The following is a 53834-nucleotide window of genomic DNA, read 5'->3' as shown; positions in this document are numbered from 1 at the left end:
GTAAACAAACAAAAAATGTTATGTTTATTATGTATTATTTTTCACTTACTGTAAGCCATTTTGGAGGACAGTGGGATACAGATATTTGAAATAAACAAACGAGAATGCATATCATTAAGTATGTGGTTTTGTTTATTCATTTGTTTTAAAAGATGCATACACTACCTTCTGATCAAATGATCTTCAAGGCAGCTTACAGCACATTAAAGCAATACACAAAAAAAGATATGCATTGCCCTTGTTCCTTTCACTGGTAGCAGAGGCCAGAGTCTTCTTCACCTCACTTCTGTGGTATCCTGGCAATTGGCACTTGGAGCTGAACGTCCTTTCCGCAGTGGGGTGGGAGGAAGAAAGCTCCTTAGAGCTTCTCATTCACTGGCTAAGGGCTGTGGCCAGCTGGGTCTTCTCCATGCCATGGTGTTCCTCCTGTTTTCAGGAAGGGAGTCTAAGAAACTGAGGCAAATAGTGGTTACAAAAGATGAGGTTTTCCACCCTATTGACAAGCTGAAAGTTAATAAATCACTAGGCCCAGATGGTATCCATCCTAGGTAGAGTTCTTAAAGAACTCAAATGTGAAACTGCAGATATTATAACAAAAATATGTAACATGTCCCTAAGATCAAACTCTATATCAGAGGACTGGAGAATGGCCAATGTAACACCAATTTTTAAAAAGGATCCAGTGGGCCTCTGGAAAATTACAGGCCAGTTAGCTCAACATCTCTTCTGGGTGATTTGTTTGAAAGCATTATTAAAGATAAAATTAGTAGGCATATAGAAGGACAAGCCCTGCTGAAAAAGAATCAGCATGGCTTCCACAAAGGTAAGTCATGTCTCACTAACCTTTTAGAGTTCTTTGAGAGTACCAGTAAATGTGAACAGGAGTGATCTGGTAAACACTGTTTACTTGGGCTTTCAAAAGGCCTTTGATAAAGTCCCTCACCAAGACTCCTGAGCAAACTTAGTAATCATGGAATAAGATGAGAGGTCCTCTTATGGATTGGTAACTGGTTGAAAAACAGAAAGCAGAGAGTAAGAATAAATGGTAAATTCTCCCAATGGAGGGATGTCAAGGGCTCCTTGGAGGCCTCTCTCAGTCTAATCTAGTAGCCAAGTCCAGACACAGACAAAGGGATTCCTTTCAAAGCTTTATTCTTCTTTTACAACTTAACAACTCTACAGGTAGCAACTAGATCTGAGCAGCAGAGTACCTATGCCCTAAGTTGGAACAGTTGGTCCCCGTTTGAAAGGGAATTACTGGCAGACCCCTGAACTTAAGGACTAGGGAGAGTCCCTCCCCTTTTCCCTTGGATCCTCTGGGCGCAGCCGTTGTTTGCGCGCCAACTGGGCACTACACTTCCTTTCTGCGCCCTCCATTTGGCGCCGCTCTCTGCGTCGGCGTCGCGCGTCCACCAAGTCTACTTCCCGTGCTCGGTCACTCCCTGGACGGCTATCTAATCTAGGAATACTGGTGGGAGGAATCTCCGTCAGCTGTTGGCCCTGGGAAAGAGGAGCGCGCTCCTCTCCCAGAAGCGACTGCTCTTCCTCAGAATCAGAACTACTCTGGGATTCTATGGGCTCAGTGTCCACCCTGACAAGGGATGTGAATAGTGGGGTCCCACAGGGATCTGTATTGGGACCAATGCTTTTCAACTTGTTCATAAATGATCTGGAATTAGGAGTGAACAGTGAGGTGGCCAAGTTTGCTGATGACACCAAAGTATTTAGGGTGGTTAAAACAAAAAGAGATTGCGATGAGCTTCAAAAGGATCTCATCAAACTGGGAGAATGGGTGTCAAAATGGCAAATCCTGTTCAATGTAAGAAAGTGTAAAGTGATGCACACTGGGGCCAAAAATTCCAACTTCACGTTTATGCTGATGGAATCTGAGCTAGTGGTGACTGACCAAGAGGTTGGGGGTTGGACTCGATGGCCTTGTAGGCCCCTTCCAACCCTACTATTCTATGAAAAAGATCTTGGGGTTGTCGTGGACAACTTGATGAAAATATTGACCCAGTGTGTAGCTGCTGTGAAAACAGTGAATTCCATGTTAAGCATAATTAGGAAAAGAATCAAAAATAAAACTGCCGATATCATACTATCCTTATACAAATCCATGATGCGACCACACTTTGAATACTGTATACAGTTCTGGTCACCACACTTAAAAAAGGATATTGTAGAGTTGTAAAAAGTGCAGAAAAGGTCAACTGAAATGATCAAGGGGCTAGAGCAACTCCCCTAAAAAGGAAAGGTTACAACATCTGGGACTAGTTAGCTTAGAAAAGAGGCGAGTAAGGGGAAACATGATAAAGGTGTACAAAATTATGAATGGTGTGGAGAAAGTGGATAGGGAAACATTTTTCTCCCTCTTATAATACTAGAACCCAGAGCTATCCCTGAAACTAACTGGTGGGAGCTTCAAGACAGATAAAAGGAAGTACTTCTTCACACAGTGCATAGTTTAAGTATGGAATTCACTACCACAAGATGTAGTGATGGCCACCAATTTGGATGGGTTTAAAAGAGGAGTGGACAAATTCCTGGAGGAGAAGGCTGTCAATAGCTACTAGTCCTAGAGGCAGTATGCGTATTTACACCAGTTGCTGGGAAATAGGTGGGAGGGTGCTGTTGCACTTATGTCCTGCTTGTGGGTTTCCCGTGGGAAGTTGGTTCGCCACTGTGTGAACAGAATCATCGACTAGATGGACCTTGGTCTGATCCACCATTGCTCTTCTTATGTTCTTAGGAACTGTTACCTCCCAATGCAGTTAACACATGCCAATGAGCTACATCCAAACACATCTATCCTTTAGTGCAGAAGTGGGCAGATTCTGCACACAAGATCTACTTTGTTTTTTACCAGAACCCCAAGATCTGGCAAGCGGAGCCTGGGACGAAAAACATACACTTAGAATGAAAGAATTCTGAGCCCAAGAAATTGTTTTTGAGTACCAACCCTGTAATTTAGGGTGGGTGGTTGGGGTGGGGGAGTCATTTTGTTGCTGTTATAGGTAAACCATTGTGAGTCAGATCTCTTTGCTGATCTGCTGCAAACCATCCAGAGATCTACCAATAGATCTAGATCTATCTTCTGCCTACCTCTGTTTTACTGTACAATGAAACTTGTGCCTGGTAATCCTGAATCCGGAATAGACTCAAGATAAGGGGGACCTGCAACAAAAGGTTGCATTGTAGAGTGTTGCTATTTAGGATTTCAGTCATTCGAATCCATCTTTCCCCTTCCAGTTTTCCGTATTTCCCGCTCCCAAGTCGATCAGCATTCTGTGGGCACTGAGCACTCTCAGCATTCATTGGGTTGTTTTGGTGCTTTTTCTCTAGATTTTTTTTTTTTTTTAATTTGCAAATCTTGGGGTTCCCCAAAGTCTGTTGATACCTCCCTCTTCTGCATGGATGTTGTTGTTTACGCACTCACAGCCTAAATAGAGGGAATTATTCTGGGCCCCATGTGTGTGCCTTTTTTCTACTGCTCTCTGGAATCGTGCAGTATTCAAATTAATAAAGCCACATGCTGCAGCCTCAAAGTTACTAGTTCCAAAGGAGTCCAGTGTACTCTGCAGAACTACTTGAAAGCCAACTGTTTAAAGATCCCTACAATAGTTTCTGATCCTAGTTAAATCTGCGTCAAAAGAAAGCCCTCTTGAAATCCATCTGATTCAGTGCCATAGTAAAAGTGATTATTTCCAATTTTAAAATGGGAAACCTAAAACTGTTCAAGTTTCCTTCCTTTCAAGGGTTTTAACAGCATTTCCACAGTACAGAGTAAAAAAAGAGGAACACAGCTACTTTTGTAACTCTGGTTTCCTTCCGTCTTTGCATGTGGACATTACAGATAGTCAAACTAACATATTTATCACTTAAAGAAACACGATAGAGGATGAAAAAAATGCATGTGGTAAAGGTTGTCAATCTGTGACTTTTTAAAAAGTTTCTGCTACTGGGGGAAACAGTTTTGTCTTGTTAACGGTAAAGAGAAATGGGAAGCCCAATTCTGTGGTTTCATCTCAAGCCCAGATCTGATATAACAGCAGGCTCCATGAATGTGCATTGCTACCATCGGCTTGCCTTGTAGCACTCACTCAGATCAGTGAGTGTGAGTAGCAGTGTCTCCATGGGAGGGCCTGTTTATGTAACTGCTACAATTTATACTGCTAGGGTGGCCCCTTTTTCACCTGCCAAAGCCACCTAAAAACCCAACTGGGACTTAAACATCTGATTCAGGAATGGAGTATAGCTCTATATGACTGGATGAAAAGCCTTAGCAATTTGTAAAGAGACTTGAAGTGCATCCAGACTGGTAGTTCCTAATGCAACCTAATCATTTCTCTTTCCACGCTTCAGTGGGTAAACTGCTTTTTCTACATATAGATCCCACTAACAGTGCTTCCATGGTATGACATACCTGGAGACAGACGGGACAATTCACCTGTGCTCACCTTTTTAAATCAATTTTTTAAATAGTTTTAAAAAGCAATTTGTACTAATATGCTTTTTCATTTAAGCCCTAGTGCATATGAGAAAAGGTGATTGACCTTGGGGGAGCTGGGGATGGCGACAGCCGACAGGAAGCTCTGGCATGGGCTGGTCCATGAAGTCACAAAGAGTCGGAAGCGACTGACCGAATAAACAACAACAAGGGCTCTATCTAATGTCATGCAATTGGATCTCTGCTTGCACAATCAAACTTCCCCTCACTCTCTCCTGCCTTGCAGCCTCCCTCCCTCTGTGCAGGCCCTCCCTGAAAGTCCCCCTCCAGAGCAGATTTGGGGAGTTTGCAGAAGGCTGCATGGGAGGGGGAATCTGTTCTGCCAGTGGCTTTGTTCCACTGCTTGACAGACAACATTGGATATAACCCTAAATGGCTGATTAAAAAATTAAACTGATAAAATGGTACGAACCAGAATGATGCTCACTTGCCATATCACTGCACACATCAAAACCATACGTCTCAAAAAGGATGGAAGAATAGCACTAAGAACAATGCACACTTTGTGTGATTGTGCTACTGTCCCATTCATTTCAAGTAATATATATATATATATATATATATATATATATGCATATGTATGTGTGTATATATGTATATGTGTGTGTGTGTGTGTATATCTATCAGATTTTATGTGGTCTGAAAAAAGATGGAAATAACATAGGGAACAGAGGAGGTCAGCAATTTGATGATGATATCACATAGATGCCCAGTAAAAGAAATGGTAATTTCACAGTAAAAATTGGATGTAGGAAAACAGCCATGGATAGAGAGATAATCTAAGAAATATTAGATAGGATTGGATGAAGACTGATGTGAAGTTTGAAGAAGAGGCAATCAGATATGACAGGGTGTATTATAAGAAATAGGGGACTAATTCAGGATATGATTGAATTATATTAGAAGGGAGTAGAGTATGGGTGGGTGCTTCTAGCCAGGGGTGGGTGGGCTCCAAGCACTACCAATCAAAAGGCTTTCCTTTATTATTATATTTATCTCCTGCCTTTTTTCCTCTTACAAGGAGGCCAAGGCAGCTTACATAGTCCTCCTCTCCATTTTATCCTCAAAACAACCCTGTGAGGTAGATTAGGCTGAGAGTCAGTGACTAGCCCAAAGTCACCCAGTGGGCTTAAAGACTGACTTGGAGGTGGGTAGAACCCAGTTATCCCAAGTCCCAGATCAACACTTTAACCACTATACCACACTGGCATTGTACAGCTAGTTCACCTTTTCCTCCCTAACCATTTTCTTTCTGGAAAGAAAAGATGGAAAAACTGGTGGGAAAACATGGGAGGGTTACAAATAGAAGACAATGCTGTCTGTACCCCCTGAAAAATTCCTTGAATGAGGCACAGCGATTGCACAATAAAAGCCTCATCTGGAAGCCTCATTTGGAATTGTCTAGCTACAATTACATAAAATAGATTAAATAAAAGGGTAGCGGCATATGCTGGCCAGAAAAGGCTTGGACAAGAAGATAGAGTAGTTGTCTTTCAATCTTCAGACTGAAAGAGAAGAGATGCTTTTCATGTCTCTATCCTGTGGGGTCAGTGTTAAATCATAATCAGCCTCTCTGAGAGCTCACTTGTTCTCTCAAAGGAGTGAGTTCCTTTGCTCAGTTGTTCTGTTAAGGGAGCTTATAAGATAGGCATCCTTCTAAAATGTGGACTAAACTGTAACTTGTAAGCACGTTTATTCAGTTTAGCATAGGGGCTAGGAGCCTAAGCAATGAACTAGGAAGTCTCTGGTTCAAATGTTGCCTCTGCCATGAACTCACTTGATGTAGCTGGCTGAGAGCTAATACCCATGTGATGCTCTCTGCTACAAATATTTGGAGGCCTCATGAGGACAACAAGCACCAAGCTCTCTGGTGTGTTGTTTTTTGAGGGGGAACTAGGGGTCTTTTTCACAATGCCACTTCTCTTCCTTCAAATCCCTTCAAACCCATATTTTCCATAAAGACTTTGGCTTGGCACCTTAAATCCTGTCCCCAGCTGTAATCACCAAGTTTAAGCATGATTTGTTTATTTATTTGTTTATTATATGTCAATAAATAAATACACCAATTGTTCGTATTGCCCTTGCTGCCCTTGTTTCTCCCTTCCCTTCCTGTAGCATGCTTCTTGGTGTTGATTTTACCTGGTAAGAAGCACAGCTGAGGGGGGACCTATTTTTGTTTCTTTACATAACTGTAATTCACCAGGTGCTGTATTCATGGCTGCATTGCCCCTGCAGTAGGCTTCGAACTCTTAATTTAGAGGTGCCAAGATAGTGATAAATCAGATCCAGGTTTACTTACAAGGAGACACTTTATTGAGTGCCATCAGCACACAGGCGTACCCAATGGTTGGATCAGACAGCTTCTCTGAACCCAGAGCCATGGGGTAAAATGGGTTTTATGCCATACATGTTAGCAGGAAGGCAGCAAGCATTAATTAGCATTCGTCTACCACTTTCCCATCATAGACTACCAGTGCCTGTTCAGAAAACAATCCAAACTTTCCCACTACAGACATCTGGTTGCTTTAAGGCAAACAAGCTTAACTTCCCAGGCGCATCCTGATAGAGGCCGTACTATCGCCCTTTGACTCATCCTGGTAAATCAAGAGGCCTGTTAGGGAAAACAGCAACCTTCTGAACCAAAGTTAGAGAGCATTATGAAAAATCTAAGCCCCTCTAAAACTACTAATAGCTTGGTTCAGGCCTGGGGCCTTACATTGGCATAGTAATAATGAGAACATTTTGGAGACATGATAGCAATGTCTTGATTTACTGCCATTATGTGCTACAGACAAATAAAACTTGTATTTCTTGTTATCATAGTTTATTAGATGTAAAAATAAATGTATTTGAAATTTAATATGCAAATCTAATCAATTGATTAATCATAATCCATTGGCAAGGGGAGGGGAAGGAGAAAGACCCTAATCTTCTGTGGCAAACATATGCGTTTCCTGGGTGCTGCTATGAACCAAGTAACCTGTCTCATTTGGCCACAAGACTGGAAAAGGTCAGTTTACATTCCAATTCCAAAGAAGGGCAAAGTGTTCAAACTACTGCACAATTGCGCTCATTTCACATGCCAGCAAGGTGATGCTCAAAATCCTACAAGCTAGGCTTCAGCAGCATGTGAACCGAGAACTATCGGAAGTACAAGTGGGGTTTCGAAGAGGCAGAGGAACTGGAAATCAAATCGCCAACATTCACTGGATCATGGAGAAAGCAAGAGAATTCCAGAAAAATTTCTATTTCTGCTTCATTGACTACGCTAAAGCCTTTGATTGTGTGGATCACAACAAACTCTGGCAAATTCTTAAAGACATAGGAGTACTAGACCACCTTACCTGTCTCCTGAGAAACCTGTACGAGGGTCAAGAAGCAACAGTAAGAACCGGACATGGAACAACCGATTGGTTCAAAATTGGGAAAGGAGTACGACAAGGCTGTATATTGTCACCCTGCTTATTTAATTTATATGCAGAGTACATCATGAGAAACGCCGGGTTGGATGAATCACAAGTCGGAATTAAGATTGCTGGGAGAATTATCAACAACCTCAGATACGCAGACGATACCACCCTAATGGCAGAAAGCGAAGAGGATCTAAAGAGCCTCTTGTTGAGGGTGAAAGAGGAGAGTGCAAAAGCTGGTTTGAAACTCAACATTAAAAAAACTAAGGTCATGGCATCTGGCCCCATCACTTCCTGCCATATAGAAGGGGAAGAAATGGAAGCAGTGACAGATTTTATTTTCTTGGGCTCCAAGATCACCGCAGACGGTGACTGTAGCTATTAAATTAAAAGACACTTGCTCCTTGGGAGGAAAGCTATGGCAAACCTAGACAGCATAGTAAGAAGCAGAGACATCACCTTGCCAACAAAGATTCGTATAATCAAAGCTATGGTTTTCCCAGTAGTAATGTATGGCTGTGAGAGCTGGACTATAAGGAAGGCTGAGCGCCGAAGAATTGATGCCTTCGAACTGTGGTGCTGGAGAAGACTCTTACGAGTCCCCTGGACTGCAAGGAGGTCCAGTCAGTCAATCCTAAAGGAAATCAACCCTGAGTGCTCATTGGAAGGACAGACACTGAAGCTGAAGCTCAAATATTTTGGCCACCTAATGCGAAGAGAAAACTCTCTGGAAAATACCCTGATGCTGGGAACGATTGAAGGCAAAAGGAGAAGGGGACGGCAGAGGATGAGATGGCTAGATAGCATCACCGATGCAATGAATATGAACTTGAGCACAATCCAGGAGACAGCGCAGGACAGGAAGGCCTGGCGTGCTGTGGTCCATGGGGTCACGAAGAGTCGGACACGTCTGAACGACAACCTGTCTCATTTGCCCAGGATGGAGGGTCTTGAGTTCACAGCTGGATTTTATATGATCAAAAAAGGATCAACAATGTGTGCTCCTCTCTCGTTCCCAGTGGTCTTAGGGGCACCAAAATCTGAAACCATCTCATCACGTGGTAGAACCCAATTTGAACGTCTGCAAACCCTCCTCCGTATCATCTTAAGACATCCCGACTACAACATCCAGTCAGTATTTTATTGTCTCCTATCAAGCCCCACACCCCAACCGCTCTCACCTATTTTTCTTAAACATCTTGCCTTGATGAAGAGATCTCAAGATCTTGAAAGCTTTCACATTTTTGGTGATTTTTGAGTTGGCCTGATAACGGTATTAGACTATATGGATTTAGGGATTTTTCTTAGGGTGAACACAGCCGCCCTGTTTGTCTGTTTGTTTGACCATATACATAAAACACTTTTCTGTTTGGATGTGACAGAAGTGCTTGATCAACTGTGATGACTAGACTGCTCCTGAAAGTCTCCCTCTGCCCGCCCACTCTTCTTCGTCGCCTTTACGTGCCTGTCAATCGTAGAAAACATTCCTGCGATTCCTCACTCCGGCGGAACACCGAAAGGCGCCCGTGCTTGTGGCTGAAACCGCTTCCCGCACTCTACCTCCCTACTCTCTAGGCGCCGCCTCTCCGCTTCCGTATCAGTCCGACGTGCGGAATGACGTGCCTGAGGGCGGAGCAACTCATCGGAGAGAGCGGGGTGTGTTGCTGGCGCCCGAAGCTGGGCAATGTCTGCTCTTTGGTAGGCCGGGGAAGGGACGGACATGCTCGGGAGAGAAACTGCTGAGGCGCGCGCGTGCGCGCGCTTAGGTAGGAAGTTGCAGGAAAAGAGGGAGGAGTTGTAGGTGAGTGGAAGGTGGTACGACGGGTACGAGGAAGTGGGACTTGTAAGTGTTGCTGGCAAGTGAAAGGGGGATGGGGAGGGAAATAAATGTACACACGGTGGAATTTCTCTCTTGCAGCCTCGTCACCCATAACACACGCGGGCTACATTTGCAGCCCGATCGTAATCCATGTTTACTCGGAAGTAAGCCCCGCTGAGTTCAAGAGAGCTTACTCACCCAGTAAAGCGCACTTATGGGACGGCCTTCCCCAACCCGGTGCCCTCCAGATGTGTTGGGCTACAACTCCCATCATGCCGCAGCTGGCAGCAGGTTGGGGAAGGCTGACCGAGATCCACACAACGCTTCAGAAATCCATCCTTTCTCTGTTTCCCACGCAGAACTTTTTCAGGAAGCTTCTCATGAAAAGGAAGCATGGTGAGGACATGGACCGCTGTCTGCCCTCTTGCAGCCTCTGACACATCTACTGAAAGCCAAGGGAGTGCCTTGCCCACAGCTACCCCTGCCAATAGAACCCGGGGCTCCTGGGACCAGATTTTTAATCCTTGCTTTGCTTTCTATTCCTTTCATCTGGGGAAAGTTAGCCCTGCTGGGGAAAGCTAACCCTGGCATGCAGCTGTTAATTGGTGGACAGCATCTGTTGGGAAACTACAAACCATATTTTGACCTTCAGCTCTCCTCTAGGTGCATGTATAGGGGTACATTGCCCCTAGCGGGATCTCTGTCAGTGAGCGCCAAGGTTTTGTCTGTTCTGAAGTGGAGTGCTCTAGTGCAGTACTTCTTCTCATAGGAGTGGCTGGCAGCCATTCGCTATTGTGGGAGAAAGTAAAGGGAAGCATTTGTGGGCACCCAGTCCTACTCCTAGTGACCCTGCCATTGAAAAATGAGCTATTGAGAAACAGGCCTGCTCCTATCTGAATGGCCCTGAGCATCCTGAGCTCTGATGCTTCATCATGCAGGAATGTTGGGGACTTTTATATAGGGAGATAGGGTAGAGGAAACTGGGTAATGCTACAATAGGGAATATATATGCACAAAAATATATGAGCAAAAATAGGATACACAGTATATGTGCTTGTGAAGAGTTCGGGGCTTTTTTTCTCACCAGTCCTCTGGTTCCCTGTGTTTCATATTTTCTTTCAATCCAGACCTAAGACTTTCTGCGTAGTGTCCACGAAAGCATATGCCAGAATAAATTTGTTGGTCTTTATGGTGCCACAAGCTTCTGTTGTTTTTGTTGCAACAGACTAACATGGTTATCCCTCTGGAAATTATTTCTTAACTGTTATTTTTCGATTGGCAGGTGATTATAGTGACTGAAAGATGGATAGCTCTTCTGTAGAGGAAGAAGAGGATTGCCCTGAGTTGATTCCAATAAGAGAACCAGAGATAAATGACAGTGAAGGGGGAGACATTCCATCTAGCAAGACCTCTAAGATTCCTGTTACTATTATCACAGGGTACTTAGGTAAAAAGCTGATGTTGAATGCTGAATTGTCACTGTGGGGCATCAAAGTGAAGAGTTTGTATTGTTATATGCAGTTTTGTTTTACGTAGGCTCATCTTAACATCAAGGACTCATCATGTGTCTTGTCTTGCATGTCGACTGTATAACATTTGTACGAGGGAGTACAGGAAAGTTCACATAAGAATGTTAGGTTAAAGTCAAAGCCTTTAAAAAATACTCTGCGTGCTATGAATTTGATTCCTGGATACTACTGACAGGATGGGATGTAATGATCATAAAATGATAGAATTGAAAGGGGCCATTTAGGCTGTCCACTCCAGTGCCCTGCTTGGTTCAGAAATCCAGTCTGAGAGAGAGAGGGAGAGAGAGACGAATGAACGAGCAAGCGTGTCCGTGCCAATTGTCAGAACATCGTGTCTGCCTCTGGGAGCAGAAAAAAAGTAGGAGCCTTATGCATGTGCTCAAATCCCATGTGAGATGGGGAATCAAATTGCACCAGCCTACCCCATACCCGGTGATATGACAACCCAGCTGTCACCTAGCATTTGCACGATGGACCTCACATTTGCATAGGGGCCTATATACATAAAGGCTTACACACATTGGGCTTTTTGCATGTAAGTCCCTATGTAAATATGAAATCCAAGGTGAAAAGGTCAGGCCAGGCCAGCGTGATCCTGAGTCTCTGGTTTTGAACACCCACATAGAGCTAAAGTGCTATAGCAAATGATGAGCCCTCAAGAGTATCATGATAGCAAGGTGCTGATGCTGCCTTGCATCAGTTATCATGACTTCAACATTAAGTCATCCTCTTTTGTTTCCCCCTATTCCTCCCCCCTCAAATGCTTGTATGTTTTTTGTGACCTTTAAGTTGGCCTAATAAAGGTATTACGCTAATATGGATTTGGGAATTTTTCTTATGGCCAACATGGCTGCTTTTGCTTTTGTTGTAATTATACATAGGTTAAAGGCACAATATTTTGTTTTTTGTTTTAAAACCTATGGGGCCAGTTAAACCCTATACACTGTTCTTGTAGGTTCATGTGTTTTATGTTGTGAGGTATTGTTGACCCTGGTGACTTGTGTGCAAGTATGTTGCTTGTTAAACTTTATAGGAAAAGGAAAGTTCTTAGTGAAGACATGATTTTTTTACTTGGTAATGGTATCATGCTTAATCCCTTCCACTAGATATTTTATTTGTATGGCTTTCTTGGCATACAATTGAGTCTGAAACTGAATTGATAGAATCAATTTTTCTGTAGATGAAAGGTTAAGATGACATTCCAATTGTTTTTGAAGAGATCAGAAACTGAAATTAACTTTTATAGCCATTGACCATCCATTTCCTTGCAATAGTCTTTGAAAGCATGTTTTTATCTCTAAATTCTAAAAAAAAAATCCCTTTAGCATAATGAAGTTTATTCTATTCCTTAGGTGCTGGGAAAACTACTCTTCTTAATTATATTTTGACAGAACAACATAACAAGAGGATAGCAGTTATTCTAAATGAATTTGGTGAAGGTATGTAAAACTACAAATATGCATAAAAGAAAAAAGAAGGTTGTTTATTAAACCCTAACAGAGCAATCCTGTGGTCTCTGGAGAGCATCTCAGGGCCCATAGGATATAGCGGAGACACAGCTATGACCTTGGGAGGGGAAACCCAAGTGGGGATCCCTGCCCCCCACCCCACCCCACCCCAGGCAACAGCCACAGAAGGCAGCTTCTCTTCTGAGGACACAACAGCATCCTCGGAAGAGGTTGGGCAAGGTATAAAGGTGTGTGCCAGTTGGTGGGAGGGGAGGGACCAGAGAGGATGTGGAAATGCCTCATCCACAACCCACTCCATCTCCTGGCCCCACCCTCAAGTGAGTGAAAGTTGGATGGGCTCAGAGGCCTGTCTATCTCTAAAAAACAAATTGGAGGAGGGGGAAGGCTGTAAAAGCCTCTGACGCTCCCCCTGCTTTGCTTTGGCTGGTAGAGCATAGGATAGATGGAGGGCTCTAAGATCAGAGCCCTCTGTCTATAGAGCATCAATCCCTTAGGATTGCACTTTTAATGTATAATTTTGTAAATTTAAAAATGTTCTTGAAACGGTGATCACACTTACATCCTTGAGGGGTGAAGATCAATTCTTTCTCTTTTAACAGTACAAAACAATTTGGGGCTTAGAGCTATATACACCTGCTTGCCTAGTATATTGTTTGGGAGTTATGTTAGCATTTAGACTCCTCCATGTAGGCTGAATGCATAGAATTTTCAATCAGTAGAAAGAAGTGCAGTCTGAATTAGTTTGCACCTCCCTCACAGTCAGGAGGAAGGGCCCAAGTTTTGTCAGCTGACCCTTAAGGTGAGATGTGTCTCCTTCCTAGACTGAATAAGATCTTTCCCTAGTTCAGGAGAACAGAACCCAGTTGGGTAACTAACCTAGCTGTCTTTTCAGAGGTAGCTTTAGATGACCAGATACAAAACATGTAATCACTTTGGAAGCTGCTGTTGCACCCTAACAGGAGGAGCCAGAACAGTGGTGAACAGAAAATTTACCACTACACCAACAGGCAGTGGTGTAGTGGTAAATTTTGAAGTGCAGGCACTCATCATTACAGTCCCCATAGCCATGCCCCTAAAGAGAGTCTAAACATTCAGGCAATGATGTTGTTCCATATCAACAAACTAGTTTTCATCTCCTCCAGGAGCAGAACTAATGGGTCTTAATTCCACATTCAAGACCAAGACACCCCAAAATACCTTGCATTGCAACAGAAAATAATATATTGTTGCTGGGGAAATTCATTTTCCCCCAGCTAATGTGACAATTGCAGCTAAGCTCAGAGAGAACAGAGAAGTTGGGTGGGGGGGCAGATGACGTCAGCATCTCTGCTAATAAAAAAAGTGCCCTGCGAGCCCAGGCTCCACTTCCCTGTTGCCTTTAGCCCTCCCTCCCATTCTGTGGAGGCAAGGCAGCATAGAATCTCCCACTAGCAAGGTGCTGCTTTTCTCCTCCTCCTGGGTCAGAGGAGGCATATTATTCCCATTCTTCCTGGTTTCGTCCAAGTATGCAGGAGCCTCAAAGCTGATTACCCTACTTGCCAGAAGCTGCCATAGTGTCTAGCTAGCTCTGTAGAGGACACAATCTTCCCCAACTTGGGACAGGTCAAAGGAGACATGGGAGCACTCACTGGAAATTGCATGTTGAGCTGCCAGAAGACCACTCAGTCTTTGCCTCTCATCTGGGTTAGAGCAGAAGTATATTTCCGAGCATCTGAAGCTGCTTCTCAGCAGAGGCCATTGCGGCAGTGACCCCTTTTGTGGATCCTGCAGCAACTGCTACTTGAGCTTGGGTCTAGCTGGGCTAAATAGCAACAGAGCCTGTTCAGATCCGCACTCTTTGTTTCCTTTGGAGAGTTACAAGCTGTACACAAGGTTGATCATTAATGTGTTGCAATATTAACAGGGAACATACAAGCGTTCTCCAGCAGAAGTACTCCCAAAGGAATGATCTCCTGTCCAAGGCTATCACTATGATTGTTGTAGTCACCAGGGGCATAGGAATGGATTGAAAGGCAAGTCTTTAATCTCTGGATTTAAGTGCTTCTCCTCACTACTTATTAAACCAGATTAGGAAACATCAGTTAGTGCTGTTGAGAAAACTAGTACCATTTTCAGTGTTTCACGCTCTCTGATGTTGTAAGAGGAAATTTAGGGTATCACTGTAGTGTGGCAAGCATAGACTCATTTTTTGGCTTGCTGTAGAATGAGAGTCAAAATAGGGGTTTCTCTCAACAGAGTAGCAGGACTTCTTTCTCACAAGCAAATCTAGTCCAAAGGACTAATGGCTGCTGTGGAACTCAAGGTTATCCTCTCATCTAAGGCCTCTGCAACAAAGAGGTGGAGCATGTTATTATTAATAGTAGCCCAGTTAATCATGCCAAACCATGGTTTGAGCTTTAAAATGTAAAACAGGCAAATTATGGTTTAAAGCTACTTGTCCGCTTTCATTTTCAGGCTGGCCTCTCTGGAAAACATCAGCAAAGCATCTGTGTGATCTTTAGTGCATGCTTTGCTTGGCAGAATGTAGTAGCTATCTGTTCAGGAAACAAACACTTTCAAGAAAAGATTTCTGCAACAAGCAGCCATGCCATAAGAATGGTCTGACAGCAGCCGGGTTTGGGGGGGCTCTTTGCTCAGCCAGGATGGCATTGCCGTTGGGCTCTCCAGATGGCTCTCTGTGGAGAAGCTGTGAAGAAAAATTGGATTTTTCTTGAATTAGTTTGTTTTTAAAAAGCATTCACTTGTCATGTCTTCATCTAGATATCACACCAATCCATGGTCTTTATTTAGTTTAGGGGTGAGGTTCAGCAGTAAAAATAGTCCCAAAGATTTTACTCTTACTTACTCTTTCTCCCTTTCATCTGTTTAGCAAGTTATAAGCAAAATATAAGAGGTGACTGAAAAGTTCTCAGCATAAATTTAATGGAGTTTTGTTTGTACTTAGGCCGAGAAATTTTCAGCCACTCTTTGCAGCTCAGTTTAGGCATATAGTCTTACTCTGAGAAGAAGGGGTTTCTCCTGAATATAAGCTTACAAGTTTTGGGCTCTACTTTATGAATGCTGGAGATGAGCTATCTGATCTGGATGTCTCTCTTCTACTGAGAATTTTCATTTTATTCAGCAAAAGACACAATTTTTAAAATTATGTTCTTCCTGCATTTTCAGGAAGTGCCTTGGAGAAATCCTTGGCTGTAAGTCAAGGTGGAGAACTCTATGAAGAATGGCTGGAGCTCAGAAATGGTTGTCTCTGCTGTTCTGTAAAGTAAGGAATTAAAAACATGTTGTAAAACTGGCCCATTTGTGTTAATTTATATACTCTCACAGTTCAGGCTTCTGCCTGATTATCTTGTAGTTATTAAGTAGGTCTCCTGTGACAGAAACCAGTTGGGTTAATAGGGATTTAAATATTGTTGTTGTTCAGTCGTTAAGTCGTGTCTGACTCTTCATGACCCCATGGACCATAGCATGCCAGGCCTTCCTGTCCTCCGCTCTCTCCTGGAGTGTGCTCAAGTTCATATTTATTGCATCAGTGATGCTATCTAGCCATCTCATCCTCTGCCGTCCCCTTCTCCTTTTGCATACGTCTCTCCTTTTGCAGAGAGCTTCAGCTATTGGGCGGTATAGAAATTAAATAAATAAAATAAAATACATTCCATGGGGTTTTCTTGGCAAGAATATTGGAGTGGGTTGCCATTTCCTTCTCCAGTGGACCACATTTTGTCAGAACTCTCCACCATGACCTGTCCGTCTTGGGTGGCCCCGCACGGCATAGCTTATGGCTTCACTGAGTTACGCAAGCCCCTTCGCCACAACAAGGCAGTGATCCCTGAAGGGGATTTGAATATTAAATAATTATAAAACCAAGAATCTTGATTTTTATGCACTTTTTACTCTTTTTGTTTTATATTGTAAGATTTAGCAAAATATCTCATGGGTTGACTCAATAAAAAACCTTTTTGCAAAGCATGTCGGATGAGGCCAAGTCATGTATGTTCTAAATTGCATCAACATCAGTAGGACCAGTAGTGAAAAGTAGTCTATTGAAACTAGTAACCATTCTTGAGAAGATGCAAGACAACAATAAGTGTGCTTACGGTTGGGCATGTGGAAATAAACTTGTAAAATTAGGCTGGGTTGTTTAAACATGATTACAGATGCAGGGTGGGAGGAAGCTGCAGCTCAGGAAAGATCTTTTAAAAAACCCTATGAATGTGCAAATATTACCATGTACATCTCTTGCTAAGTAGATGGAGAGAGCAATCTTATGATCCCTGGGAGAGCATCCCAGGGACCATAGGCTTCTTGAGAATCCCTCTCCTAAGGCCATAGACACTGCTACAACCTGGGGCTGGGGACCTCTGAGTTCCAGTCCTCCTCCCCCGCTTCCTTGCAGCCACTGCGGAAAGCATCACACTGGCTGCTCCCTGTAGTCGCAAATGTGGCCTCAGAGGGAGGTAAAAGGGGATGGCCCAGTGGGCAGGCAGAGGAGATATGAAAAATCCTATGGCCTCTGGCCCCTTCCAGTACACCTTCTCTAGACAGGCTCGAAGGTCTGTCTAGAGGAAAACCATTTCAAATGAGGACAGAGAGGTGAAAATCACCTCTGTCGCTCCCCCTGCCCTGCTGGCAGCAGCCTGGCAAGGCATTGGATACGCGGGAGCCTCCAAGATTCAAAGGCTTCCTTCTAAGAGGAACTCTTAAGGATGGGTTTGATTTTACATTTAGAATGTGACAAATATAAATAAATAAAAACAAATATGTTTGTTCCTTTTTAATGAAGTTTTTCTTCATACAGGGACAACGGTTTGAAGGCTATCGAGAATTTGATGCAGAAGAAAGGCAAGTTCGACTACATCTTGCTAGAGACAACAGGACTGGCAGATCCAGGTAGATATAATTTCTGGAAGGGAATGAGAATCTGGTATAGCAGAATGGAATTATTTTGTTGTTTGGGAGGGTCAGAAATGTGTTGGATGGGAGTTCCATTGTTTCAGTTTATCATAATACAGTTTATGCTATGAATATAGCTTGGGTATAAGAACAAGAGAATGGAATTGTAATGAAATGAAGACAGCCAAAGTAATATGCTGGCCCCACTGACACAGTAGCAAATAATGAGGGGGCCAGACTCCAGAAGGGCAGGAAGGCATAATATTGCCACTCTCATCTCCAGGGTATCCTTGATCAGTAGCACAAATCCAGTGTTGCACAATGCTGATGATCTTGCTAGTGGTGCTGGGAGATATCCTGATTGAAATCCAGCCTTTCTGTCCAGCTGGATCAAATCCTCTATAAAGCATTGTTTGAGGCAGGAAGGAATAATAATAAAAATAATTTCAGGGGATAGCTATGTTAGACTGCTGCAGTAAAAATTAAAAACAAAAGACTTGGGACACCTTAAAGCAGGGGACCTATGGCCCTCCTGGATGTTGTTCTACTACAGCTCCCATCATCCCTGATCATTGGCCATGATGGCTGAGGCTGATGGAGTTAGAATCCAACAACATCTAGAGGGCCACAGGTTCCCCAGTCCTACCTTAAAATTAGGTCTATAATTATCTTGGCAACATGATGGTGTTCCACAAATAATTCAATGCTGGTAGCATAGGGGTTGGACATGTAGGTGGTAGCATCCTACTGCCTTCCCTCTTCAACCCCATGCCCACTTCCCCCCAGTTCTGCTCCACAGGATTAAGGGACCCTCCAGAAGAACACAGGAGAAGGCACAGGAGGTTGCAAGAGAAAGAAGGAATTTGCAGAAATTGGCACCCTCCTACTTATGTTCACAGAAGCCTACACTGGATCAAAGAGCCTTCTGTGAACAGAAGGACACATCTGGATGCAACCCAGTATAATTATTTGAATGTTGTTGTTGTTGTTGTTCAGTCGTTAAGTTGTGTCCGACTCTTCGTGACCCCACGGACCATAGCATGCCAGGCCTTCCTGTCCTCCACTCTCCCGGAGTGTTCTCAAGTTCATATTCATTGCATTGGTGATGCTATCTAGCCATCTCATCCTCTGCCGTCCCCTTCTCCTTTTGCTTTCAATCTTTCCCAGTATCAGGGTCTTTTCCAGTGACTTTTCTCTTCGCATTAGGTAGCCAAAATATTTCAGCTTCAGCTTCAGTATCTGTCCTTCCAATGAGCAGTCAGGGTTGACTTCCTTTAGGATTGACTGATTTGACCTCCTTGCAGCCCAGGGGACTCGTAAGAGTCTTCTCCAGCACCACAGTTCGGAAGCATCAATTCTTCAGCGCTCAGCCTTTCTTATAGTCCAGCTCTCACAGCCATACATTACTACTGGGAAAACCATAGCTTTGATTATACGAACCTCTGTCGGCAAGGTGATGTCTCTGCTTCTTACTATGTTGTCTAGGTTTGCCATAGCTTTCCTCCCAAGGAGCAAGCGTTTTTTAATTTCATGGCTACAGTCACCGTCTGCGGTGATCTTGGAGCCCAAGAAAATAAAATCTGTCACTGCTTCCATTTCTTCCCCTTCTATATGCCAGGAAGCAATGGGGCCAGATGCCATGACCTTAGTTTTTTTAATGTTGAGTTTCAAACCAGCTTTTGCACTCTCCACTTTCACCCTCAACAAGAGGCTCTTTAGATCCTCTTCGCTTTCTGCCATTAGGGTGGTATCATCTGCGTATCTGAGGTTGTTGATAATTCTCCCAGCAATCTTAATTCCGACCTGTGATTCATCCAACGCGGTGTTCCTCATGATGTACTCTGCATATAAGTTAAATAAGCAGGGCGACAATATGCAGCCTTGTCGTACTCCTTTCCCAATTTTGAACCAATCGGTTGTTCCATATCAGGTTCTTACTGTTGCTTCTTGACCCTCGTACAGGTTTCTCAGGAGACAGGTAAGGTGGTCTAGTACTCCTATGTCTTTAAGAATTTGCCAGAGTTTGTTGTGATCCACACAATCAAAGGCTTTAGTGTAGTCAATAAAGCAGAAATAGAAATTTTTCTGGAATTCTCTTGCTTTCTCCATGATCCAGCGAATGTTGGCAATTTGATCTCTAGTTCCTCTGCCTCTTCAAAACATATAGTTAATTTCCAAAACTACTCTTTTTCCTAATGCCCTTTTTGAGATGCATTTCATGTTTTTTTTAAAACCAACAACTATTTTCTCCCTGTCTCTTTCAGTGGTTGGAGTTCAAATTACCAGGTTAGAATAAGTACTGATTGTAAACTAACAGGATAAAGGAAAACAATGAAGAGGGTGATAAGAGCCCAATAGTAATGGACAGAGGGGTCTACGAATGGCCGCTAAATGGCCTTGCAGATCTTTTGTAAAGCATTATGTACATATATGATTGTTTATTTATGAAATGTACACAGTGACTTATCTTGTAAAAACAACCCAAGGAGGCCAAGAACAAATCACTAAAATGAAACACAAGAAATCAACCAAAACCAAATACACAAGTTTAAAAAAACAGCAAGAAAAATTAGCACAGCACAAGCAATAAAAATTAATAATACCAGTAAAATATCAGTTAGCAAAAACAGATTTAAATTTAGACCAAAGGCTACTAAGAGACCCAGGGTTTAGCCTGGCACCTGAAACCATATAGTGTTTGTGCCTGGTAGGCCTCCCAAGAGAAGGTATTTGATGAAGTTGGCACCATACCCGAAAAGGCCGTGCTCCTATAGACACCTCATTTGGCAGTGGCACCCAGAGCAAGGCCTCTGCTGTTGAACAGAGTGCATGGGTTGGGGCAGGCGGCAGATACTTATATCTGCTGCCTGGTCAAGTAGCTCTGACATCCATACTACAGGACACGTCAGAATTTTGTCATTCTGGGTTGATAAAGTGAAGCACTTAGCAGCTAGTGTAACAGTTTACACACTTAACAGATACCTAAACTGCTGGGAAATAACCCAGCATCATAGGTATTTTGAAAAGGAATAGCTGGAATTATTTATTATCATTTATTTATTACACTTCTATACTGCCCTTCTGCCAAGGCACCCAAGGAGGTTTACAATTTCTAAATACTGAAACAAACAAAAAAATGATACCAAAACCCCCCAAACAGACACCAGAATATAGTTCTCTCAGACCTCTGATAGTCCCTTTAGAAGCTGATGACAGAAGATCCTGGGCTTCTCTTCTGCCTTCCCTCAGGGCACACAGGTCTTATGTAGCCCCAGGGAGGTGGGGGAGTAATCCAACCCAGAGTCCTGGTTCGCATGTAAAGAGAAGCCACCATGGCTGAATTTCCTTGTGTGGCTTTTTGTTGAGGCGGCGGCCACCATTTTGAATATTCAGGGCACTGAGGGGATGTGCCGTAGTGACTCGTTATGTGCAAACCCAGCAAGGTGGGTTGTTGGGGTGGTTGACAAGCCACCCACAACCCTAAAACAGCCCATGGTTTCTGGGTGACCCAGTCACCCCAACAATCCACCCTCACTGGGTTCGCACATAATGAGAAGTGGCAGTTGTTTTGATTGCCAACATGGTCCGCAGGGCACCGCAACCCGCTATTACTAATAAGCCACAGTGGGTTGCTGTGATCGTGCGAACTAGGCCTATGTGTGCCTGACTATTTTATCCCAGAATTAATAAGGATTAATAATGCTAGAATTCCAGGGAATGTTTATTTAAATTTGCCCCAGGGGCCTCATAGCTCCAGCAAGTACCTGAAGCACTCAGATCCATTTTTGTCGGGTGGGCCAGAGTCTAGTAGGATTGAAAAATAGTTTTAGGGTGAATCCAATAGAGTCAGAGATCCAAAACGAATGAATTAATGTAAGAAATATTATGCTTACTTCAAATTTCTCATGGATGGTCTATGTTAATGGCTTGCTCTTGGTGTAGTCAAAGACAGAACTCTCCATGAGAGAGAAGGTGGGGGTGGGGGAGAATGGCAAAGTTAGTTCTTCTTATGATGTTTATTCACAGTCCCCAGCAACATGTGGGGGACATATAGGGATGTCAGAGAATTCCGCCATGGATCTTGGTGAGGCCGAATGACAGTGCATTTGGCCCCCTGAAATCCGTGGGGGAATGAAGCCTCCCGCCCCACGAAAGGTGCGCGAAACGGAGCACTTACCTTCTGCCGTCCGCGCTGACTTGCAAATAGCGGCCACATGTGCGGCCGCCATTCACTTCCTCATAGCCGTGATAGGCTACATAAATAATTATGTAGCCTATCATGGCTAACGCAGGGACGCCATTTTCGCTCCCTTTGTTTTGCCATTTTAGCCTACGTAAATATTTACGTAGGCTATTACGGCGGGGGGAAAAAGGGAACGCAAATGGTGTAGTGGCTGCCATTTGCGTTCCCTTTTTTTTCACCGTAATAGCCTACGTAAATATTTACGTAGGCTAAAACAGCAAAAAAAAGGGAACGCAAATGGCGGCCGCCGAAGCCGACGCCATTTGCGGCCGCCTTTTTTTTTTTTTGCCGTTATAGGCTACGTAAATACGGCAAAATACAGGGACTGAAATGGCGGCGGCTAAGGCAGCCGCCATTTGCGTCCCTGCAGGCTGCCCAGCGGCCAGATGTCCGGCTGTGGGCAGCCCTGGCTGGTGGTTCCACGGAATGTCTGTGGAGCGGAGCCTGCCGGAGAGAATTTCGGGGGGAGGGACGGAGCGCCTCCCCCACACCACGAATGTCACCCTTCGCAAAGGTAAGTGACTTTCATACATCCCTAGGGTCATATCACAGGGAAGTGGCTCCCACCCCACTGAGAGTGTGCATGAGAGTGGAGGTTGGGTTAAATTGCCCCCTTGTGTCCTATAGATATGAGCACATCAGGATTTTTGCACTTCACAACCAAATTTGCACTTTGCAGTCGCTGTGAGGAACTTACGCTTATGACTGTAGCTTGCGTATTACAAAGTAAATCCTGTTCAGCATAGTTGGACTTACTTCTGAGGAACTGTTTTAGGTTTAGGCTGTATCTCCTGTTTTGCATAAAGCAGCTTTCAGGGTGTGTAGGACAGTTACAAGTTATAGGTATCTCATATTCCATTGTTTAATTCTACTCCCCATGCTAGTATAATATTGCTGAATTTTTTAGAAGTATTCTTGCTGTTATATATTCTAATTTTTTAGAAGTATTCTTGCTGTTATATATATTTTTTAGAAGTATTCTTGCTGTTGTATATTTTTCCAGTCCAGCAATAAATATTCATATTTTCAATGAATATTTAATGCAAAAAATAAAACATTGGCTATAAGAAATAAAGTCTGTCTAAAATATTCTCTGGACCTTTTTAATTAAACCTTTTGGCTGTTGGCTAGGAGGTGAATAGAATTCCTTCTGGCAATTCAGTTGTTTCCTGTTAAGTAGACTGACACTCTCCAGTTCAAAGCTAAATTATTGTCACGGTAAAGTAATTTTCTTAAAAGAAAGGACATTGATTCAGCTCATGTTATACACAAATCCCATTTCAGTTAAGTTGAAAAACTATTAAGGCATTTGGGGGAAAATCAATAGATACCTGGAAACTATTATATTTTGTGGCCCTTGCTATATCTTGCATGAGTAATCACTGTAAACAGCTGACAGGTATTTCAGTCCTGACACCCAGTGATGCTTGGGAGACCACATCTTGTCAGTTCAGGTGGACAGCTTCAGACATTAGAATGGCTTTAGCTATCATTGTTTTTGCCTCAGTGCTTCATTTTTTCAGACAGCCCCGACACCAGCTAGATTTGTGAGCTTTTGAAAAATAAAATACATTCATTGCTGTCAGTTACTTGCATCCTTCATAATTGTGGCATATGCGTATGTTGAATCAGCTCATGTCAAAACAAATTTTGATTACATATTTTTCAAAATATAACATCCTGCAGAAGCTTCACTATTTTCATTACTCTTCAGTAATAAATGTTAACCTGTTTACACTTTTCCATACACAAAAAAAGGTGAGTGGTATTGCAGGGACCCATTCCATGTTTCTTAGGGCTGCTCTTTATTTAAAAGGGGAAAAATCTGTATAAAGCATTGCTAATCTCCAGGGAATTTAATGTGCTTTTAAACATTGCTATTACAATGATTTAGTCCTTTTATGTGGCTTAAAAATGCTTCCAAGTAATGTTTGGCATTCATACTGATGGGAGGAATTTAATTCTTTGTAGAGCTGTTAATTTCAACCACACATAAAAATAATGTGTGATTTTGGACCTTGTAATTCCATTGTTTAATCCATAATTTATAAAACACTACCAATTCATAATGGTGGTGTGTGTGTGCTTAGAAGCATGTCCCTTTGATTTCTCTAGACCTAACTTCTAAGAAGGTGTGTATAAGATCACCCTGAACATGATTTTAAATGTAGAGAAAAGGAGCAGAAAGTGAAGGAGTGCACACGTACGGCAGACTCAACTCACAATAGCATTAGTAATATCTAAGTCATAGTGCGTTTATAGTGAGCACATTTTTGAAGTAAAGTAGGCTGGTCAGGAACATTGCCCCATTTCACATAGATGCTGTTTTCAGTGCAATAAACACAGTCTCTGTGCCACTGGACAGATGCTTTCAGTACCGACAATGCAGGTCAAATACATGTTGCACGTGCCTTGGAATACTTCCATAGCAAATAAACAGTGTAATTGGCTTAAATAGAGTCATTCGCTTGGATTCAACTTTGTCCCTCTGCCAGTAGAATGGGAATTCCCTGGCCAGATCTACGCCTCATGTCATACCAAAACAATCCCATCATGGTGATGCTATATCCCTCTTGCACAGTTATACCTCATTGCACACACAGTGACATCTGTTGTGGTATTTTGGATAATTCTGCTGGTGGGAAGGATGAAGTTGGATCCAAGCTATCGGAATGTTTTTCTTGCTCTCTTATTTTCTTCCGCTTTTAGGAATGTAGAAGATTGAAAATGTTGCAGCTAGTTATGAAAACCTGCTTAGTTTGTGTATGTATCTCATACGTTTTGTTTGCTAGGTGCTGTTGCCTCCATGTTTTGGGTTGATGCTGAATTAGGAAGTGACATTTATCTTGACGGTAAGAAAAATAATCCAGTGTATTCAGTGTGTGGGAATGTGTGTACACACCATGGGTTCAATAAAATATTGTGCGTAATACGTGCTACTGATTTCAAACTGTTATTACTGAATGTGAGTAATGTTACTAGGTTCTATCAGAGTTGTGATGGCTTTTTCTAACTCCATGCTTAAAAAATGCAGCTGTGTTTTTTGAATTAGTACTCTTCAAATCCAAACTCTTCTCTACAAACTTCTTTTGCAGGTATTGTATCTGTTGTTGATGCAAAATATGGACTGCAGGTAAAATAATATGTCTATAGTCATTAAGCAAATAATATGCCTAAAAGCAAAGCAAAGAAAAGTGTGGTACTTGTTCCTTTTCTAATATATTTTAGGGGCCTAATTATGTACGACTCTAATTACCTTGTAAGTAACATCCACATCCACCTAGTCGAGGACTTTCATCATGGCTTCCATCTTGGAGTATCAATCTCTGTCTTTTGAGTTGGTTTCTTTCAGGACCCTTCCAAACAACACAGAAATAAAAAACAGATTTGATCCTTAATTCTTAGACTAATACAGTCACAGTCTTCATATTACTTTGTCCAGTAATAAATTTTGCACTTTTTGTACTGGACTAATGTGGCTTCCCAAAATGCCAGTCATTAGAGTGGGTGGAATACGTGCAGCAAAGGAGCCTGTGTACTGTAAGGGCCTCAGGTGCAGGTGCCCCCTGTGGAACATTCAGTGGGGGCTGACTCACCTAAACGTCAGTTGCTTTCACCACAGTGTTATTTCCAAGAACAACATTTTGCTTTTCCCCATAGGAGTGAATGGCAATCCATCTTTTATATCAGAGGTGCAGAACCAAAATCACTTTCGGAGAAGCTCTTGGGGGCCATATTCCAGTGGTGGGCTGAAGGCAAAAGGGAGCAGGGTGAAAATACCAGCATATTTAAGCTTAAAGCTCTTACAGTAATCTTAGGAGAGGCTTTTCTACCTTTTAGGATGGGTAAAAACGTACAAAAGCTAAGAAAGCGCCAAATGATAAGCAGGGGTGTGGGGGGAACAGGAACCATTTGGTGATGGGGCAAAGGGGGTTTGGGCCTCTGGGGCATCCCAGGGGCCTAGATTGGGATCCTAGGAGGGCTGGATTTAGCTCCTACGCCTGATGTTCAATGCCCCTGTTGTATATTATAGAAACGATAGGAATACATTTTTGGGTTGAGGACTAAACTTGCTCCTGAGGACACCAGCCACAAGCTGCATAGCCCCATCCTCAGTTTTACTCCGTGGTCTCACTAGATTGGGACAGAATGCTGGGAACTCGTTTTAATACATATAGATAAAACTATTACCTGAGGAAGACCTGAGGAAAAGCACGCTTTTCTTTAGCGTTTCTACGCCCAGTAGCATGTGAATGACATTTAATTTCACTTCATTTGTCCAGGGAAATGGTAGCAAGTGGCTGGAGGTCAGAATGCTGAGTCACTATCACTGATGACCTTGTTTCCTTGGCCTTTACATACTGTGTCAAATTGTAGCTGTGGAGCTGATAACTTGCTCCTGCAAGTGGTGCTTGTGGTGGCTTGCTTTTGGACACATTTCATCCATGGGAAGCTTTAGCTACCTGCCTTGCAGTGGGCAACCTAACTACTTTGGCAACATGAAATCATGTGAACGTACAATTTCTTGACATTGAATTCATTTCACTTTAGGGGTCGCTCATGAAGCATCTCATATATTAAGGCCGTTTAAATCCTTCCCTTGTCATTCTGTGCCCCATTTTTACCAATATCAAATCCATCCTTTGTCACAACTGTGCTCTCTCTTTTTGCCTTTGCCACTTGATATATTTTTACAGATAGTCACATAAGAACTCCATTTTGTGTAACATAGCCCTACAGTAAAAGAACAAGCAATTTATCCATATCTGAGTAATAATGGGGCATCATTATTTGTCCTACTACTTATTTGGTTCACTACAGTAGGTTAGCTTCGAAGGTTCTTTTAGCCCTGTTCCGCATCTTGATTTTTACAAGCCACAATATGAAGGAAGGCCATTCTGCCGAATGAAGTTACAAAAACATTAGCATGTATTCATTGTCGTTGGTATGGGGGTGTAAATTTTTCTGTTGCCGAATAGATTTTTTTTAAAAAACTGCAAAAGTTTTTTTTAATAATAAATATATAATGTACAATCTCTTTGGAATTCATTGCAACCTCTTTCATTATTAAATCAGTAAACATGTACCGAGCTTGACATGCTGTCAGTACGATCGCAGCTTTTAAATTTTCTCAGTCATATGCCAGATAAATAACTTTTGCTTTGTATAGAGAATTTGTGAACTTGTCCAATTCCTCTGGTTTCAAAGCTTGACCTCTGCTTTCGCTTGTGCTTTAAAGAATTCTGGAAGCAATACAAGCAATGACACTGGGATAATAGGCAGCAATTTAGGGGTGTCACGCTTCATGGATCCAGCCTAGTCCATGTAAAGCTGAGAAATTGTACCCTGTGGCTAGCAAGCCAAATTGAAACTGAAGTGGTAATTGATATCATGGACTATCACTCTAATGGGATTGTCACCCAGCAATCTGAAATATTCATGTTTTAATCAAAAGGCAAATGATTGGACAACTTGCAATGATAGGTCACAACTCTGAGGATCTAAACTGAGGCCATTGACACTGTTCTTTGCAAATCCACAAAGTCTGACAGCATTTCATGCAAAAGAATCAATGAATGTGGAGTTACAGAGAAAAGGTCAAAAGAGAGGCCCTTTTCTAGTCTTCCTGTTATTGCACAAGCTCTTCAAACCATTTAGTCAGAAAACAATTTTGACTGAAGAAGTCAGGAAAATAGACATAATGCAATCAGGTTTTTTTTTTCAAGGATGCAGTAATATTTAAAAGTATTAGCAGAAGGTGTTAGTTGAAAGACGTTTGTTTTTTTCCATTCACATGTTTGCTGAAAAATGTGTGCCTTTATTAGAATCTGTAAATCCAAATTCAATATAGAGACATTGGAGTTGATAAATGATTTATGCCTTATCTGAAGGGAGCAAGTGAAAAATAAATATATTCCTTCAGGACCAATCACAAATTGCAGGTCCTCTGCACTTATGTTCTTTGATTAATTCTGAAATAGAAACTACATTAAATCTGACTTGCTATGTTGTTAGGTGATAGGAGCAGTTGCATTGTAGACAGAATATCATTGTTACAGGTAGGGTGCCAGCGATTAACATAGTAAACTGTGTCTGTTATAAGGTTTGATGCATATGCGGAATTCCAAGATAGTTTCATAGTTATAGTCCTAAACCATTGAAAGCTAAGTGGATTAATAATTTAGGCTGTAGTCGTATACATACTTACATGGAAGCAAGTCCCATTGAACATAATAGGACTCACTTCTGAGTAGACATGAATAGGATTTTGCTGTATAAGTACTTTACTGAACCATAAAGTATTTAATTAGGTTTATTTAGATTTTTTGTGGACAAACATAACCCATGGATTTTGCCTTCCTTACAAAAAGCATCTGTGTAATTTTTACTCTAAAGCTAAGAAGTCAGAAGAGTTAAGAGACAGCTCCACATTTCTGTGAATGTTATAACCCAGCCTTTCCCAATCTAGCGTCTCCCAGATGTGTTGGACTACAGTCCCTATCATCCCCATGCTGACAGTTGATGGGAGTTGTAGTCCAACACATCTGGAGGGTGCCAGGTTGGGGAAGGCTGTGATAACAGCTATGGAAGCTGGACAACATGAGCCTCAACTCATTCCAGCTAGCATACTAACTCTTAAGCTAGTTTGATGCAGGTGAGACATAAACCATCTTATATACAAATTCATAGTTGCAAGTAACCCAAGTTTTTTTTTTCCTTTTTAGTCCATTGTTCAGTTCTTTGTGTGAGGTCTGAAGCTAGAACATTTAAAACCACTAAATAATATTCTGTGTATTTGCTGTATAATGTGCCTTCTGTAGTGATGTAATTTACAAAATGAATCAGTAATTTCCCCCATTAAATTCCAGTTGTCTTTTTTTAACCTTTGTTCAGCACCTGAGAGAAGAAAAACCCAGTGGCCTTATCAATGAAGCAGCTAGGTATCAGTACAATTACAGTTTTCTGTGTGTCTAAATCTTGAGCTGTTTGTTTAATGGGAAGCATGGTGCTTGCTGTAAAAAGGCCTTGACCAAAAAGTGATATTGCTAGTTTGAGGTCCAGGTTGTAGATTTGACTCACTAGTTCTGTCTGTTTTGTATTGTGTGGGTTGCTTCTGCTGAACTAGTTTCTCTGTGGCAGTCCTATTGGGGTAAAAGTAATTCCTAGTACTATCTCTGTTCCTGGTTTACTACTCCATGTTGTATGGAGCTGACAACAGCATTTCTTTATTGGTTCCTAAATTATGCATGTTTGCCACAGAGTCTCTCAAAGACAATAATAACTGGAATAGTGTCATGGCTAAAATTGAGCTAGGAAGTCCCTGCTTAAAATCTCACCTTAGTCATGATCTCACTAAATGTACCTTAGTTCTCCCACTTCATCTGCAATGGTGGTACCTTAGTTCTTAATCTCTGCCTCCTCATCTGCAATGGTGGTGGGTGGGTAACAAGACTGACTGGCTTTACTGGGTTTTTGTAAGAATTCTTGAGTTAATGTATGTGAAGTGTTTTGAACACTCTAAAGCAGCAGTGAACACAAACCAGTAAGAATTCAATCTAGCCAAACTTGCATCATTTTAAGTCCCATATTTTTCAGGGGAACAAGTTAAGCACTTACCTCAACGAAGTGGTGTAACTTTGGCAAGATGGATAGTTCCCTAAATTTTTTACTCTTCTGTTATGGGAATAGATAATACAGGTTATATAACATGGTCTTGCACATGTTTGCATCTTCCTTGCATTTGCATTTTTCTCACAGTTATGAGCAAACACAGCTCAGTAAGAGTGTGGCCTCAAGTACACAAAGGCTTATTCTTTCCTCATCTGAGGCTGCAGTCCTGTCTGCGTTTGGATACAATGAGGCACGCTTCCAATAAAACATGCTCAGGATCAGGTAATTAGGGCTGGCTTGAATATCACAGCCCCCATGTGAAGGCTGCTGAAAAGTGCTTTCCATGCCAGTATTCTACATGTTGAGCAGAGACAGCGCAATCCTATGCATGTTCAGACAGAAAGAAGACCTACAACTCCCAGCATCCCCTAGCCAGCCATGCCTAAACTTGCATAGGATTATGCCCTTATAGACTTCCCACCAGACATTGGTGCAAATTCACACAGTGTCCCCACAAATGATTTTCTGGGATGTGTAGTGCGGGCATGGAGATACTGCACACTTACAGATTAAGTGGTGTTTGCATATTAAGGCTGCCAAGTGGAATGTGACTGTGAGGATGCTAGCGCTTCATGGCAGCCTTCACACAGGCTTTAATGTTTAAAATAGCCCTGAGTTTTGCTGGTTCTGTGGTTAACCCAGTAGGGACTGGTGTTGTCTAATAATAACACTGTGATATTTTTGAAGATTAACCTTAACTTAGACATTACTACAGGAATTTAAAAGCAGGGAGAATTTGAGATTGTAGTACCCAATGAACTCCTTTTAAATGTTTGAATTATGTGAACCTCTTACGAAAATAAGTGTTGGGTACAGTTCTGATTCAACAGTGTCTGTGTGATCTCAGTTTTAACATAGCCCATATGTTTAATAGTGAGCTCTAAGTCACATCTCTGACACACTGGCTGCATTCAGATGCCATGTTCCTGGTCCTCCAAACCATGGTTTGAAGCATCAGGAATACATTTCATTCTTCAACACTCCTTTCTCCTATTCTCCCTCCCCTCATGGACTTAACTTAATAGAATACTTCATACTTCGGTCAGACCAGAGCTTGCTGTTACATCCAAACTGACAAACTGTGGTTTGAATGAGTCCTTTAAATCAGAACTGCAAACCAAGATCAAACCATGGTTTACAATCCTGGTTTGGAGGAATCACTTAAATCACAGTTTGTTGGTTCAGGTGTAAAAGCAAACCTATCATGCCCTCACTAGAGGAATCCTCCTCTGTGGAAGAACTAGAGCCTCTAGAAACCAAGGGCACACTAGATCAGTTGCTGGCACCAGACCAGGAGGAGTCTGGGCCTTCAGGGGAAGATGGCTGCAGGTCCTTCCAAGTCAGTGGGAGGGGACTCTGACTCTGGAGCAGAGGCTGAGTATCCCCCCTGATCCCCAGGAGCATCGTCACCTCAAGCGACAAGCCAGCAGGCCTCCTGTAAGGAAGAGTGCTCACTTACAAAGGTTTCTTGGGAGAAAGTGACTCCTCTTGAGTAGGGCTCCAGCCAGAGAGCTCTAATGGATAGCAGCTGAGCTGGGCGATGCAGTGGGCTCAGCACCCTTTGTGGTTAAAAACCTTCAGTCACAGCTTGCTAGTTGCTGGAAACAACATCTTACCAGCTCCTCCTGCCTTGTGATTGAACCTCTGTGCTACAGGCCTTGGACTCCTGCTTGACTCTGCCACTGGATTGTGTATGTATCTGACTGCCTAACTGACTTGCACTAATCAGGCTTGCACTAATAGACAATCCAGCATGTGCTGTTGTGCTTCCCAGTCATCTGTCTGTTCATTCATTCTTCTGTAGACAGATTGCACTAGCAGATCTTATAATCGTCAATAAGACTGATTTGGTTTCACAAGAAGCACTGATGAAACTGAGAACAGCTGTCAGGTAAGCATTAATAAATTATAGTGGCTGGGGGATTTTGTTTGAATATTTACTGTTTCTCTTCCTATGGCTGGTAGCAACTGGAATTTCACACTGCATGATTACTGTGACAAAATGTGTTAGGACTCAAAAGAAAGGATGTCCCTTCTGTTTGGAGGGTGCTCAACTCTATTTGCTTGCTGCAAGCTTGATGTTTTGCGTGTGACAAGCTTGATATTTTGCTTGTGACAAGCAGGCTTCATGGTGCCTATAGCAGCCGTATAACTCTTTCTTATATATTTACATGTATCAGTGTCAATATTTAAATAGATATAAACTGTTTTAAAGAGAAATTATCTGTACTTGGGTTACTTTGGGATCCTTAAAAGTGAAATAAAAGTACAATTAAGCCTTGTGATGGAGGGGTAAAGGCATGGCTCTAACTGCAGATTTGGGAAAAATTTAAGGAGTCTAAAATTTTGACCCTCAGTATCCCGCTGTCAGGAGTGCCCTAGCGGCCTCTTTCAGTCTACTCCAATAGCTAACTCAAGACACAGACAAAAGGATTCTTTTCAACGCTTTAATCCTTTTACAACTTAATGACTCTTTCAGATGCTAATCACCAGCGACTAAGCAAGAAACAGCACTGGGGAAAAGATAGCAGAGTAGCCTATGCTCCAGGTTATACAGTTGGTCCCCGTTTGAAGGAGAATCACGGGAAGACCCTGAACTTATGGGCTAGGAAGAGATCCTTCCTCTTTCCCTTGGGTCCTCAGGATGTGACCATTGCTTGCACGCCAAACGGGCGCTGCACCTCCTTTCTGTGCCCTCCAACTGTTGTCGCTCTCGGCGTTGAGTGTCCAGCAAGCCCCGCTCCAGCACTCTCTCGCTGCCAGGGTCACTATCTATCCCAGGAATGCTGGCAGGAGGAATCTCTTCCAGCTGCTGTGCCTGTGAGAGATGAGCGCGCTCCTCTCCCACGGATTGCTGTTCCTCCTCAGAATCAGAACTGCTCTGGGGTTCTATCTGCTCAGTTTCCACCCTGACACCCATGAGCCACTGTCTAGTAGTGCCACATAACTTCAGCCAGGACTGGAGCTGCTCTTTACCACCTCTCTGTCTGTCATCTTGCCCTGGCTTCTGCAGTCATAGGACATAGGAAGCTGCCTCATACTGAGTCAGACCATTGGCCCATCTAGCCCAGTATTGTCAACACTGACTGGCAGCAGCAATCCGGGGTTTCAGACAGGATTCCTTCCTAACCCTACCTGGAGACGCTGGGGATTGGGACCTTCTGCATGCAACGCATGTGCTCTGCCACCGAGCCATGGCCCCTCCCCTCAGTTCAAGGCTTGTGATGCAGTCACCAGTGGTGCTTCCAGATGGAGAGCTCCTAGCGCTAAGAGTCGGAAGGCATTGTGCTGTGATTCCATCTTTCTAAAAGGATTTTCTGTGTTAAGAGAAAAGACAGAATAAGTGGTGGGAAAACATAGGAGGGTTACAAACTGAAGATGACGATGTGTGGACCTCCCATAAAATTCCGTAAATAAGTGAGGGCGAGGACACAAAAAAAGACTCATCTAGAAGCACCCCACACATGAAGCTTCCAGTCCTGTGATGTCCCTGCTGCACCTGGATGGAGCCAGGAAGGTGTCAGCTCTGGGGCAGTCCAACAACTTCTGCATTGAACAGAGATAACCTGCTCATCACCTCCGGGGAGAAGAGGCAACTTTTAGACCTGGATTTCCAGAGTCTGAAGATTGAGGTGGTACTTCTGCTTTGGCACCAGAGTTATGATGAGAAGATGCTCTCTAGTGATGATGGTGCTCTGGACTTCCTCTGAAATCCTAAGTGAGGTTGTCGGAGTGGGAGACAGGAAGCAGAGAAAGGGTTGGAAGCTATACCCAAGTAGGATGTGTAGGATGAGCTGTTAGGTTCCTAAGCTACATGCTGCTTTGTTGGGTTGCCATATGCTCACTTTTAACTTTCTCAGCAAGGTGTGATTTCACAGGCTTCCCTCACTGGAAATTAAGCACAGAATGAATGAGGCTTATAGAGCCAAATAGTATCTATGCTGCCACAGTGGAGAAGCTTCCAGCCTCTTCTTAACAGAGAAGGGATAATTCTGCTTTTCCAAGAACCCATTTTCTCTCAAATCCCTTCCACACTTCCATAATCAAAGAAACTGGAAAAAGTCCTAGACGAAACTATTGTATCTAGCTGAGGGAACCAGGAAAGTGTGAAGTGTGACACCATTAGGCCGATAACCCCCTTTTACCCTGCCTAGCCCAGATTTCCACAGACTGTGAACAAGGTTTGTGGGGTTGTTGGTGTGTGTGTGTTTTTTCTCTTTGAGAATTTGCACATCCTTCCAACTTTGGAGAGGACCAGGTTACACTGGATCTTCTGCTTCAAGCACCATGATGTCTATGTCCAGACCTATAATCATTCAAATGTTGTAGTGGTTCTCATATATGTATGTGTGTGTGTGTGTGTGTTTGTGTGTATATATATATATGATAGAATGTAGCAAGAACATTTGTACTCACACTTCCTGTTTTTTCCTTTCTCTTTCAATTATATTAGGTCAATAAATGGACTTGTCAAAATTTTAGAAACTCAGCGATCAAGGTAATGAAAATGGAAAGAGGAATTAGTTATTGCCACTTTTTTCTCCATACTGTGACTGCTATCTTAAATTGTTCCTAAATGTCTCTTTTACCAAGGAAGGTAACATATGGCCCATAGATGGTACCAAGTCAAGTTATGTTTGGGTTTTGTTCCCTTCTCTCATTACTCATGATGCCTGGAAGATGAAGACTGTAGGGGAAGCAAGTAGATGTTGCTGTCTATTCTACTTTATGAGTACCATAGCAGTCTAAGGGCTTTACATGGCCTACCCCTGCATTAGACTATTCAAAACATTGTTATTGAGCCTTCCTTCAGCCAGGACATGCTTTCCATTAAAAGTCTTTAGGTAAAGCCATGTAACAAAACAAAGAGGATTTTATTAAACATGGAATATATCGCAGGCATTATGAAACACTGTGAATTGTTCTTTTGATTGGGTTTCAGATCAATTTGTGAATATTCTTCAAGTTACTGTGAATAAAGTCGTATATGCAGATTAGGGTCTTGCATCTGAAATGAAAAGCCAGGGTATATTTTGAAGTCCTGTTCTAGAAGTCACCTTGAATAGCATCCCAAACCTTCACTGGGAATAAGTGAATCATAGATCTTAAAATCTTCGGGAGAGGCCCTTCTTTCAAGACTGCCGCCTTCAGAGGTGTGTTTGGTGGCAATGTGAAAGAGGGCCTTCTTGGTGGCAACTCCCCGCTGAGGGAGGCTAGGTTTGCTCCCTCTCTGCTGTACTTGTGCTGGTAGGCAAATACTTTTTTTATTCAAGCAGGTCTTTGGAATGTAAGTTAGGTTGGATGCTGTTTTTATTCTGTTACTGTGTTTTTAATTGTGCTTTAATAGATTTGTTATTCTTTTAATCTTTATTTATGATTGTAAGCCTCCTTGAGTGCCATTTTTCTTGGTAGAAAGGCAGGGTACAAATTAAATCAATCAATAATAGTATGAAGTCTTTGTGCTTACAATTTTTCTCAAAGAGTTGCATCAAAGGGATGTCAATACATCAAACAAACAAGTGGTGGGGCAGGGGGAGCCTTTGCTCTGTTCTTAATACTTAAGTGGAACTTCATATAGCTGACTGTGAAAGTCATTGGAGTTTGTGCTTTTGGACTGAAACCTTGAAGAGAGAAAGAGGACAGCTGACGAGGAGACCTAGTAAAAGTTCACATTAAAAACTGATATGTTATAATCTGATGATTGAACATTTGATGGCTCTTTGAAGGTGTGATTTATTACTGTTTAATGCAAGGGTAGGTAACCTGTGGCCCTCCAGATGATGTTGAATTCCAACTCCCATCAGCCTCAGGCAGCATGGCCAGTCATCAGTGATTATGTACATTTGTAGTCCAACAACATCTGGAAGTCCACAGATCCCCCACTCCTAATTTATTTAAATATTTTTGAGCGTAACGCTGACTCGAAAAGGAATAAAATACTTATTTGTGTACCAACACAAGAACCTAGGCAAAGGCACACAAAGTTTGGCCATGCAGTATGGTATTAGAGCAGTTCTGCTGTAGTTTCTTTACCCAGAGAAACTAAGGCATGGCCAACTCCGTAGTGCATTGCAATGTATGGCTTTTCAGGGGTGCAGGTGGAAACCCATAAACCTTTGGTGCCTGCTTATTACCCCATCAAAAAACCACATGCCTTACTTCAAAACGCTTTTTGTGTCAACTGTCTGATTTGTTCTGGGAAATGTTTCATCCAGTATCATATGCAAGTATAACAGGGCACTCTGTAGCAGTGTACGTCTTTTCCTTGTATCCTGCAGCCATTACAGAATAGAACATGATAATACATTTTATAGCTTTGCTGTGGTAGAGAATCAAGTGGGTATCAAGTATCATGCTCAACAAGCCCGTCTTTTACCTGATAGTAACATCAAAATGTAATGAAGCAAACGTTTCTGTTCATGCATCTACTTAAGAATATCACTAGCTATCTCCGTTTTTTTAAAGGTCACTGGCTGTATACTGCATTTCCAAACATTTTAATCCTGTTAACAGATCCATTGATACAACTTATTAAAAATTCTGCTTCCAATCTGCTCCATGTTGGAGGCTTTGTGCCCTGCTGCTAAACAGTTGCTCTAAGAAAATTCTTCTCTGTAGTGACTGTCATATTAGTTTATATGGATTACTGTCTCTGTGATTCTTTCTTTTGTTCAGGTAGGAAGGGGGGATGTGTTAAAATAGCTTCAACAACTTACATCCCAACTTTTAAAATGCTGTTAAAGGGGGTTTGGAATATAAAGTACCATGGTGCACCTTTCTTAATACACTGCACTGTTATTGGGCGGGGGGGGGCGTTGCGTTGCACATTTATTGCCTTCTTTGTTGTTGATCAGAGCTTTTCTGCCAGCATGACAGTCTGTGAAAAGTATTGTTAATATTGTTTGGGTACTTATTTACACTTATCAAAATGGCTCAGCATCCAGCACTAGCAGTAGAGGTTGGTAAGAGGTGCTGAGGGATTCTTAAGATCTGACGATTTCGTTAAGGTGTCCACAAAGCAGAATATTTTCCCAAAGCTATTTGCAGTTGCCTGTTGAATATTTTTTTAAAAACCAGGCAGAATCCAACTGGGCACTTGCACCCCTGCTGATTCTCTTGCATCCCACAGACTCTGTTACACAAGCAGTGGGTCCCACCAATTCCATTCTGCAGCTGGGACCCACTGCTTGGCAACAGAGATTTATCATTTCCCAAAGAAAGCCCTGAAGTGAGCCTCGGGCATGTGTGTTCCCCACTTCATATTTTTATGCCTGCAAGGAGGAGATCAAAAGCTTCTACTTTCCATTTTAAGCTAACCACAATTTCCTGTGACATCCAAATTTGGGGATTTGTGATGTTTAAACTATGGTTACTGAGAATAAGCCAGGATCAAACTGTGGTTTCAAATCCTGGCTTATTCTCAAACCATTGTTTAACCAAATCACAGTTCCCTGAGTTTGGCTGTCTCAGGGAAATGTGGTTAGGTTAAAACTGAAACTTTGTCTTCCTCACAGGTACAAATGAGGATGAGAGGGGCGTGGGGAGTATGTTTGCTCAAAGCTCACAAGAAACCATAGGTTCCCATTACTTCTGACAAGGGACTCAAATGCTTTTTGCTGCTTTTAACAGAAATATGCTCTTCCAGCTCCTACATTCTTTGTTCATGCTAGCTTTTCTTCTATTGAATACAAGAGTTTTTTGGAGCACTGTAGAGAGCAGACAATTCAAACACAGGTGGACATAAATGAAAGAGCAGATTTTGTATACTGTTAATGTGTACATTAAAATGTTTCCTCTTGGAAGCAAAGCTCTTGCAAACATGCTGGTAAATTTTAAACGTAGTAGTCCCATAGGACTCCTTTCTCCTTGTTTTGCCACACCATCTTTTTAATATATATTCTGCAGGATAGCCCTCAAGGGAGGCTTTTCAGGAGGTACAGGGTGCTGCAGTGGAAAGGAGGACAGGAAAACCCCATTGACAAGCGGCCTTCTGCTCACGCAGTTTGGATACATGCATAAAGTGCTTTAAGAGGAAAAAATGAACCTTATTCTGTTTTTTCCTTAGAGTTGATATCTCTGATGTCTTAGACCTGCATGCTTTTGATAGCGTGTCAGGAAAAAGGTGAGATTTAATTTTACACTGTTTAGTGAAACAATCTGCAGTGTGCCAGCTTTTATGTAGGATTCATGTGGATGACAATTTGGAATTCACCTTATATCACTGTCTCTGGTAAGCACTTAATTTTGGAAACTGCCAGGGTCCTTAGGTATCTCAGGGTCCCATCACCAAAGTTAGAAAAGGGGTGGGCTAAAATGAATGGATAAATATGAAAAAAAGGTAATTTCTCCAAAGCTTAGTCAACTGCAGAAGATTGGGAATGGGCTTAGGGATGCATGTGAATCCAGTTTCATCAGTGATGTCCCAAGCACTAACCAGTAGATGTCCATGTAAGTTGCACAATCTTAACAGCAAAAGAGGCCATTGCTGGGGGGAATCCATTTAACTAACAACTTTGGGTTAACTGCTGTATTCCCTGTATATTTTGGTATATTTTGACCTACCTTTGCCGGTTTACTTGCGACTGTTCTGCTTAATGCCTTTCAAATGGATTTTTTTGTATTTCATATTCACAAGACAAATGACAGACACTTACTTCTGCTTAACATAATAAATGTATTGTACTTATGCTAAGTTTGCAGCAGAAGCTGCAGCCTGAGGAGGTACCACAACCACACCTAGATAAGGTAGGGGCTATTTATTTTATTGTGTATTGGTGCAGTACATTACACATGATTTGTTAGACAAGTGTTCATCACCGCTTGCACATACAATGCCTTTATATCTGACTTGTCATTTATCACTTCATAACATGATCAGTTATCCTAGGATGCAAGGAAGTATGTGCTACCAAATCTGAGGAATAAATGGCAAGATAGGAAATAACAATTAAGAAATCTGTTGCTTTTCATTTGAAAACTTTGTTTTACACATTCCTAAGCCATTGCTGCTAATGTTTTTACATTTTTAATGTTTTGTAGTCTGAGTGTTTGTCTTGTTTTTACAGAGTTCTTTTCAGCATTTAGGAGCGCTGGAGGGAAAGGCAAAAGACAAAAAAAAAATCACGTGTGTAATTGCAAGTGGACTAAATGAAAGTTAGCCTAAAAAAAAAGTTGGTTCCCATTTTAACAGGCCTGTACAATAGTGTATTGTAATAGCAAATAAGTGATCAGAATGGAAATCAGTGGTAACATCATGACATGTGGAGTTGCATCAGCATAGCAGTATTGCTTGATGCTACCACACTGATGCCGTATTGTATAAAGCTGTTGAGTGATACAGAAATGGATAGAAATCAAGAGGGGTGATTTGCACCTCACCTAAAAGGTTTTAAGTATAATATTTGATAGGGAGGTGTTAACTGACACAAAGAAGTCGTGTATGGATCTGCTGTAACTATATCAGGGCATGCACTGAAGCTGTGTGTGTCCTTAGTTATTGAATTCTAGGAATGGAAAGGATTCCATGGTATTACAAAAACATACATATGGTTATAGAATATACCACTTCAGGGAGGAAACAGTTGAGACTGTTGCTATTCCATTGTATATCATTCTCTTTTCTTCTGGATTAATATATATGGATTAATGTTTAATTATATATGGATATAATATATGGATTAATTTTATATTTGTTTTTGTGCGCTGCCATGAATTGGGAATATTATATTTTTATCATTTTTTTGTCCTTGTTGAAGTGCTGAATATAGCAATTTTACATATCTATTTTCAGAGTATTGTTACATCCACATTTGAAGTACTAGGAAGTGCAACTGAAGAAAACCTAAATGTGTTTGTTCAGGTAAGTGGGATATACTTTGCATTGAAGACCCAGCTCACTTTGTACTTGATCTGCATAAGAAAGGAACAGGAAAGGGAACATGCACACCCATGGCTCTGGAAAATGAGTAAACAAGACCTTAAAAAACCTTTGACATTTTTTCAGGAATCATTCTTAAAAACTGTTTTCTGTTTGTAGAATCTGTTGTGGGAGAAGAATGTGAAAGACAAGAGAGGTAACCCCATGGAAGTCATAAGACTCAAGGTTCGGTACTCAGTTTTACCAAACTGTTTTCAGAAGCATTGTTTTTTGTTTTGTTTTTGGCTTGAACAAAAAAGTGGGCACGTACATGCCAAACAAATTACAGAGCAATCCTATGGCCCCTAGACACTGTCTGAGGGTGTGGCAGGTCTCCCCCTCCAAGGCCATAGGCAGAGCCAAGACCTTGGAGGGAGAGAACTGACAGTAGGATTGCACCTTAAATGTCTTAATTTGTGTCCATTAAAGCAGTGGCATCTGAACACTGAAAGCCTCTTCTGAGTGTTAGCTTTGTTGTGTTGGAGCCCATTAGGCATATCTTTTTCCCACAGCATTTGAATAACATCAGAAACCCTGGACCTTCTGGGAAGAATCTGCAACATAGCTCCTTCCCACTCAAGCATTACCTCTCCTAAACTAGAACAATGATGAAGAGGAAAGGAGCCATGCTGTGGGCTCCTCCCAGAAAGTCTGAAGCTTCTGATACTACCAAATGGTGTGGGACGGGCGATACTGCAGTGGCTTCCACGGCACGATAAGCGCAGAACAGATCCTTCTTTTCTCGAAGGTGACCTTTGCTGTTAGCCAGTTGAGGTGGATTTGTATATTCTTGTTTACCTCCTCCCCTTTCCCCTTCCAGGGTCTGTGGTTTTATGTGAGGACAGTATATTCCCAAAATATCACGATTGTTAAAGAAACCAAAATACAGCTGTTAAATAATTAAGAATGCAATCCTATGCAAGTTTAGACAGAAAAAAGGCTGGGCATGCTGTCTGGGGCATTGTGGGATGTGTAGGCCTTTTTTCTGTCTAAACAACTCCCACAATGCCCCAGACAGCATGCCCAGCCTTTTTTCTGTCTAAACATGCATACGATTGTGCCTTTTTATGATCGTAAAAACAGATTTGTACTTGCATCAGAAATATTTTCTCTGTATTGCTTCTGGTTTAGCCCAGGTGTGGGCAGCACTTAGCCCACAGGCAGGTCCTGCTGCCCCCCAAAATGGGTGGGGGGTCTGTGGCAGCTACAGAGTGCCAAAGTGGTCATATTTAACTTGCAAACAAGCTAACTGTGGCTCTTTGGGTGTTCTGTAGCCACTGTGAACACCTAATTTTTTTTAAAAAATCAGTGCCCGCAGGGGGCAAAAATGGTCCCATGACCTACTGCAGTTGCCCACTCCAACTTTAGCCTTTCCAAGACTTTTTTTAAGTAATTAAGAAATAGAACACCAGAATATGTTGTATTATTTTTGTATAGCCTACATAGCCTTATCACAAGTCAAATGTATAGATACTTTCATTTTCAAGTTGTTAATTTATATTCTTTCTAATCAGGGGCTTGTGTCTATTAAAGACAAACCTTATCAGGTGATAGTTCAAGGTGTTCATGAGCTGTATGATCTAGAGGAAACCACTGTCCGATGGAAAGAGGATGAACGAACAAATAGATTGGTTTTAATAGGTAAGGAGGATATATGCATTTCATATGCCAGTTGTATAAAATCACGAATCCTACAAAGAACATAATCAATGAAATGGTTTTTGATATGATAGTGTGGAATATCTCCTAAAAATCTGGGATAATATTTCTGAGATGTATTCTGTTTCTACGAAGTTGTTATGGTGTCATAATAGTGCTGTTAACCTTTTATTGGCATGTAAGTCTTTTTTTCTTTTTAACAGTTCTGCATATGTGTATTCTTTATGTAAATAATTGAAGAGTAAGATTAGTACACAATCACATTCAGTCAAATATCGGTTTGCCACCATAACACAAATACTTTATCTGTATACGTTGATGTTGCAGTTTATGTATGGATTATGAGGGCTGGCAATTCATTCTTAACTCTCTGTTGCCCAAGATACATAATATGTTGGCAAAACTGTGTCTTTAAATGTGGTGTCTTCCCCAGTCACATATAAGGCAGGGAATTGGGGTCCAGTTAAAAAAGCAAAAAGAGCACATGGACAAAGGATACTGAACTCAAACGGGATACTGTTTGTGACTTACCTCCACACACGTTGTACCTGGCATCAGTTTCCCCTCGCTGGGGTTCTAATACTGGAAGTAACCCTGATTTAGAGAAAAGCACATGGAGGAAAGGGCTGCATGGAGGTAGGCAGCGAGTGAGGGGGAGGGTTCTGTGCTCCTCAGCCACCTGCATCTTTTCTGCTTAAATTCAACCCCCACTCCACTTTATAAGTGATTGGGGCAGCCCTGCACCTAAAGACTCAGGTCTGTCACTGTTCACAAGTAGTTTGGGTCTGAGATTTGATGACACACCTGAACAATAGCAAGTTAATTTTCACTGCAAAGTAGCTGCACTGATTGAGCAGGCTTCCTCCTATTAAGTGAGGTAATCCCAGGGAGCCAGTCACTGTAGTCACCATCATTTAGGTGGAGGCATCTCACCCTAGCTTGGGGGAGAGGTTTCGCTTACTCCAGTCCAAGGCAAGCCACTCCTGCTTCCGTCTCTATGGCAGGGGTACAAAACCTCAGTCCTGGGTGCCAAATATGGCCTGCCTCGGGTCCCAGTCCAGCTCTCTGGGATTCCCCAGATGGCCATGCCTCCTTCCCCTGTTCTCACTCCCTTTTAGGGATGTATGAAAGGGACTTACCTTGTCCCACAGCTTGCTTCGCAGTGGGGGGGAGGCGCTTCGCTTCTCCCCCCGAAATTCAGGCCGGGGGGGGAGGCGCCCCGCCTCGCCCGGCCGAAATTCAGGCCTGGGAGAAGCGCCCTGTCTCCCCGGCCGCGAAAGAAAAAGGGGGGGGGACGTGATAGGCTACGTAACGATTAACATAGCCTATCACGGCTAGATTTCCAAAGTCAGCCGTGATAGGCTACATAAATCGTTACGTAGCCTATCACGGGTGACTTTGGGAAAAAAAAGAGTGCGTATGCAAATGGCGGCGCCCTATGGGCGCCGCCATTTGCGTTCCTTATTTGGTCCCGGTAGTCTACGTAAAGATTTACGTAGACTACGGCGAAAATAAGGGCAACGCAAATAGCGTTGCCCTTATTTTCGCCGTAGTCTACATAAATCTTTACGTAGACTACCGGGACCAAATAAGGAACGCAAATGGCGGCGCCCATAGGGCGCCGCCATTTGCATACGCGCTTTTATTTTTTTTTTTAAGTCACCCGTGATAGGCTACGTAATGATTTACGTAGCCTATCACGGCTGACTTTGGAAATCTAGCCGTGATAGGCTACGTTAATCGTTACGTAGCCTATCACGGGGTTTTGGGGTTTTTTTTACTTGATTTTGTAATGGCGGCGGCGGCGGCAGCCGGGAGGGACATTCGCCAAAGGTAAGCCCCATCCCCGGGGGGGGGGGGGGGGGCGGAGAATTTCACCGCCAATTTCGGGGGGCCGAATGCGTTGGCATTCGGCCTCCCGGAGATTCGGGGAGAAATTCTCCGCCATCCCTACTCCCTTTTCCCCCAATCACCAAGCATTTGGTGGTTTCCTGGCTTTTGTGCAGATTTTTTCTCCATTCTAAAAGGTTAAAATGTCTCTGCTATGGCTTAGTTACTGGCAGGAAGAGCTTTAAGCTAAAGCATGCTGGTATTTTTGCTAATTTCTGACCTGCCCCTTTTGCCTTCAGCCTCCACCCTCACCCCAGCTCCTCTGAAATTGAATTTAGCCCTCAGGCTGAAAAAGTTCAGCACCTCTGCTCTGAGGAGTTCCTCGGAGTCTGTAGATGAGGTGGTTCCAAGGAACTTCCCAGATAGGAAGATGACAGAGCATGAAAGAGCTGCTTCTGTGTTGTTTGGTAAGAGTTTGGGTACACCCCAGATGTTGCTGCTGTACAAGCAGGAAGATGGGGTTTTCAAAACAGGCCCTGCCCAACTTGAATGAAAGGCTATTGGAGAGGAGATGGGGAGAGTTTTGTGCCCTACTTTATGGGTACAGCTGTTCATCCAAGCAGCTGACTCCACCATGCTCAGAACAAAAGGCAGGATGAGGTCTAAGGCCTAGCCTTCCTCTTTGCATTGAGGTAGGGTAGAAAAATAAATGCAACAAATCAGGTATGGAGCCAGGCTGCTTTCTTGCTATGATCCTTGCCCTGTATCCCTTCCCTGTCAAACTTGAGGGGTACCTAGTTAGTCCATTGTGCTAAACATTTGTTGTCTTTAAAAACATAGGTAACATACAGTAGGTTCGTCCTAATAATGCAAAATATCATAATGCATTAAGAACGTTTTCCTTTTCATTTTGTCCTGTCCATAGGTAGGAACCTGGATAAAGAGATCCTTAAAGATGTCTTTATAGCAACTGTGACAAAGAGAGGGGAAAATGGTTGATGTCACCTGAAGATAAACTCTTTTCAACACTGCATTTTTTTTAAACAAATGGATTTTTTTCAAACCCTGGACTTGTTTTCTGCTTTCACACAGCTGTTAAATTTGGATTTCTCTGCAGTTGGCACACTTTATTTTACTTCATTAAATGCAGTTATTAAACTGGTTCTTTAGCATTGGAATGTATGTTTAAATAATATAGTAGTTATAGTGTGAAGTATTAAGGGAAGAGTTTGCATATATGCACAATCTAATTCATATTAACTCAAGTTACCCGAGTCTACTGCTTCTTTATACTGATTATCTTATTGGAAGGTTAGTAACTAAAAAGAAATAATTGTGACTTAAGTCCTAATGAGTATAATGGTTAAAAAAAGAATAAGAAGTTATCAGTTGTCCTAATCGAGTGTCGTGAAGCTAGAAGGAACCCAAAGAATAGGTGGTCTTCCTGTCTTAAAGCAGGATCCTCCTTCCTCTAACCTGTCCATATTGCACAGCAGCCTCTTTACCAATGAACCATGTTTCTTAATTATATTGTATACCACAAGGCAAAGAACAGGAGCTTACACTATGCCCAAGGTGCCTGCCTTCATAATGGAATAGTAATAAATAATCCATATAGATCAGGCAGATGAGATAAGTTACACTACACAGATGGAAAGAACGTTGGCTCACTTAGCTAACCAGAAGGAAGCTTCTGTCCCAGCCACAGCAAATACAGTGATCAGATTAGATGTTAAGAAGAAAAAAATCAATCTACTGGACAACCCGAAGAAAACTTACCTGGCTGTACCACAAATCCACTTGATCCCTTTCCAGTTATGGCAATTTCTTTCCCCCAAGGACTTGGCAGAGTGTGTCTCCTGTTCATGATTTAAGCCCACCATGGAGGAGCCCCACTGCACTTGGGGTGGGGCAGCAGATAAGCATGTGGAATGTCTATACGGCTCTCCCAACTGTAAATGGGCTGCAGAGCTTGGCAAGTCACTACTAGGGACGAGCAGACAGTGACAATCCAGCATCAAGACTTAGGGCACAATTCTATCAAGATAGGTGGCTGCCTCCGAACTTGGAGGCGACCGCCTATCCAAAGCAAGGCAGGAGAGGCACGGGGGGGAGGGATTGTTCCCGCCACGCCTCTCCTGCCCTGCTATTCTCCACTAGACAGCCATTTTAGGCTGTCTAGCTGAAGGGGGGCGAACAGGAGAGGAGGCTGCTATACGACACATTGGATGTGTTGTACACACAGCTCTGCTCTCCCCGCCCTGGAATGCCCCTTTTCAGTTGCTCCGAGGCAGCACAGACATGAGGGAAGGTCGGTTTTCCGGGAACCGACCTCAGAGTGCAGGATCCAAGGCCGGTTCCCAGAAAACAGCATATCCTACGGCTCTCTAGACAGTGTCTAAGGGCCATAGGATTGCTCCCTCCATCTACTTACTGTAGTGTGCTGTTCTATGCGCCAAATTAGACATTGTAAACAGGTGTCAGATGTGGTATATTTCCCTGAACAGGTTTTTGTTATTTTTTTCAAATGAAAAGCAGACTTGGAGACTGCAGAATAACCGATGTTCAGTTCTTTTTCTTCTTTGTCCACTTAGAATCACTAAGAATCTACTAAGGGCTGGAATGCATACTACAGGGAGGTGTGTGACCAGGCCCACCTCCCTGGAGGATATCATTTCACAATTAAAGAGGCAGGACTCTGCTTCTGACACATGCACTCCAGCAAGGCTAGTATGTCTCTGCTGCATCTGGGACTGCCATGGTGGCAAAGATGAGATGAACACAGAACTGAGGGGATTTCCAGGGAGGAGTCATGGTACCTGAGGTTGTTGGCAAATAAACAGAAGTATCGTCCCTTGACGTTAGTGATGTTACTGACATTACTGACATTTGGGAGGAAGGAGCAGTTGGGAAAACCAATTTGCTCAGCTGAAATCCAAATCAAGTACCATTTCCCCTGCCATCCCCTTCCCATTTATCTGACCTGGCAGTGGCAACCCCATGAGCAACAAAGAACAGATGTCTCTGGGAGGCCTCCCTGGAACACTGGGCTAAGGTGTTAGGAACCCTAGAAATGCTTTTTTCTCTAAGGTTTCTGAGTTTTCCTGATGCACTAAAGTTCTAGGTGCCAGGAAGGGAAAGAGGCCTCTCAAGTCTCTTCCATTGGTGGGCACCGCCATTGTTATTACCAGAACCAGGATCAAGAAGTGGGAGGTGGGACAGTGTTAGGTAGTTCTAGAGTGGCAGAGGCATTTGGAACCTCCCATTACTCTGTCATCAGTTTCCTCCATGGTTGCTTCCCAATATGGGCCAAGGAAAAGGTCCTCCCCATTATCATTGTGCTGTCCCAGGACTCTGGCACAGAAGGGTCTGCATCAGGATGGGGTGTGAGTGACACCTGATCACAGTAGGACCACAACTGAGGAAACAATATAGCCTTCATAAATATCTGAATCTATTTTGAAGCTAATTATGTTTTTTTCGTTATTAATAGTTAGAATCATATAATCATAGAATAGTAGGGTTGGAAGGGGCCTACAAGGCCATCGAGTCCAACCCCCTGCTCAATGCAGGAATCCAAGTCAGAGCATCCCTGACAGATGGCTGTCCAGCCTCGTCTTGAATGCCTCCAGTGTGGGAGAGCCCACTACTTCTATTCTAGACTATTCTATTTCTCACTAAAATTGTCATCTAAACCCTAGCTGGAATTGTTAATGGTATAGTTCCTATGCCAATTGTATTTTTTAAGCTAAACCATCTCTCTCACTCTTGCATGCCAATTTTTGTGAACTGCCCAGAGAGCTTTGGCTATTGGGTGGTATAGAAATAAATAAACAAATAAATAAAATGCTACCACCCTTCTTACATACTGTAATACCCACAGATAAAGTGTAAATATACCCAGAATGCCTGATCAGTTTTTCGTGAAAAAGAGCTAGTCTGGACATACCACACTCTAATCTGGAAACTCCATCTCCCCTGCCATATGTGATGGATCCCTTCATAACCACCCAGTGACTATGGATATGTATTCTGCACCTGCCCTGGAGCACTTCCATCTATCCTTATGTCCTCTGTTCTAGGCTTGGCAAACAAATGCTGGGGTTGAGCCCCTAATGCAAATTAAGCTCAGAAGTTTCTAATGTATTTGTAAAGCTGAAAGATGCTTTTAATGGAGTAATGAAGCTATAGTATTAAATATAGATTCCTCCTAGACTTGCCATATTTTTGTTGGTTTAAAAAACTAAGACATTTATCTTGCATTCCTTTAAAGATGTAAATATGAGCCCTGCATTAAAAGAAAACAAACCATGTAGGAGGTGAGGGCCTGGCCAGTCCATACATGGCAGGAAAGCTTTTCACTTCAACTTCAGAGAAAAGTAATTGGCCATCTAGAGCAGCCTTCCCCAGCCTGGGTTTTAGACTTCAACTCCCATCAGCCCCAACCAGCATGGTTAATGGGTAAGAATGCTGGAGTTGTCCAAAATATCTGGAGGGCACCAGGTTGGGCAAGGCTGGCCTAGAGAGATTATTTCCCGCCATTTCCTTCCAGTCAAGAGTTCTCTCCCCTCTCTTGGTATATAGCGCTCAGGCTTGAAAGGCAAACTTTCAGGGGAGGAGGAGGAAAGGCCGCCAGAGGGGTGGAACAGCAGCCCCCGCAGGGCCCCACTAGAATGTCGGACTGTCGTAGCCACCAGCAGCCGCCCTCAGCCAGGGAGCCACTTCAGCTGCCTCCCACCACAATGCGATTCCTTATATTGGCGATAAGAAATAAATAAATCCCTAATCACCAGGTCCGCGACTGTTACGCGGCCTTCTCCAGCTCCCCTGACGCCATTTTGACGGCAAGGGCGAACGGAGTTATTCCATCGTTCGTCATCGGGGTGTCTTTAAAATCGCTGGCTTGGTTTACATTTCAGTAAGCGCTCCCAAGTGGCGCTGAACTAGCGGTAGCCAAGCTGGCTCTCTCACCCAGTAAACTCCTGTAGAATATTATTCATAATGTACTTATCTTAGTAATAGCTACGTTCGATGCAAAGTGGAGCGCTTTGTAAGTCCCAACATTTCAAGGCAAGCCGAAAGATGCAATCCTATACATGTCTACGCAGAAGTAAACAGCTAAGCCCCATTGAGTTCAATGGGACTTGCTCCCAGGTGAGCGGATATAGGATTGCAGCCTAACATACATGAATTGCGGCCTCTGCAATTGCTTTTAAATCACAAAAGGCCCATGGAATAATAGCAAAGTGATTTTTTGATGTGAACTTGTATCCGTAGTTGTCCTGAACGCCACTGAATAGAAAACCCGGCCGTGCGCCGCGTTACATAGTTTATAAAACGGCCCCACCCAGCAACCCTCGCGCTGTATTACGGTTATTGAAACCGAGCACGTGAGCACCCACAAAAGTATTCAGATGACCAGTGAAAGCTTTGCTATGATTTCAAATCTTTGGAAAATATATTTCTGCGAGGCAAAGATTCCCACATTGTCAGTAGTTCTGAACCGGCTTCCTGCCGAGGTGTTTTAGATCCTGCCGGTGACCTCCTCCAGCATTATTATTATTGTATCATCATCGTCATCATCACTGACATTGTGACGCCATCCAGGCAACCCACGCAATGGATAACATAAATATAGGTTACTGTCACGATATACGTTTAGACGGCGGGCGAGACGGATAACAGAGGAAGGGAAGGACAGGCGAGCGGCAAAGGTAAGAGGGAATAGACGGGCAAATATGACTGCGCGCATCGTCTGCGCTGGGCGATAGGTGAGAAGAGAAAGATGCTGCTTGAAGAATATGGAGGAATTCTGCGGTGACCGCCAAAAATGTTGAGTGGGAGAGAAACAGGACTGTGAGAGGGGACGCAGCGCGGGGGCGATAATGGAGACGGGCGGGAGGGGGGCCGTTGCGTGAAAAATGTACCATTCCAGTTACGGGTTCCGTGAAAACAGCAAAATCGACGTAATAAACGGAGTTACGTTGGCTTCCCCCCCACACACACACACACATAGTGCATCACAAACGTTTATTACATAGCTTCATATAACAGTTATAGAACTGTTCTTAGGTTGCAGTCCTAAACACAGTATCCCCGTTGAATACAGTGGGACCAGTGAGTAAACATATATACAATTGTGCCACCAGCAGATTGTAAATATTTCAAAAAGAGGGGGAAAGGTGTATGCGCAATATTCTAATGTTACTAACGTTACAAAACTACATATGTAAATATATTCGGTGATAGTTGTTGATACAGTTATTTTGGTTTTACGTGAGCAATATATTTTAATGGAATCGGTTGGTGGTTCCTATGTTTTGAAGCATTAAAAAATCCTTGGACAAGGATTCCTTAAAAAAAAAAAATCTTGTTAAACGTACTTGTTCTTGAAAAACGAAATCAAGAAGTAACAGCACAGTTTAATCAGTCATAGAGTAAAATCTTAAATATGTTCCTTGAAGATAAATGGCTGTCCGGGCATGAGATATTTTCTAAAACTCAGTAGACTGAGGTTTGTCTAAAACGAAAATGGTATGGTGGGAGAGGCGTTAAATAGAAAAATGTATAGATTTTACAACAGTGGCCTTCTGTAACAGCACGAAACACAAGTGCGGTGACACGACACTTTATAAAGAAATTCCTTTCATACAGCTTAATACGGATTAATAGCTGCATGAAAATGAAAATGACTTAATTCTACTCTCATCGAGTTAAACAGACATCCGGTAGAAGGCTGGGTCCTACATATGGTAGGATTTGTGATAATATACTGATATGTAAACGATCACCAAATTAATTTCACTTGATCCCGATTTCCCTAAATTGTACATAGGAATAGAATGTAGTTCCTTTTTCCTTCTTACTTAAAAACAAAAACACAACTTGGTAGAAGTACGCGACAGAAATAACAGAGGGACGAAACTGGTCAGTTTCTGCTGGTTTATTTTCTCTACACCTCTAGTATTCGCGTGTTATTATTACCTCCCTCGCTCGGAGGCAAATCGGATAGCCAAGATATGGTGCTATCCTTTCTGCATCTAGCCCCTTTTGGGCGATGGGCGGCTAAATTCCACTTACGGAGGATTAGGTTTAGCATTGTATGGTGAGCAATTGAGGTGGTGACCTTGGTTATACTGTTGTATACCAAATGTGCCTTTCTCATTTAGGCTGCTTTTTATTTTAATATTTTGGTCTAGGTGGACATTAAAATAATGTCGGCCGGAGGAAGAATAACGTTGTGTGAAGGATTTATAAGGAGTTGCTTCCTAACGCACGTTTTTGACAGTAGAAATAGATTATTTCCTTTATTGTTGTATTTTGTTTGTAAGGCGCTGTCCCTATTTGCAAGACTTGAAAAAATAAACTACTATAAAACACAACGTGGCTGTTATATTCAAGTATTTTCCATCGTTTTCTTCCTCCTTTTATAGTTAGGATATTTTCCCAGGTAACTTTTTTTCCCCACACCAAGAATAAGCCCTATTTAATCATCCAATTGAGTGGTGGGTGCCTATTCAGCTTGCCTTTTCTTGAAACTGCCAGTGCTTGCTGGTGTTCATTCATACTAGTAGCTGTAAAGGTGCCTTTCCCCACTGTCTCACCCTCAACTATTTTGATAGCCCTTCTTTCTTTTTTGAAGGACTGGAAAACAAGCTCAAATGTTGACTTGGGATTACAAACCCCACTGCGCAAGAATATTCTCTGCCCTGATTCGGGTAACATAAGATGTACAGGACTTAAACTATGCGGTGTAATCCTATGCATGTTTAGACAAAAAAGTCCTACAATTCCCAGCACACCCCACTACGATGGCTGGCTGGGGAACGCTGGGAGTTGTAGGCCTAAACATGCCTGGAATTGTGCCTTATGCCATCTTCTGTTTGCATTGCTGTGGCAGCTACACATCTACATCTACATCTCATACCATTCTCATTCTAGCCCAAGTGACCTGGCTGGATGCTCTTCCGATCGGAAAGGGAATGCACCTCAGCAACCACCAGTTATGGGAGACCTGTTGTGTATGGCAGCTGGACCAGGTCACTTGTGTCATTCAAGTTTTGGAAGAGAGGCACAAGTCTGTACATGTTTCGCCGTTAACCGTGAGGCACTTTCCCACATCCGTGCTCCCAGCCGCCTATTGCTATATATCTCTTGTTTTAAGGAAAGTTCAGAACTTCACTTAAAAAAAAGTTTAAAAAAAAAAAAAACTGTGTGCTTTGCTTTGACATACCTTTCCCAAGTGTATAATTTCCCCAAGCAGTTGCGCATCCCCACCCCACGATCGCGGCTTGCCCACTACGTTTGCAGCCAATGGTCTGCAGGAGAATGTGACCCCCTCCACCTTTGGGAGGGGGGCGCACACGGTAATAAAAGACAGGCCAGTGCGAGAAGAGGGGAGAAGCGGAATTGCCGGCGGCTGCAGCAGCTCCTCCTGCTCTCTTCCCTCGCCTCGTGGCCCCCTTTCCCTATGAGCCTGCCCGCCGAGGAGGCGGCTTCCGGCCAGCTCCGAGCCCGAGGTTCGGATGGGGAGGAAGGCGACGAAGAGGAAGAGGTCGACATCTTGGGCGAAGGCGGTCGAGGATCCCTCCGCCGGCAGGAGGAGCCCGAGAGCCGCGGCAGCGCGAGCGAAGCCGAAGCAGAGGCCGGGCAGCCGGTCCTTGCCGGGGCAGGAGCCGCCGCCGCGACCGAGGAGGGGCTGGCCAAGCCGCCCTACTCGTACATCGCCCTGATCACCATGGCCATCCTGCAGAGCCCGCAGCAAAAGCTGCCGCTGAGCGGGATCTGCGCCTTCATCCGCGGGCGCTTCGCTTACTACCGCCAGCGCTTCCCCGCCTGGCAGAACTCCATCCGCCACAACCTCTCGCTCAACGACTGCTTCGTCAAGGTGCCCCGCGAGCCCGGCAGCCCGGGCAAAGGCAACTACTGGCGCCTCCACCCGGCCTCGCAGGACATGTTTCACAACGGCAGCTTCCTCCGGCGCAGGAAGCGCTTCAAGCGGCCGCCGCCGCCTCTGGCCGCCGCCGGCGGGATCCTGCTCTTCCCGCCTCTGCCGCCACCGCCTCCTTGCGCCCTGATCCACCCGGCGGCCGGCTCTCTGCCGCCGCACGCGCTGCCGCCCTTGCCGCCGGAAAGAGAGGCGGCGGCGTGCTCCTTGCAGGCGGGGAAGCGGCACAACGGGGCCGAGCGGGAAGCGACGCGGGCTGGCGCGCAGAGCGGCGGCGGCAGGTGCTCCTTCAGCATCGAGAGCATCATGACGGGCCCGAAAGCGGCTCCCGCCGTCGTGCAATTGCGCGCGTTGATCCCGCCCGCGCTCGCCGCCACGTGGAGTCGCTGCCCGGCGTGGCTGCCCCGCCCCCAGCAGTGTCTCTTCCCCGCTTCGAGGAGGACCCCGCTGGGGTCTAATGCCCGCCACGGCTCGGCAGCGCTCCTCACAGGCCACCCGCAGCTGATCCCCGTCGCGGGAGGAACTTCCGCCGCCTTCTAAATCCGCTTGTCTCTTCCTCTCCCAGCTCCGCCTCGGACTGGAGCGCTCCGCTGCCCGTTGCAAACAGGGCTCGATCTGAGCTGTCAGTGCAGCCCTTTGGGTGGCGCGCTCGATCTCTCGCCGGACAGTCCCGCTCTGTGGGGCTGGTTGATCCGATTTATGAGAGAGCCGAGCGACTCCGCAAGAACTTGAAGCGGTCCAGCTTCCGGAGGCGTTCTGCCTGCATAAACGATATACGTCTACACCCCCATCTCTCCCTGTCCACGCTGCGATTTGGTGGCGGTTTCTCACTCATCTCTTGGAACCGGTGAAATGTTTACAGTGCCACATACTTCACTAGGGAAAGAAAGGCGGTCTAGTGCTTCGTGATGTTTTGAAACAACGCAACAAAGTCTTAGGATACCTTAAAGTAGGGTCAGGCAAACTGGTGCCCTCCGGATGCTTCGGAGGACAATTCCCATAAGTCCCAGCCAGTATAGCAAATGATCGGGGGGGGGGGGTAGTCAAAAACGTTTGGCAGGCACCAGGATATCATGCCTATCCCCTGCCTTAAAGACTAATAGATTTACTGTGCCTAAGTTGCTTGCAAGAGCTATGACAATAAATCTGTCTTTTAAGATGCCACAAGACGGTTGCATATGTTGCTAGTGCTGACTAACAAATCCCCTGATGAATGTTTTGAAAAGTCTACCATCCCTTACCTGTGTGAGAAATTAATCAAGTCAGTTATTGGCAGTTGAAACACAAGTATTCAGAATCACCCCATATCACTTACAGCAAAGATCCTTTTAAAATGCCAAATGGATGTTATTTATATTTACTGTGTTTCTTCTTAAAATAGTTTTATTAATCTAAATATAAAGTATAGCGGAGTATTTATTACATGTGGCCTCTCTGCTCTTGCAATTAATTGTAATGCAAAGTTGAAGTGAAGTCTTGTTTGGAGCTCAAATAAAACAAATGATAGATATCTTTCTGTCCGATTTTTAATCCGAATTCATTCATTTGACTAGGTCTGAAATAATGTATTCAATCATTTGTGAGTGCAGACCACAGACCATCAATCCCAACCAACTAGTTAAAAAGAAAATGGTGCTTTTTGTGTGTTCTTCCATAAAAGCTTGAATTGATTGAAGTTGCATGATGGGTGAAGGGTCCAATTTTAAAAGCAATGTGTGGCACCACTGGAGAGGGGAACTGAAATCTTCCCAAGACTTCACCTTACCTCCCTATAGCTTCCATGTGCTTTTTCTTCAACTGAGAGAAGACCAAAAAAGGATCAAGACAGACAGTACTTGTGTGTGCCCCCCCCGCCCCCGCCCAGAGACCTAAAGGCAGTTTGAAGGAGGAGGTCACTGCTTCTGATGTGCACATTTATTCCATAAGTCTAACGAAAGCATCTAA

General features: G+C 43.3%; 2 protein-coding genes across 6 annotated transcripts; both read left to right on the top strand.

The window, feature by feature from the left end:
• The first annotated feature begins 9542 nt into the window (after positions 1-9542).
• LOC146352564 (zinc-regulated GTPase metalloprotein activator 1A-like) lies at positions 9543-44115 on the top strand. 5 transcript variants are annotated; one of them, XM_084834386.1, is made up of 16 exons: positions 9543-9615; positions 11019-11183; positions 12618-12704; positions 15900-15996; positions 17530-17621; positions 24660-24719; positions 24963-25000; positions 28762-28808; positions 31343-31429; positions 33992-34036; positions 37604-37660; positions 38232-38283; positions 39329-39397; positions 39575-39640; positions 40969-41095; positions 43869-44115. In XM_084834386.1, the coding sequence occupies exons 2-16, from the start codon at positions 11039-11041 to the stop codon at positions 43940-43942; spliced, it is 1143 nt and encodes a 380-aa protein (XP_084690512.1). In that variant the 5' UTR covers positions 9543-9615; positions 11019-11038; the 3' UTR covers positions 43943-44115. The 5 variants fall into 5 exon arrangements, with proteins under 5 accessions (XP_084690512.1, XP_084690513.1, XP_084690509.1 ...); XM_084834387.1 differs by having other exon boundaries at positions 9543-9683; XM_084834383.1 differs by having other exon boundaries at positions 9543-9718.
• A 7231-nt stretch (positions 44116-51346) lies between these two features.
• On the top strand, positions 51347-53393 carry LOC146352563 (uncharacterized). Its single transcript, XM_084834379.1, has one exon. It carries the CDS (start codon positions 51414-51416, stop codon positions 52428-52430), a length of 1017 nt encoding a protein of 338 aa, XP_084690505.1. The 5' UTR covers positions 51347-51413; the 3' UTR covers positions 52431-53393.
• The last annotated feature ends 441 nt before the right edge of the window (positions 53394-53834 follow it).

The sequence above is a fragment of the Heloderma suspectum genome, chromosome 2 (genome assembly GCF_057233095.1).
Source record: "Heloderma suspectum isolate Gila_16-S chromosome 2, 16-S_ref, whole genome shotgun sequence".
In the NCBI taxonomy this organism is placed as follows: Eukaryota; Metazoa; Chordata; class Lepidosauria; order Squamata; family Helodermatidae; genus Heloderma; species Heloderma suspectum.
The sequence above is the reverse complement of the archived record's forward strand: the minus strand, read 5'-3'. Positions and strand labels throughout refer to the sequence as shown.

Coding starts and splice junctions, on each gene's coding strand:
- LOC146352564 (XM_084834386.1), top strand. CDS start 11,039: ATGGATAGCTCTTCTGTAGAGGAAGAAGAGGATTGCCCTGAGTTGATT. Junction 17,622..24,659: donor AACAGGACTGGCAGATCCAG/GTAGATATAATT, acceptor TTTGTTTGCTAG/GTGCTGTTGCCTCCATGTTT. Junction 39,641..40,968: donor TGGAAGTCATAAGACTCAAG/GTTCGGTACTCA, acceptor CTTTCTAATCAG/GGGCTTGTGTCTATTAAAGA.
- LOC146352563 (XM_084834379.1), top strand. CDS start 51,414: ATGAGCCTGCCCGCCGAGGAGGCGGCTTCCGGCCAGCTCCGAGCCCGA.